The sequence below is a fragment of the Dermacentor variabilis genome, chromosome 1 (assembly GCF_050947875.1).
Source record: "Dermacentor variabilis isolate Ectoservices chromosome 1, ASM5094787v1, whole genome shotgun sequence".
Taxonomy (NCBI): Eukaryota; Metazoa; Arthropoda; class Arachnida; order Ixodida; family Ixodidae; genus Dermacentor; species Dermacentor variabilis.
In genome coordinates, this window is record NC_134568.1 from 184801657 (window position 1) to 184862604 (window position 60948).

The 60948-nt window shown below is 43.3% G+C and overlaps 2 protein-coding genes across 9 annotated transcripts; one reads left to right on the forward strand and one right to left on the reverse strand.

Annotated features, from left to right (window-relative positions):
• Window positions 1-4434: 4434 nt before the first annotated feature.
• Window positions 4435-54735, forward strand: LOC142588881 (zinc finger transcription factor family protein 17-like). Of its 5 annotated transcripts, XR_012829745.1 has the most exons (6): window positions 13139-14330; window positions 17062-17202; window positions 26836-27018; window positions 30020-30413; window positions 50830-50932; window positions 52092-54735. XR_012829745.1 is itself a non-coding variant. In XM_075700706.1 (4 exons), exons 1-4 carry the CDS (start codon window positions 14108-14110, stop codon window positions 30274-30276), a joined length of 804 nt encoding a protein of 267 aa, XP_075556821.1. In that variant the 5' UTR covers window positions 13139-14107; the 3' UTR covers window positions 30277-30518. The 5 variants fall into 5 exon arrangements, 1 of the variants encoding a protein (XP_075556821.1); XR_012829747.1 differs by lacking the exon at window positions 13139-14330 and adding an exon at window positions 4435-4513 and having other exon boundaries at window positions 50830-54735; XR_012829746.1 differs by having other exon boundaries at window positions 13137-14330; window positions 26836-26925; window positions 50830-54735.
• Window positions 4982-59968, reverse strand: LOC142588905 (uncharacterized). Of its 4 annotated transcripts, XM_075700719.1 has the most exons (6): window positions 59686-59961; window positions 55972-56259; window positions 37932-37983; window positions 36875-36999; window positions 32513-32579; window positions 17024-17144 (listed from the first exon to the last, which is right to left on the reverse strand). In XM_075700719.1, the coding sequence occupies exons 2-6, from the start codon at window positions 55999-56001 to the stop codon at window positions 17110-17112; spliced, it is 309 nt and encodes a 102-aa protein (XP_075556834.1). In that variant the 5' UTR covers window positions 56002-56259; window positions 59686-59961; the 3' UTR covers window positions 17024-17109. The 4 variants fall into 4 exon arrangements, 3 of the variants coding, with proteins under 3 accessions (XP_075556847.1, XP_075556834.1, XP_075556841.1); XR_012829748.1 differs by lacking the exons at window positions 17024-17144; window positions 55972-56259; window positions 59686-59961 and adding exons at window positions 24513-25032; window positions 29629-29811 and having other exon boundaries at window positions 37932-41819; XM_075700726.1 differs by lacking the exon at window positions 17024-17144 and having other exon boundaries at window positions 32473-32579; window positions 36864-36999; window positions 59686-59959.
• Window positions 59969-60948: the final 980 nt, after the last annotated feature.

Consider the following 60948-nt stretch of genomic DNA (forward strand, 5'->3'; position numbering starts at 1 on the left):
GCACATGCTTGATCACTTTTTGTTGTTCTTCCCTGTCTCCATTCCTCTACAGTGGCACTGTATTTTGCTATATGTGCCTGGCTGTCTATTGCTTATGCCGCATCTTCACTGTAATGATTTCCTTCGCCAGATACGTGAATTATTAATTGCTAAAAAAACTTTTATCTGCAGGGTCTCCTGGAAATTCATCCACAGCTGGAAACCAAAATTGTGCTTCATCCCAGACCACAGCTTATCTCCACATCAAAGCCTCATATCACCATTACATCTCCAGTCTCACTCACGTTTGCTCTGAACAGAAAAAAAAAAAAAGAACAGTTGCTGCACTTCACAAGGCAAGAATCCATCTCATCATTTTCTCCTGGGGGGGGGGGGGGGGGGGGTATTCTGTAAGAGTACACCTAGTGGGCTGTCCATTTCGGCCACTGCTGATTGGATTCAGCTCTGTGAGAGGAGGAGACGAGCAGCCCTAGCCAATCATTAGCGGCCGAAATGGACAGTCCACTAGGTGGGCTCTTACAGAATACTCCTCCCCACCCCCCACCCCCCTGCTCACCACATCTTGCCTGCTGCTTTGTCTTGTCATGTATGACTTTGCACATACTTTTCGTTCATGTTCTCCTTTCTGCTTTGGCACTACACCTATGCTTTCTTTTTTTTTTTTTGTTCAAGCAATAGCTCTTCATTGCCATTGCTATTTTCTCGGCCTTCGCGTATTCTATTGCAGTCACTAGCATCATACTTACTAATCAGTGCGGAAGCAATGGAAGACACACGGAAGGGCACTGGACGAGTGCTGTCTAATAACTGAAATTTATTGAACACTAGCATCAAATGTCTCTTACCTTTGGTTGCTCCATATAACTTGCTAGAAATGCAATAGAAATTTTCATCATAGGGCATTCAGTCTTGGAGCATACTGAAATTATAGCTATTTGCTTTGTGATGAAGTATTGCTTTAGTAAAAAACAACTAATTAACTTGGCAAGTTGTTTCCAAAGGCTACATCCTTTGCATGTCCAAATGTCCACACCTTGCAAGTTCCTAAAGAACTTCACAGCTTCAAAGGCTTTTGTTTCATAATTTTGCAGCTTAATTTAGCATTTTACCCCCGTTGTTCATCTCATTATTGTGGTTGTTGTGTGACAGTACCGAACTTAGACCTTAGCATGAAGCAATGCTTAAAAACCGTTGTGCTCTTACGCGCTTTATCAAATCACTGCTTTGTTTTAATGTTACTGGTGCTGTGCTTTGGTGTTGGCTGCTAAGCCCAAGGCCGTGCGATCAAATCCAAGCCCCTGCGGCCACATTTCGATCGGGGCAAAATGCAAAAAATGCTGTGCGCCTTGCATTGGGTGCATGTTAAACCCAGGTAGTCAGAATTAATCCAGAGTTTCTCATTATTGCATCCCTCATCATCATTTAGTGATTTTGGCATGAAAAACCACTGAACTTAATTTTTAAGTATTGTCTTTGCCCAGTACAAATCTGGATTTTGGATGTCACTGCAAATGTAACCAATACACAAATTTAAATACTTTGTCATCTAAAGAAAAATGGGACACTATAAAATGCAGTAATCACCATTATGTGCCTTGCAGCCAGAACAATATCAGCACGCTAGGAAGCACCATCGCCATTGCCTGTTGCTTGACGACTCCATTACACCTCGCCACAGTCAAACAGAACAGCTTTCACCTCCAACTTTTGTCCACTCTCCTTTGCCTGTTGTCTAATCATCTCGCCAAATTCTATGGTTGCTATCCTGTTCTCCAGCTGTGAATCGTGGTTGAACCACTTCAAACGTCTGTCGACTTGTTTATCTGACACAGTGAAGTAAAAGTGTGCTTACTCACTGTGAAGTAAAAATGTACTGCAGTGATGTTGCAGTGATACTCTTGCCAGAATAATCTACTTTTCATGAAACCAGAGTAGTAGTCAGAAGACTGGCATTTATGCCAGCTGCATTGCCAAGCTCCTGCACAAGAGCAGAGCTTAGCATCTGAGCATTCGCATCATTCTGAGTATTCTTGCATATCATTTTCGCTCGTTAAACCTTGCTACAAGACATTAATTTTCAGCAGCCAAGCCTGACAGCTTTGGTCAATCTTTCGTGCTCTGAGCTGGTTTGATGCAATACTTTTAACGGAATTTCTTTATTGCTGTTTATTATGTGGTCAGTGACAGGATTTTTTTTTATGCAAGAATGTTAAATGGTTCCTTCAGTGAAAACGCCGGCAGCACCTGTAGCAGCAAAACGGTGCCTAATTTCCCGCTGACTGTGACGCCATGTGAGCACACGAGGCGCGCTCATGACACTAGCTTGCATTTGCTGGCTCGTGTCTCAGCAGAGGAAAGCAAGTGAAGGGGAACATCTGCTGCTGCGCTACTTCGCGAGGGGAGAGTGCATTGCTACGACAAAACATCACCTTCCCTCTCGCAAGCCTGTGTTACCACCTGTTCCTTGTCTACTCAAGCTCTTGTGTGTGTTCTAACTGCGCCTCGGTGAGGCTAAGCTAAATCAATATGTGCCAAGCGTCTTAACGTGCCCGCTTGCCCGCGAGGAGTTCATAACTCGGACTGCTCAGTGGCGTTCAGTTGGACATTAAAGTATTCACAACTCATAAGAAGTGCTTAGGTATCCTCGGATTTTCTTCGTACTTAATGCACAAACTTCGAAGTCATTTTTCCTGGCGAAATGAGTTAAATATCATCGTCCTTTGTCTGCTGTCCGGCCTTTGTGTGAGCCTTATACATCTTCGCAGCCACTCCTGTCGTGCACAGTAATTTGTGTACTTGTGCTTGTATCTTTAATGGCATATGATTAATTAATGCATTTTATTTGCATGATCCAACTAAACATGATCTCAAAAAGCTTCACTTGACTGCTCACTTGTCCCTGTGGCTACATTGTGTGGATGTACTATCAGCGTCAAATGAAACGCAAACAGCAGAGTGCATACCTGTAGCATCACTGAATGTATAGTGCACACACTTGGCCAATCATCACCCTCACAGGCGTGCACATCTGGTTTCACAACACTGTGCAATGATGCCCTATACTGAGATATTTTTCTTTGTGTTTTGCTTCTTGCTTTCTTAAATTTTTGGTTTTTTTTTTGCTTTGAAATAAACGGAAAGCATAACAGAAAGAAAATTTGACTGCATTCAATGTGTTAGAAAACGTTCACTTCAATATTTTTTTCTCACACTTCAATCAAAAGCAGTGTGGCAACACTGAGTCTTGATGAAATGAATTGGCACCCTCGGAAACTGTTCCCACTGGTAATCGAAGCTGATCTTGAAGGCCATGCTTTTGTCTATTGGAAAAACTGGAACTGATTTCAGGAGCTGGGAAATACGTTATGGCCCTCATTCATTGTTTTGCTTTTGCATCTTGGCAGTTTGCTGCTGCTATTTATAGCACAAGTGAAGGAATTGTAGCACGAGTAACACTGACACCTGTGCTGCCCTTTTTGGTGCCAGAGTGTGTGAAGGAAGGCTGCTATCTGGTCTTGAAATCCATCGAAGCAGCCTTATTCCCAGACATCACACAGCCTTGCCAAAATGGCGGTTGGCACGAAGGGTCTAGAGGCAGCGACTTGAAATAGAATTTTCGACTTACCATACCAGAAATGGTTTTATTTCCAACAAACTTTGTTGGGTGTCCTCCAGGCGAAAAGCTGCAACATACAGCTTTAATGTGCCTGAAGGCCCTCGCATGGCAGCAGTAAGTCTCCTATCGGCAAACGTATAACATACGAAACACTAATCTATTAGGATATACATTTACAATGTAGCAAAAGAAATGTGTGAAATCTAAAGAAACATTCATCTTTTCAGATAATTATATAGTATTTGTAAAAAAAATTCTTCTTAATGCACAACAAAGCTAAGATGCATATTATATGTATTATACATCCCAAAGGATCACATTTCAAAAATAAGCACTACAGACATGTCTAGCATGTACACTCGCCCACAAAATGTTACAGGGTGCGCAAGCGTGTGGCAAAACGACCCTTCTTCCCTTCTAGCTGTGCACCCATGGTATCGAGTTTGCACGCATGCGCGTCCCTCTGAGACTGCAAGCGTGCATGTTTCTGCACTTCCTCCTTGTGCGCCGGCGATATCCGAATGTAGCCGTGAGGTGCCCCTCTTGCGATGGGCGCGAAACTATGTGAAGCCTGAGCTTGCGCGTGCCGCTGCGGCTGCTTTTTGTCGAGTCACGAGCGCTGACGCATACGGCCCAGTGGCGAACCCAGCAAGTAATTTTCTTTTAATGAGCTGCACCATTTTGTGTCCAATCTTTGTTGTTTCTTTTTATGAATGGGGCATTCTCCCACAGAAGAGCATGTCAGAAAATGCCCCCTATAGAAGGAGACAGTGTCAACTCCCATTGAAGACCAGCAGTTAGGACACATGGACCTGTGACAGAAAAGCTGCCGGATGGATCTGGGACAGCGACGCTGGCCTGTACTTTCCTATCGTCTCCATTATCCATGGCAACCTGGTATGAAGAGCATGCGTTGGCCATTTATGCTTGAACTACTTTTTCCTGGAAACAGTTAACAAAATGTTTTGCATGGAACAAAGAAGGTATGTTCACCTTCGCAAGTAGTGGCTCATAGGGAAGGCTGGCACATTGGCTGGAGGGATCAAGGTTGGACATGTTGATCTCGACTGCACTTTTAACTCGTCTATGGCAGCCTGAAAGCAAGAGTGCTTATGCTAATTTTCTGTTTGCCCTACGACATAGAATACACTGCCTACTTAAAGTACTCGGTAAAGCTGTTGAACAAGTTCAACTTAGGAGGAATTGTAGAAGCCCGGTAACCTGGGAAAGTTGGTATGATTTCACTGAGAGGGAAAATTAATTTGCACCCATTCAAATCTGAACTACTGGAGGCACCAGTACCTAAGCCAGAGAACCAGGGGTAGAGAGGCTGGCCAAGACTGCTTTCATCAAAACTCTTAGTAACATGATGGGAAGACGTCTGCCAGCCAATAACCGCTTCAACTAAAACTGTGCAGCATAATGTGGACAAAGCAAGACATAAAAGCTATAGAGACAAGCCCACGATAAGTATCCTCATCCCTGTAATGTTGTTTTCCTTTTTCGACGATGCATGGCACAGTTTTACTTCAAGCTCATGTTTACAAAATGGCCTCATACTATGTTTTATTGTGGAGTAACTGTTTATTCCATCACATAGTCAGCGAGGTCATTACAACAGTCAAGTGAAACGTTTACCTCTGCAAGCAGCAACAAGCTTTCAGCACAAGCTTGCATGGGCTGTGAATATGCACAGAGTAAGTGTACGACATGGCTTGTTGTGTCAGGTGCACTGTCCCATTGGCCAACTGTATGAGGAAGCTGGGAGATTCCAAGCTTGAGAGTATTAGTTATAGTAATGGAAAGAATGTCGTATAGCAATAATTCATTACAATTAAACCTTGTTATATGAAACAATTATAAATAGAATTACTGCTTAAATAACAAGTGGTGAATCACCAAGAGAATTACATGTATATGAAACTTCATACATCAAACTTGCTCAGACATTAAATGGATATATTGAACTCCGTAGCATTGGACATTGGGACACATATTAAAGGCTTCACTGCAGTACATTGGCAGATCCTGGTGGGGCAAATAGGACCTACAAATTCTGCATGGGCTAAAGGGTAGAAAGCGCTGCTCTGAATGTATCTATGTAGTCAAACGCCTTTTTAACAAAGTGCTCGCACCTTCAAAATCCTTTGCTATGCAGGTCACTTTGTTTTAAAGGTTGCGCAGCTCACTGCTCACAATAGCTAAGCACTTTCAACAAAAGAAAATCTTTAACAAGAATTCAAGAGAGACTTAATGAAATAGACCGCTAATTTTTCTCTGCAAAATATCCCTGACAGCACGTTCTACTGTAGCCACCCTATGCTCCATTGAGGTTCCCAGCTTGCTCTCCAACCAAATGCAGGAACCATGCAAAGCAAAGCCCCCGATTGTCTAGTGCCCCTAAGCCTCCCTTGCTGCAAAATTTTTGGTCGCCTTCGTTGACATTCGCGGCCTATCCATGCATTCGTCAGCCGTTGATCCGTCACAACAAGTAGCATACGAGGTGAGTGAATCCTGGAGCAGGGCAACAGAACTAGTAATATCAGCATGCTCTTCAAATACACTGCTGTTAGCGCTAGCGCACAGCTTACCCTGGTGACATCTTCGCGGGGCAGTGGTGGCACTGGTGCAGCATTCGTTTTATAAACGTAAATCAGCCGCCAGGGACGCATAAGTTTCTTTGTTTTACAGGCAAATTAATTGTGGTCTTCATTGTAGAGCTGTTCAACTGTAATCTAGTGCTTATGCTGATGCTACTTGCTGCATGCAGCGGTTCGTTTTCCTCACGTGATAGTGTGCGACGCTGTTGTATCTCAGCTTTCGGACTTTAAAACCAGCAAGCATCTAAAATGTGCTGCATAATAGACAGTTTTAGTTTAGCGTACGCTATAAAATAGTGGGTCATCACTGCGCATGCGCAGAACGCTAAACGACCCATTGCGTATAGCGTACGCGCACTATTTCTCAGATTTAGCATTAGTGTCTTTGCGTGGTTTGCGGAATTTGCGTGAAACATGGCGGCGGCCCCGGCTGCCAGCTTCGAATTGAATTTGGCGTTGCTTTTGTAAAATGGACTTCGTTCTTTGCAACTGACTGTGTAAATGGCTTTCGCTTAGTCTCAGGCTGCTTCGACGACAGAGTATTATGGATAACCTTGTGGTGTTTTCGAGATCGCTTCTCGTTTCGAGTGAGTTGAAACCTAACGAAAGAAACATCCGACATGTTAGCACCGCCTATAGCTACAGTCGGGAGATAGCCGCAATGACGGCACATGGCCTTTAAGATCTGAACATCTCACAGGCCAACTCAACCTAAAGAAATGTGTGCTGCTTAGCATACGCTATATATACTTTAGCGTATAGCATACGCTATAGTTGCATACGCTAAATTAAAACTGTAATGTCAGACCCATAAGTTAGCTTCATCCCAATACAGTGGTGTTATGCATTCAACCATGCACTTAGCATTGTGATGAAGTATACCAACAGTGGGAAGGGGTCACAAACACTGGACATAGCAAGGTTACGCGGTCAAGCATACCATAGCGCTGAAGCATACTGAAAGTGGAAAAAGATAAAATTACATGCAGAGTATCCTGTGGGAGTTATCTAAATGATGCATAAGCATTTGCGACTGATCACCTACTGTTTTGTCGTCATATGCTGCTGCGTTTCATATAATTGCGAGAAACGCCACGAAAAAAATCATGAAATGGAGAAGCGCATTTGCAACACCAAAATGTTAAACTGAGACCAGCATGAGTATGAAGCAGAGGCCAGTAGTAGCACTGTTCACTCCTGTTATATTATGGTGCATTTGGATGATGTTGCTGCTTCATGGAAGATGAGCATTGGCCAATGCATGCTGTTCTACGTGACGTAATTGAACTGTCACGTTAGGTAGACGTCATACGTAGATGTGGTCAATGATGCTGCCTCCTCTCGATGCAAACCATTATCAACTGTACATCAGCGGCCGCTGCTTATGGCACGGCTGCGCAGGCCCGATCTTACAATTCGCTCGCTCATGCGGGCCTTATCTTGAAAGCAATCATCTTACGTGATGGACGGGTTTCCTCATTGGGTAAGCATAGAAACCTTTACGCATTTTGTTTAAAAGTGAAGCTTTCTTTGTCTCTTCCTCTGACTTTCCCACTCCAGCTGCTGCTGTGGACTGCTGCTGATGTCACACACACCACATCGGGGGGGGGGGGGGGGGGGGGGGGGGGGGGTTCAGAGTGTGTATATACATGACAGGCACAAGTAAGAGAGGAAAGGAGATGGGAGAAGCTTGTTTTCACCCCACCGCATCGAATGTGCACAATGTCCTCTGGAGCTCCCTGGCCGTTGTCACATTAGCCACCTGACAGCTGCAATTATCCGTGACTCCCCTCAGAAGCACTGAAGAAACTGCAGCGCTTATGTGCGAGGCGAGAGGGGACACAGATAGAACTGTAGAGAGAAGAAGAGGGAGGAGAAGAGGCAGTTCCCATATAAGATGGGGGAAGTGACATGAGAAGGCAAGGAAACTCCACTAACATACAACAGCAGTTGCGGTGTGCTTATGTTCAAGGCACAATACAATACGTTGCTGCTATTTCTGAAAAAATAAACACAATGAAAATATGTCAAGCGGGCAATTCACACGGCGTGCAGAAGCAGAGCCGCATTAATTAAAGCACACTGCAGCGTCCAGGAAACACTACAGAAGTGGTTGACCGTCAAATCAACACTTCTGTGCCCGCTGCATTAGCTATGCTGCTATGGCATTGCGAGAGGTCATGGATTTGATCCCAATCACGGGAGCCACATTTCGACGGGGGCGAAATAGAAAACCCATGTGCACTTAGATTTTAGGACACATTAAAGAACATCACGGTGTCAAAATTAATCTGGAGTCTGCCACTATGCCGTGCTTCATAATCTGAGTGTCGTTTTGGCACGTACAGCCCCATAATCCAATTCAAGTTTAAAACTTCTGCCATAACGCGATATGCCATATGAGGAAATGACAACACTTAACCCTCTCGGGTTATAAGATATGGCCCACAACGCCTCATGCAAACACCTCTCCCTGTGTGTTCTGCCTCTTACGCAGACAAACAGCAGTGGTGCCCACAAGGTAACGTTTAACATCAATTCGCCGATCTCGTGTTAGCCTAAACGTTGAAGAAATTAAGCTTTAGCCGTCAACACTGCTAATTATCGTCAATCAGAGCATCCAGCATGGAAAGCTTCACTTACATCAATTCCCACAGGGTGTGGGATCTGCATAATTTTTCCCTTATTCCTCATTTTTGTGTGCATAGCATGAACAGGAAGATGTTCCAATGAGCTCAGTTTTGAAAATATAGGATTATATGTGCAATCTCCGATTACGGTAAAAGCACCAAAACCCTTAAGAAGTGTACAGGCAGGGATTTAGAGCTATTTCCGGCAGGGTTGTGGTGATTTGGGCCCTTGCTTCGCCCATCTTGCAAGCTCCATATACGAGACTGCAACACAGCCTTGCACATGTTCCCGACTATACATGCGCACATGTGCCGTCATCTGTCACAGTATGAGCACCGAGACATCTAATAACTCACATGACACCCATTCAAAGCTGGTTCTGACGTTGCTGCAATGATGGACCGCAATACATTACAGAAGCTCCAGTGCATAACACAACTGCATTGCGGTGAAGCTTAGTCTAGGGCATTGACATTGAAACTTGTTTAAGAAATCACATTTCCTCAAGCCACAACCAGCATGCATATTCGTGCTCTTAAACTGCACAAGGGCCATCCATATGCCGACGTGTCGGAATGTTAAGTCAGGTGTAGTTCTGACCAGAATGCACATATTGTTTGGCATGTCTAGAAAGTTCCTAAAGTCACCTCTGCCGCATTATAGTTGAGTTAAGCAGGGAAGCTTATGCAATGTATTGCACTGAAGCATATTAAAAGCGAAAAATTGCAGTTTCATTGCTGTGGCGATTTAAGCTCCTTGTTTGGGGGGCCATGATCGTGCCCCTCTGGAGGGCACAAAGGAGCGAGGAATCATGGTTGGAGAGCATGACACAAACCCTGGCGATGGAGAAACAGCTTTGATGACCTGCTCTACCGAAACTGCACTGCTTGTTCAGCAGGTGTTAATCAAGAAGCTAGAAAAATGAAACCTAGTAGTCTGGATATTTATTGACTACAGCAAGGCTTTTGACAGTATGCAACGCAAGATTCTAATAACAGAGTTGACTGCAAACGGTGTACATGGAATGACATATTTTGTTGTGTTCGTATCTGCTTGATTGCAGGCAATGCGTTGTCATTGGAAATAGTATTTCCTTGGACGGCAATATTGTTAGGTGTCCCACAGGGCAGCATTTTAGGTCCCCTTCGACATTTACGTTAATGACATGATAGACATACGAAGGTTGATCCAGAAATAAGGTTCCCATCAATTTTAGAAGTAGAGAACATTGTTTATTCTCATAGAAATTTACATTATTGGAAAGATGAAACTTACATAATTGCCATCTTTTTCTATGCATTTTTGTATACAGTGCTCCAATTTCTGTATCCCAGTGTCGTAGAAGTCTGCCGCCGACCCACTGAGGAAGCATTTCACCTCTTCGACTTCATCGCTCCTGAAGCGTTGGCTACTAAAATGTTCTTTTAGCTTGGGGAACAAGTGATATTCACTAGGTGCAAGGTCCGGACTGTACGGTGGGTGGGGCATGACAGTCGACCCAAAGTTTGTCAAAAGTTCCTGGGTTTGACAGGAGACGTCAGGTCTGGTGTTGTCGTGAAGCAGTGTTACACTGGCTGCCAGTTGTCCTCGCCGGCAGTTCTGAATAGCTTGCCTGAGTTTTCATAGTGTTGCACAATAACTCTCAGAGTTGATTGTTGTCCCACGTTCCATTAAATCGATCAGCAGTACTCCCTTATGATCTTAAAAAACAGTGGCCATGACTTTGCCAGCAGAAGGAGTTTGAAATTCTTTGCGACTGGTGACTCTGAGTGACGGCACTCTTGGGATTTTTATTTCATATCAGGAGTGAAATGAAACACCCACTTTTAGTCTCCCATAAAAATGGAGTCCAACAATCCTTCCTTATCTTCTTGACAATTTTGAAGAAACTGGCGAGCACAGTCAAGGCGTTTCTCCTTGTAGTCTGATGTCAATAGCCGCGGTATCCATTGAGCACAACACTTCTGATACCCCAATACTTTAGTCAAAGCTCTTTCCACTGTACCGTAAGAACTTCCAGGAATCTGAGCAATAAGTTCACAGATGTTGATCCTCCTCTTCCGAAGCACTTTGCATTGGGCCATCTTGATAACCACCTTCGAAACTGACGGTCTTCCACTCCGTTCTTCATCGTGGACTTTCTTTCAACCGGCACTAGACTCCCTAAACCACTTTCCGACGTGTTGAACGGACATGCACTTGTCGCCATACACCTCTGTCAACTGATGATGAATATCCACGGGGGAGTCCCCTTGGCGTGCAAAAAGCGAATTGCGGAACAAATCTGGTACTTGGCGCGATCAACAATGGGAACCTCCATATCGGACGGCTGCTGAGCCAAGAATGAGCGGTGCAGCGAAGCAAAGTGCGGCTGGGGGGAATGGAGAGTGGGGGAACAGCCGCCTGCATGAGTGTTGCCGGATTTCACCTCGCACCTTCCCGTGCGGCTGGAGCTCTTTGGGAACCTTATTGCTCGATGAACCCTTGCAGAAAGCGAGGCAACAACCATTCTATATGTGGATCATACCAGCCTGTTTGTCTCTGGTCTGGAGGCTTGCGATGTCATTCCTAAAGTGAACGCGCTCCTTTCCATATTTCATTGGCATGGTCCAGCCACAATGGCCTTCAAAATATTATTTCTTTCCAGAACAGTTGAAATTACAAATTTAACAGGCACTATTTGCAACTCATATTAACTACTGCATGCATGTGTGGGGCACCACTGTGAACACTAACACAAGCTTTTTCTTCAGAAACGTGCACGTCGGAATTATTGCTAACGTTCCATACCTCCACACAACATCACCACTTTTCACCAAATTTAATGCGATTTCAAACTGCCAGATCTGTATGGCTTTCCTTTACTCTATTCATATTTTTTTCCTCTAACAAAGTCTCTTCACTTGTAAAATCACTGTCGGGACTACAGCCAGGATAGATGGCTCGTGCCAAAAAGGCTAACAATTTATCTAATGCAATCGCTAACCTGTAATGTTCCTTTACTTCTTAATAAGTATGAAAACCAAGGCATTATTAATGACCATGTATTTATCCGGAAAGAAACGCGAAATATTTTTTGGTCTACAATCATTCATTACATGATGCCTGCTCGCGGGAACAAATGTATGGATATCCACTGGGAGTTACTAACGCGCTTTTCTTTCTCTCTCTCTCTCTCTATAATATATATATATATATATTATATATATATATATATATATAATATATATACATATATATTTTGATGGGCTCAGACACGGAACCAGTGTTTACGGTCGTCTTCTCTGAAGAAGGACAAGAAGCCCCCGGAAAGGCTGGTGATGGTCATCGGAGACGTTGATCTTCCCAACGATGTCAGGCAGGTGTTGGAACAAAGGTCCGAAATTCAGCCACGAGCCACGGATAGAAGCACATGAGTTCCTGGCACTTAATAGGCGCATAGCAGGAAAGGCGTTGGAAGAAAACCGTGAAAGATGCCTTCTGGATGGTGTGAATACGCTTATAAGATCTACGACCAGCACTAACACGTTGACTAGCAAAGATTCAATGGGAAAAGTCGTGTCGTATTACAGGAAGAATAGACTCCGGCTTTTTCAAGCTGACAAGGATGGTGGGTTTGTGGTGCTCACCGAGGAAGAGTTTCAAAAAAGAGCCGGCGAAGCAATTGCAAAGAACTTCATCCCTCTGAAAGCTAGTGCGACGCGAGTGAGAGGCAAGGCGGCTGCGATGTGCAAAGAATTAGATCTGAGCACGCTGGCCAATGACATTGGTAACAGCAAAAGCAATGCCCTTTCCATGTTCTTTACGGCCAAAACGCACAAACTGTCCGTGCCATTCAGAACAGTGGTCAGCGAAAATGGAACTTGGCTGATTGTGTTAAGCAAGTTTCTTCAAAAGCACCTTACATCCCTTAAAGTTCAAGATCCGTACGCCACAAAGAGTTCAAAAGATGTTGTTAGGTTTCTTGAGGGATGTACTTCCAATGGTTATGTGTTTTCAGTAGATGTTGAAGACTTGTTTTACTCTGTGCCCCACGATGCCTTATTTCGTTCTGTCAGAGATGCTATAGGAAGTAACAGTGCAGTAGAGTTCCAAAACTCCTCTGGCGTGTCAATATATAATTTTATGAAAATGCTAGAATTTTACCTTGATGTGACGTTAATCTCTTTCGAGAACAAGTTTTATCGACTAAGACAAGGGATTTGTATTGGATCCTGCGTCGCCCCGGTGCTTACTAACATTTTCTTAACCTGTATTGACAGCACCTTGGAGCCAATTTTAACATGGTGCTTGTCCTGTGTTGTTCTCCCCACTTGTGAACGTCTTCGTTGGCGCTGTTCCGTCCTAAATCAAGTATGCACCATCTAGCCCAAATGAATGTTGTCCTGAACTTCTAGACTCGTTGATTTTTTCATCGCCGCGTCTAGCCATAACCACTATGGTCTAGCCCCAGGGAGCCCAAACAGAGAAAACGAAGGTAGAAATGAACGATAAAGGTAATCTAAAATGACGCAGGAACTAGGCAGCCACCGTACCTGCGGTTAATCAAACATTCAAATTTTGACACTTCACGTGCCAAAGCCGAGAACTGATAATGAGGCACACCGTAGCGGTGAACTGCGGATTAATTTTCACCGCGCGGGATTCGTTAACATGTGTTTAACGTATGGTACACGGGCATTGCATTTTTACTTCGTCGAACCCCGTCGAAATGCGGCCTCCACGACCGAGATGTGATCCCACAACCTCACTTTCGCAGCGCAACGCCAAAACCACTAATACAACATGGTGGGTCTAGAAGCCATCAGGACAGTTTCAGTTGGCTGGACCAATAAACCATATTGCTTTTCACAAAATCCCGCAAAAGTTGCGGAGTCCAACATGACGGTCTAATGTGAGGAGTTTATTTTAAACTTGTTTCAATGCCAGGGCAGAATACTCAGACTTCGCCAACGTTACATCGCGATTGCATCTTTTGTCAGAATAGTAGATGCTTTCGGATTGCTACAGGCGCGCCCGTGCAGCCCACGCAGTTCGTGCGTGGTTGCGGACCGGAGGAGAGAGATATGCACAAGAGAGGATATCTGCCACGCCTTCCGACGTCACTCATGCTTCGCAAAGAGTGACGTCAGCATCTCTCAGCTTTTTCTTTCCTCCATGGTCAGAGCACCCGCAGATATAGAAGGCCCGCTTGCACGCACTGAGCATAGTTACATAATCGGTTTTTAGGAAACCCCATGCTTCTCTTCGCGGTCTCGCAATGGCGAAAGTTGCTTCCTTTGAATGTCAGTACTGCGACCTGCGGTTAGCGAACAATCGCAGTCTGCAGAGGCACATAAAACTTGTGCACAAAATCACTCACCCGAAGTACAACTGCGACGAGTGTGAAGTAGCCCTGACTTTGAAAGAACTGGAGTACCGCCATATCAGCGTGCATTTCTTCGAGCCAGAATATGAGAGGTATCACTTTCTGACAATGCCAGGTAAGACACTTGCTTATTCTCTCAAAGCAACGCGTGATTACCGCTGCACCTGTTATTTTTGCATTACGGGCTTGCAGAGTGAACGATTCACTTGTTCACTTATTGCTTGAAATGTGCTCATTTATGGTGCTTTCATGCTTAACATTTTATCTGACCATGCACTAGCTGCAACTTATACCATCATACATTAAATTGCATGCTTATCATTGCTGTTTTGAATCGAAGCAACGCAGAATCATTGCTGATGGATCTTTTTTAGGAATCTCATATTTGCTGATGGATCTTTTTTAGGAATCGCATATTTAAGTTTTAAAAAAATGTAACCGCCGCGGCGGCCGCATTTAGATGGGAGCGAAATGCAAGAAACGCCTGTGTGGCACGTTAAAGGGACATTAAAGTGAAAAATTATTTCTTCTGCATCAGTAAATTACCGTTCTACAACACCAAAAACACCACTGTTACAATGATAAGACGTTTGGTAAGCCAGAAAAAGCGCAAGAACGAAATACGGGTGGCGACGCCTACTTGAGTTCCCGCACCTGGGGGCTGTGACGTCGTGGATTTTGATGGCATCTTCTAGGGCCTACTAATTATATATAGCGGTACAGATTGACTATATTGAGTTCTAAAGGAACCAAATATTAAACATGGCAAGTTTCAGGAACCTTTATTCAGCCAACGCGGCCCAAATGCGAAAACATACTTTGGAATCCCTGACGTCACGCTAACGTACCGGCACTGGGGTTTCGGCGCGAAATTCAAATACTGATACTTCGACCTTCATTTTCTCATCTAATAATCAAACTATTTTTTTGAACTCAATGCCTGCAGGGTTCTCAAACAATGCTTCATTAGTCTAAACTGATTTATTGTTTCGCTTTAGTGTCCCTTTAAAGATCCCCTCGTGGTCAAAATTAATCTGGACTGCGCCACTATGGCATGCCTCATAATCAAATCGTGGTTTTAGCGCATAAAACCCTAGAATACATTCTATAAAAGAAAAGTGACTGGAGGAGCATGAATGAAGTTAATGATTTGCTATTTTTACTTTAACTAATGAAAGAAAGAAAACAAATATACAAAGTATGAACCCTGCTTCTAGTTCCCAACTTCTGTAAGGTAAACCATGCGATACAATATATGCAGATTTGGTAGCATGAATATTAGCCATAGTGGTGGCCATGCCATGCAGGAAAGCACTCGCTTTGCAAACTTGGAAATGGGTAAGCACCTATAGTATGGTACAGGAAAAATTTGTTTCTCCCCATTGCAGCAAGCACCTACTTTTTTTTTTTACTGCATTCTTTAGGGTCTAGAAGCAATAGTTGTCAGGTTAGGTAGCATGGACAAGCCTCCTTGTACATTAATAATGTGTTAAATCAGCTTTTCTGTTCAAGAAATCTGGTCTAATCTTGTGCCCTAAACTGGTGCTGGAGCTTTCATATGCTTTACAGTCGTCGTATAGTTATGCACAGGCTTGCGCGGTATTGCACACTAATGAATAGAGGCAAGTGCACAGGTATGAGATTGCACTTCTGCCTAAGGTCGATCTGCAGTCGAGTACATGGCTTTGTGTGAGCGAGAACTCCATACAATGGAAAGGATTGCGTCTAAAAACATGTACACACAGCAGAAAAAACAAAGTAGCACTTCATATCAATCTTAACACAATAAGTAAATGCTGAGTCAACCAAAGCGCAAATTTTGCATTGTTTGATTAAAGAAGTGCTAGAAGTACTGTACACTAGTTCTAATGATAGCTCCTGTCGAAGTTTTATATTTCCTGAATTCCCAATGTGCAAAAAATTTAAATCTACTAATTGTTCAGTTAAAACACGGGGAAAACATGGTGTCAACCACGTGCCAACTCACGCGTGTTAGCCGGCATGTCAACGGCGTCTGACACGCCGGCTGAGAAAAAGAAGAGGAAAGAAAAAAGGATACGCCAAGAAACCAAACTAAGTGTTGTTGCCTATAGCTTGAAATTTAGCATAGCGGATAGATTATAAAGCTCCTTTTGAAATGTTTATGCCTATTTGTTGCAATGCCTTGAACTTATAGATAAGGTATGATTCTCTGTATTTTCTTTCTCGTTCAGAACGGAAATTTGTAAGATGTAGAGTTGTCATTTTCAGTTGTCATTTCATGCAGTTCTTGGCGTTGCTCACGAAAAAAATTTTGATGGCAGTCACTTTGTGCTGCTATAATTAGACGCCATGATGTCACAGTGTCAACCTCAAATTAATAAAGCAAATTAGCTTACAGTTTCTATACATACTGTCTTCGCAGGAGTTTGATCTGTGTATGAAAGCTGCAAAATGTACTCAAACAAAGCATAGTTTAAAAATGTACAAGAAGCAACATCATTCTTGTCACTTTTTTATATCTTCTTTTTCTTCAATTCCATTATGCTTCGCTCTAAAATTTTGCCCTGAGAAAAACAAATGCTTGATCCTCATCAGGAAAAGAGAAAAGATGTCACTGAACCTCTTCTTCATAACTACCGAGTTCCACAACATGTCTACGATTCAACTTTGTAACGCTAGTTCTGTGCATTACACACCCTGAAATGCAGACTGAACATACAAGTGTCCAGGGTACTTAATCTTCTTTCTTCTTCTAAATTACCCCATAAGATATTCTGCACAGCCAACGTGGGCTTACAATAAACTGATTCCCCTTGACACACTGCATACATGTAACATTTGCTTTATTTTATTATCCTGATCAGCTTTCAAGTCATTGAAGGAAAAGGTGGAGAAAGACACACGCAGTCACTTCATTGCAAGGACAGGTACAGAGACTTGCGGCCACCTGAAAAAGAAGCATTTCTACTTCGTCTGTCACCGGTCTGGAAGTTATGCTTCACAAGGTATCGTGAAATGCCCGTATCATGACCACCAGTCTGAGTCTCTGGCTTTGATGGGTTTTTAAAAACCACAGAGATTTTTGTTCAGTCATGTTTATACGATTACTCAAAGAAGCGTTAACAGCATATCGGAATGAACCTCAACCTGGACAGTTATCTCGGTATGCTCACCCAAGCTGGGAATCATGTGTGCCTAAAGTTGGGCTTAAACACACTCCAAGGCCATCTTGGCCAAGATTATACATATTATTCTATTTCCTTCCTATCATTCAACGCACCATGTATGCAGTAACACTGAATGAAGTGCGAGTGATGCGAAAGAAAATAGAACAGGATAAAAATTGTATACACTAGCCTGACCCTGGTCACCTCAAAGCCTATGCATCAATATTAAACTACTTACACCCGAGTCCAAGTGTACCACTGTCCAAGTGGCTGCCCTTTAAACAAAGCTCTAGTAATGCTGGACCTTGCTGTTAAAGAACTCCTATAATCAACCACAAGACATCGGCTGTAATCGCAAACCAGACCTATGATAGCACCAATGTTAAACTATTTGTTGTCACCAATATGAGTTAAGCACATTTGTTTTAGAACTACACTGTACTATTTCTGTGTCAGTGATTGCAGGGGAGTCCTCGTGTATCGTGTTAGACATAAAAGGATTAAAGAGATGCCTACAGAGACATTGTGAAAGTAGCTGGTATTAGTAGATTGCACCAATGATTGGAACATCTTTTTGGAGCACATGTTATAAGCACATGTAATAAATAACGAACAGTGACACAATACATCCAGCGGTCAGATGCAAGTAGTACTCCTCAACATGACAACAGATCACTATTCACCACTGTCGGAGTGGCAAAGTTTAAAGTTCGTTTCCAAAAGCATTGCCTGCCTGGGTTACATGTCGTCATAACCTTCCCATGTTATGAATACGTAAAATTTATAGCAGGCCCATCCCAAAAATTTGGGGACGTCCAAAGCCAGTATATCAAAAAAATGTCTTCTGTTTGATTCTACTCTAACCTTATAGTCCACGGATTTCAAGTGACTGGCCCAGCTAGTAGTGCAGGTGGCATGCAGCTCTAACAAGTAGTGCGGCTGGCATAGGAATACTTTATTGTGGCACTGGTGGCCTGAATTCAAAGCCTTTTCATTAAATAACAAAGCTCAAAAAGAACAGTGCCACAGTTATTTTTGTCTTACTGAGACTTGGCTAATACAGCCCACACCCACAGTGGGTGGTGTGTCAGCATGCAGCGGTGGCCTAGCCAGTTAAGGATTTGGGCTAGGAAATAAGTAGTCATGGTGCATGTTGGAGCAGAAAAATTCGCCCTTTTGGAATAGTTCGAGTAGTACAGCAGTAATGTGTAGCCATTTGGTGCAGCTCATTATTACTGTGCACTCACTAAATGCTGCTCAACAGCAAAGGAAGACACCAAGGCCAACAGCCAGCAGCAGCCAATTAGTACCACGTCAGTATGTTGCAAACACTTTTCTTTGAATAGGTAAGAAACCTTCACAAACAATTGAAAAATTCATGCAGAAACTCCTCTGGGACTTGAGTACGCTTAAGCATTGTACCACTTGCTCATCTCCACGCAGCCCAATGTCATTATCAACTCATTTTCAAGGATACGGCAGCCTGTAATGGAAAATTTCAGAAAGACATCCTAGGGAAAGTAAAAGACGTCCAAATGAATGTTACTGAACTTCTTTCCTAAATGGAAGGAACCTCTGGCGTCACGAGGTAATTCATATGCTTGACACCCAGGACAAACTGGAAAGCATAAAATCAGGACAATTGCAACACAAGTTTGGTGGTAGACGACCTCAGTAACAGATTGCGTCACAACAACCTTATCTTTAAAGCAGTCATTGAGCAAGACTCAGAGACGTGGCAGGAAAAGGAAGGGCTTGTAACTGAGTTAGTTTCTAAATATTTAGGCATTGCAGCTGGTGAAATTGAACGTGCCCATAGAATAGGACAGAAAAGACAAGGCTATACTTGGCTGGTAATTGTGAAATTCCTAAACTTAAAAAAGAAAACACATACTGAAAAATGCATTTAAACTAAAAAAGGTTTGAATCGTCTCATGTGGACTGATAAGGATTTTTCAATGAGGATGCAGTCCAGAAACTCCGAGATTTCGGACGTTCCAAACAGAAGCCCGCTGAAAGGTTCAAACTTCTGTTTGGCAAGCTTCTACTAAACAACACGATTTGTCTTTGACCATACCGCTAATGAAGTAAGTGCCCTCCCGAAACGTCACGTCCTCGTGAAAACCCAGTGATGTAAAAAATGAACGCTGTGATGCATGTGTGTCAATTCTTTTGTCAAACTTCCGCAGCTTATTTCGTGAGCGAGATCACCTCTGTTCTTATCTTGAATCCTGTTCAGTAGACGTTCTAGGCACCGAAACCTGGTTGTCATTCGACATTTTGGATCGTCCTTGTCTCGTCAGTTTTCATTATTTAGAAAACATAAAACTGAATCGAGAGGTGGCGGTGTGTTAATCGCAGTAAAATCTAGTTTGGAAGCTTGTGTTATTGAAACTAATTCCTGCCTCAAAATTGTAAGGGTTGCTCTCTGTCTGCCCACACATTCTACCTCTGTCATTGGAGTCTGCTATCGTCCACTTGATTCATCCCACTACTTTCCAGATCATCTAAACAAGTCTTTTAAGTTTTGTCCAGAACAAGTACCCGACATCACCAATATTTCTTGTCGGCGATTTCGACTATCCCAATATTGAATGGCATTGATGCCGACCCCTGTATGGCACAAGAAAAACGTCAATGCCAATATTTTCCTGGCATGCTCTCAACTTTCAATTTGCATCAAATTGTTTCTGTTCCCACTCATGGTGATTCACTCTGACCTCATACTAGCCACAGAACCAAATAATGTTACGGAAAATGTATTGGATGGTATCAGTGGCCACAATATCTTGCATTGTGAATTCATAGGTGCCCTGAAGAAACATGAAAATAGAAAGAAATTAATATTTGATTACACCCGCATGAATGTCAGCGGGCTTGTTAGTGACCTTTCCACCTTTTCTGTCGGCTTCTTGCAGTCATTCCCTCATTGCAACATAAATACAAACTGGGTTTTTCTTCATAATGGGCTGATCACACTTAAAAAGAAAAGCATATTCCAAAATTCAAAATAACAGCCTGCACAGAAAGCACTTGGTTTGCGACGCATGTGAAACCTATATATTGCAGAGCTGAACTATGAGCATCTGTGGAAGATTGGAGGCCCTATCGTGAGCACGCACACTTATGCAGGACCGTAACAACAGCCAAAGATAAATTTTTCAACCATGACATTTCAGACATGCTTAGCAATGACACAAAAATTTAGGAAACCCAAATTATCAAACTTGACGGTACCGTTATCTAAGGATGGTAACATTCTTTCTCTGGCACGTGTTGCTATTGAATTCAACAAGTTTTTTTTCATCCGTTTTCACGGACGAGACTCCTGTACCTAGTAGCTTTCAGGCCCCTATTTTGCATTCAAGCATGCACAACATTAATATCACTTCTGAAGTAGTACAGTCCTGTATTGATTGTCTTCCAACTAACTCTGCTCCTGGCCGTGATGGCATCTGCCCTAAACTTCTTAAGATATCCAAACCTGCAATATGTCGCATTTTAGCCAAGCCTTTTCAGCAATGTATTGACACTGGATGCGTCCCAAATGTTTGGAAGGCAGCTTGCATAATTCTCATATTTAAATATGGTGATTCGTCTAACCCATCAAATTACAGACCAATTTCTTTAACCAGCATGTACTGCAAACTTCTCGAACACATCATTTCATCTGCTCTAATGAAGTTTCTTACAGAACATACTTTTTCTTTATAAGTCGGCATGGACTTTTACACGATTGATTTGAATTAATGACTTGCATAACTCCACTCATTCTTTTTATCGAATCGATGTAATATCTCTAGACTTCGCGAAGGCTTTTGACAAGGTTCCTCAATTCTGGCTTATTCATAAACTGACAGATCTTAACATGTGAGGATAACTAGGTGGACTACAATCTTTTTAACTAACCGGTAGCAATCAGTTTTCATCAATGACCATTTGTCTCCATTAAATCATGTCAAATCTAGAGTACCGCAAGGTTCCATGCTCAGGCCTATTTTGTTTTTAGATTATATTAACGATATTAGTAATGGTAGGCGTTTCATAGACTATTTGCTGATGATTGCGTGATCTACTAACCCTGAGGACACCTGCTACCTTCCATCTTACTTAGACAAGCTCCTTAAGTGGGGCAGTAAGCAAGCGGAAATCAACATTAATATAACAAAAGCTATCAGGTTCGGGACTACAGCTAAACCCGTGTTATGCAATTGCATAATTATAAAACATGCCCGTAGCCTCGGTATTCGCAATATCTGGGTGTTCATTTGTCATCCGATCTGTCATGGAACATTTGCATAGATGTGATTTTCACTAGAGTGTTTTAGTTTAGTGTCATTACGGTCCACCCCGCTCCAAGTTGCCCCGCTAAGCCACATGGTGGAGTGGTGGGTGATTGCATGTTTTAGTTGTATGTCTAGCCTAGCGGAGCAGAGGGACGGATGGATAGGTGCTACGAGTGTCCCCTTTGGAAAGATGTGTGGGTTGCGCCATGAAGCTCTTGTATTGCCTAATGTTCTACCTATGTTAACAAAGAAAAAAAAACCCACGATGACTTCCCATAACCAAACTTTCTGAACTTTGTCTTTGCAAGCCTCTGTTGTTTGACGTTTCCCTACTTTTTGTCCACCAATCTTCCATTCGCTGCTTACCAATCTTTACTGCATACATTTTTACTTTCCCTCTGCTCTTGCTGAACCCAAGGGCTTCAAGCAGGCCAGTGGTGTATGTGTGTGAAAACTTTTATTGTAATGATGTCCGGAGGCTAGACTTCTCAAGCCAAGGCGGGCCGCTCCCATGTTGGCACTGTCAGGCCAAGCCTTTCAGCGACATCATGGGCCCCCTGGACTGCCCTTAGTTGGTCCTGAAACAATGGGCTTTGAATCCTTTTCTCCCACTGTGTCCATTCTTCAACAAGTTTGGGGAGAGTCGCGGGACACCCCGCCAGCATATGTCTGATTCCAATGATGCCATTACAATCATTGCAGTCCATCTTAATCTCCCTCTCTGGATATATTTTATTAATGGTATATAGGCCAGTGGTGCCTAAATCTACTGCTGGGGAGATATTTCACATTCTAGTAAAGCATGCTCTATTGTTTCCCTAGCTTTACCGCAGCAAGCACATGCTTCTTCCTTCTTATATCTTGCTGTATAAGTGCGTGTTCTAAGGCATCCCGAGCTCATTTCAGAAAGTAATAAGCTTCCCTTTGAGTTATAATAGATTGTTTCTTTCCCAATATTGTTATTTCCTCTTCAGTAGTTACTCATAGCAGGTTTATTTTCCATTGCCGCCAGCCACGAGATTATCTCGGCCTCTCTGGCTTTCCGCTTGATGTTCCTTTCGTGTTTGCAGTGCCTTCTGGCCGAATTCAGGGTAATGAAACAAAATAAAAGCACCTATAAGTAAAACTTGTAAGTAAAGCTTTTATAAGTAAAATGAATACATATAGCTTATTTGTCCATAAAGCATCTAAACGTGAACTTGTAATGCATTACTGGTCCATTTTATCCAGTGGAAAATAAAGCCCCATCTTGGGAAACGCCACGTGATAGCCAGCGAGCTTGCATTTTGCATCCAATCTGATCCTTTCCGATGCCAACATGTTGCACAGCATGCATCACATACTACCGCGCTGCGAGGTTTTCAAATGGGTCAGCATGCGCACCTTATAGCAGACATAAGTCTTCGTCTGTGCAAATCTGTCTTGTAAAGAGCAAGGCAGGCAAGGTGCCTCGATGCACGTGCCAGAGTGGGTGTGTGCATCGACCACCCTTGCTAGAAAAAAATGGCAGCAACCTTCTGCTCAGGCAGCTTGTAAGCGGACCGTGTTTCTGACTCCGCCAGCCTGCTTGCACCTAAGCGGAGGGCGCATGTGCATTCGCGCTTTCGCTCCGCTCAGCTGCTTAGCCGAGTGTAAAAACGGCAAACTAGAACACTCTACTAAAGCAACCAGATCACTTGGCTTCATAAGGCGCTATTTGCACTCGGCTAACTCCGAGACCAAATTTCTGGCGTACACCACCTTAGTATGCTCTAAAATCGAATATGCCTTCTTAATTTGGAATCCACACATGAGGCCTACCTCGAACACAAACTAGAGTCTCTGCAAAATAATGTTGCTCGCTTCATCACAAGAAACTACTCGCATACATCTAGTTACGGAAATCAAATATTAGATTAATTTAGCTCCTCTCAATATACGCAGACTTCTGACACTATTGTCCTTCTTTCATAAACTTTACTCCAATCGGTTGTCCCACGTGACTCTAAATATCAGACTAGCTCGTGACATGTGTCTTGACGGCTTGATCACCAACTTAAAATTGCACCCATCTTCACCCACACTAATCCGTTTTTCCACTCACCTCTTCTCCTCGCTATTTGTCACGACTCATTTGAAGTTGTTCCTAGAAATCTGAACTACCTCTTACCTTGCTGTTCCGTTCGAGTTGCATTTCTTGATGTTCTTATTTAATATGCAATTTTGCTTTCCTGTTTAGTAATGTATACTTAAATTTTTTTCCATTGTTTTGTAATGTAAAACAGCTCATTGTGATAAGTCAAGTATTTTAGGAACCTTGAACCTTGTCATTACTATGTTTTTTCGCACATTGTATATACCCTGTAATAAGTCGTTTTGCACTAATTCATGTTGTTCCAATTCATATTTCTTGTTGTGTACTTTTGGTATGTTTTGCTCCTTTCATTGTAATCCCTGTAAGAGATGGTGTCTGCCATGAAAAGGGTACCTGGCCCATACCATCGTCCGACTCATTCATGCTAAGGATGTTGTTGAAGGGAGGAATGAGGGGTAGGGGATTTATTTACAATATCTACATGAAGGGTGGAGAACATTACATCTGATCAGTCTAGCATGACTGAAATGCACACTGAACAGCCGAAAATGTCTGCTTAAACACTCTCTGTCCTTACTAGATCCCTAGGCCAGGGAAAGCTGCCATCCAACCTTCATCCAATCAAAGCGTCCAAAGTCGTCGAAGTACCCGCCTTTGAGGGCGAAGGTTCACACACTCTCTTGCACTTTTGTTTTACTGAACACACCAAAACCAGTGAGGCCTCATAGACAGGTGTTGTCACGCTTGACTCAAGCTGGCATGTCTTGGTTCCTGAGCTGACTCTGTCATGACCGTGACTATTACCAGAGTACATGGGGGAATGCCATAGAACAAACATTTCCAGGAGTTTTCTTGCTCCAATTGGTCCCTGAAGGTGACAGCGAACCAGCTAACAATCCTGTCCGCCAAACGTGTCTAGCCTTACTGGCTCCGAAGGGCTATTCGAAGGGGGCGTGTTGTTGGCTTCACGAAGCGATTCATTGCAGTGAAGCCAGAAGGTCACTATCCCCGCTGGCCAATCGTAACATCCTCCACCCCTATGCCTCCTGGGCTCTTTAGGGTACTTGAACAAAAAAGAGTGTTATGGAAGTTAATATGACTGGTATAAACAGCAGCGTCGCAGCAACACGGACTGCTGCAGGCGGCGGCGCCAGGTGTGCTGATGACGTTCTGATCATTATAAGCTGATACTGCTCTTTAGTGCCTTATCCATCCACGTCAAACCATTATGCGCCGCGTGGACCATATCTTGAACTCCGTGTTCTCGTCGCTTTGCCTTGAAGAGCGGGCCCATATCTTGAAAGCGATCTGCGAAAGGTGCAGGGTGCGGTGTGTGCTGAGAAATTTGCGAGCGCTGCTTCGATCTCGTGGTAGCGACAGGCAGAACAAAGGTAAAGCCACTCGCTGCTGCATGTTCTATCTATATTGTATGCACTTTTCACTTTGTTGGGTGCTTGAAGGCTGTTCACCTCTGCCGTGGGTCAGCCCAGTATTGCACTATCTCTGGGATCGGCCCACATTCTTATCTTGCGTGATGGACGTTTGGTAAGCATAGAAATGCTTACACATTTAAGAAAATTTTAACACCCAGAACCAGCCAATTACTACCATGCCAGTATGTTGCAAGTACTTTCATTTGAGTAGGTAGAAAGCCTTTGTAAACAAATAAAAATTTTGTGGGCTAATGAAAGCAGCTGTGTGCCTAGGCGTCGGAGAGGCAAGAAATTACAACTGCACTAGAACAATTTGCTCTGTCACACATAACAAAAGAAGTGAAGGTGAATGTCTTATGTGCATTGCAAATGACACATGTGCTTTCATATGCACTATGGCATATGCACAAGTGTATTACACCCGATAACAATGCAAGAAGCTCGACAAGAGACTGCCGCGAGGCTATGAACGGCGTCCAGAAGGAGGTGCCATAGCACAAATGGATGCAAAGATGGCAGTGGTGGACACAAACAACATTGCTACCATTCCATGCACTCAATTTTGTTACAAGGTGGTTTGCTGGCCTCTGCAAATAGATATGAGTCGATTCATCAGCTAACTGTAGCTCTAGTTACCGATACCCAACCGACCTGATGAAGCAGTGCTGATTAGGGCCAATGGTCAGGGTAGTGTGCCATGAAATTAGCTTTTGGTGATTGTGATATGGGCTGCAAGCAGTTACAGGAAGCTTGGCGTTAATATATTGGTACGATTGGCAATTGTTTCAGAGATCATTAGTACGAGTTTTTGATAACTGATGAAGCACTGCTGTACGAGTCCACAAGATCACAGCAGATCTGCTTTCCATGTGAAGCTTTCATCACTTTAACTTGTATATTATTCTACTATATGCAGGGCTCACAAACCATATACAATATTTTCCGGACAATAATTTGAACCTGGCACAAGTAACCTCCCTGTCTTTTCACAAGTCAGCAACTATCACAAGTGTGCACAGAAGTTAGTTCCTGTACTTAAAAGATCACAAATTGCCATACAGTTCTGAACCACGTGCAAGAACACATGTATGCAATGCAAACTGTGTGCCTTCCAGTGGTCAATGGGTCTTAGCGCATGCCATTGTGCTTGCTATGAATGCTGCTTTTGTCACCGTACCCTGTTAGCATTGCATATAGTAATTGCTTCGATTGGCGTTGACAGCCAGGACGAAACTTATACTGAGAGAGGCATGCCTGATAATCAGATCGTGGTATTGGCATGTAAAAACCCAGATTTGTTTTATTTGTTCTTGATTCGAGACAAACCAAGTGCCCTTGAAATGCTGCATGCAATGCTTTGACCTCGGGCAATCCATTGCATTACTGCAAATATTACTCAATATTTGAAAAGTCTAGTAGATGATCCATCTCAAACTGAATTACTTGCACGTTCACTATTTGTTTTTTATATTTAAGTCTTCTCGTACCCCTGCTGAAAACGCTGCGTTGCCCTGAAAGCGTGAAAATACCACACCTTTGCGCAGTTCGCGTAGCCAGGTTTCAGGCAAGTTGAATTGTAGCTAAATTGTGTAAATGGTGTGGTAGAACCACCACTAAGCATGTGTTGGAAGTCCAGTGCTTAAGTTAGAATAAACTACCCGGTTATCTTTTTCCACAGCTACATGTAAACAAAAGCTGAAGCGGCCTTCAAGTGTCAAGTGTGGAAAAAGATGTTTTGCGGCAATGGCTGTGACTGAAGACAACACAGGTGTGTATGTGGTTTTCCAATTCAAGCACAGAGGCCACGACTTTGAACTGGGTCGTGTTTTTCTGTCCAAGTCGGAAAGAGCTGCTATTGCTGGTAAGAAACCGCTTTTGCCCTGCTTTATAATACATAAAGAGTGGTTGTTGAGTTTTCAACATCCCAAATACAAGGCAATTCTCATGCCAGACCATGCAATGAACGTGGAGCACATGTTAGTGCATTTGAAATTCATAATTTCCACATAATTCGAGGCCACCTTTACTGACTGCAGGGCATTATAGTTAATGACATCATAAACATGTTTATCATTTTGCTACATTGTATCAATGCCTGAAGGGTTCAGAGAGAGAGAGAGAAAAAAGGGAACCGTTCTCCAATTTCACAAGATACCTTGGCACAGCCAGTGGCCTATATTTGACCTATATGGCTATTCTTATTGCAGGCAACGACTTTAGTTATTTTATACTTGTTTGCATCACTTCATGTACCAAGCAGGAAGGTGTAGTGCCTCCTGGTGCACTGTAGGCCACGCAGCAGACTGGCTTTTTCTTTTTCTGTTTTATTTTTCAGGCTTTCAGTTAACTGTATTGGTATGACTTATGATCCTAGTGGGATTCAATGTCTCAAAATAGCAGTAAGCAGGAATAATTTCCACTTGGGATTACTTAAGGTGCATTGTACATAATTATGTCTGCCATTTTGCCTAAACTGAAGTGCAAGTATTACAGACATCGATGAAACTGCGACCTCTCGCCACTACTGTAGGCCATCCACAGCAGATGTGCTTTCCATGTGAAACTTTCATCAGCTCAAGTTGTATTTTACTCTACTATATGTAGGGCTCACAAACCATGTGCCATATTTTCTGGACTATAATTTGAACTGTTGTACAAGTCACCCCCTTTCCCCCCTCTTTTCACAACTTTCAAAGAAAAAAATATGTGTATATAACTCATTGTATAAGATGCATCTATCTTAACTTGGGTCAGCATCGTGAAATGCGATTGTGCATGTTTATACACTTATCCTAAAATGTCGTACTTACCCATTTCAGGGCACCAAACTTCAGTAAAAAAAAATTTATGAGCCGCAGATTCTAGCAGACAAAATAAACTGCAAGTACATTGCTGGAGAAAAAGAATGTCTCATGTTGGTCTTGCATATATAAGTTACTGTTCTACAATACGCTTGGACGAAAATGAAAAGAAAATGGTGGCACCTAAATATTTTGAATGTTCATGAATCAGCTATGTGAATGAAACATGACTGAAACGATCACGATAATTAGGCTTATACCCCTGTCACACAGTGAAAACTAATGTCATTTGAAAATGATGACAATGACGATCGTAAAAAAAAAAAAAAAAAAGACACGCCTCAAACCCACTTTTGTCCAATAATTATTTTCCAGTATGCTAAATTCTACTAGAATATGTGATCGTTGCTTTCAAACCGTAGCGTTCGATTACTAACTTGTTGACATTGCCAACGAAGTAGAGTCGAGCTAAGGCAAGCAACAGGGCGAAGAGAACGTTAGGCGCGTCCGCTACATCTGCTAAAGTGGTACAAGAAGGGCAGTTGCATGTCATCGCCTTTCTGATGTTATGCGAGCTTCTAATATCCTCATTCTTGGAGCGTGCCACAGGAAAAAACGCGCACGCTTTTATGCCAAGTCAATTGAAGTGGCCGCGGCCGATGCTCTGGTGAGAACCAACACGACTGCTGCAGCGAAAGCTAAAGATGGCTGTCTGGTCACTGGACTGAGAGTAGTTTTCTGTATTTACCTATGTGATGGACTTCAATGTCGTTAAAGCAATAATTAGGTAATAAAATGAATAGAATAATAGTGATTTCTTGTTAAAAAAAAAAGAAGCACGTACTGTTTGCAAAACACTGGTAAACTCGTGGTGTCGAGGATACACATTCAGTTCCAAACGAATGCGAATGAGTTTGGCGAACTGATTTTTTTGTAAATGTCATTTTCGAAAATGTCCTTACGTTTTACCGTGTGACACCGAAGAAATGGCATTATCAGCGAATGTCATTCGTTGTAAATGACATTAGATTTGCCGTGTGACAGGGGTATCAGACATGAACTCGTAAAACAGCTTCAAGTGTCCAGTCAGTACTCTACTTGACTGAAATAATACCTTTAACTCAAAAACCCACATGACTGCATAGCCTTCAAAGCATACGTTCACAGGTGTGTCTGCTCTGTAAATATGGATGAATGACTGATAAATCAACCATTAAAAATAATTGCTGAAAGCTTTAATTGACAATTTTTATATTGATATTAATCAAATTATGTGCATCAATTCAGTCAGTAACAGTGATGTTTATATTTAAGTTAATCTGGAAACTCTGCACATGGTTTCGATTGCCGACTGTTTTGCCCTTCTATGGTGGCATGACACTATGGAAGTGGCAATAACTTATGCTATGGAATGTAATTGGAAAATTAAGTTCTAACTGCAGGATAGAAATTGATAACAATGGCAATATTTAGTAAAAGAACTAAAAGTGGAAGGCATTTTTGCCCTGGGTAGGATCTGAACCACAATCTGCACATGTCCAGTCCAGTGCAATGCTTTTACAATGGTTCAGTAATGTCTTTTGTGCGAACAAGGTTACCAACAGTGAAGGATGAAATTGGCAGCCTAGCTGTAAACTTGGTACACACAATAAATTTCTTCACTTACGTACCTGATAACACTGGTGCAGATAATCCCTATGACGGTTTACCAATGACACCAAACATTGAAACACTTAAATATGTAATCTTGCCTCTTCAAATGTAATGTAATCGTGTAGTGTAATTAAGAAATGTAATCTTGCCTCTTCAGCAGCTGAAGGCTGCATAGCACCATGTCCTTGAAAAGAGCTGACCTAAAGAGAACAAAAATTGCGACAGCTTGAACTATTTAACACACACCATTGCAAAAGGTTTTTGTAAGTCAATGTAACTCATTATTCAATTAAAGGAATTCTAAATAATGATATTAAAAATGTTCATCAGTGCCCATTTCACTTCCTTGCGTGCTCGGTAATTTTTACTTATGCTTCAACTCATACACTTTTTCTCTACTCTCTCAAGACAAGCTGCGAGAAGGCGTGTCCATGGATGCAGTACTGGATAATGTGCGGTCCAACGTGGATGAGACATTCCACCGCATTAACCTGTTAAGCAAGCAGGATCTCCGCAAGATAATGAGGGATGCCAGAGTCTCGAAGACCGAGCGGCTGCACGATAATGACTATGTGAGCGTGCAACTCTGGGTTGAGAGGATGCACAGTGAAAAGGAGAACCCATTGCTCTTCTTTAAACACCAAGGACAACCTGACAAAAAGTGACATTTTTTTAGAGAAAAAAATGAGGACCTTTTGGATGACAGAGATTTTATGCTAGTCATCATGACCACACCACAACAGGAGCTTTTCAAGAGGCTTGGAACTGATCGTATATGTCGATGGAACACATGGAACAGCAGGTGAGCAGTACTATATAAATGCATTAATAATAAAAGCAAGAAAGAGGGAATGCTGTCCGAGAATAATTGCAATAGATATGATGAGTAGTATTCCTTCACACATGATATTTCTCTTAATTTTTCATTTGATGGAGTTCTCAATTACCAGTAACAGAGCAAGAATGAATTCAGCGCTCTGTACACTGGTGATATCATTCCATTGCTACTGTCCTCATCGCTACATGCCCTGCATATCCTGTCTGTATTGTCACCACGGAGTTATAATAGGTCACATAATACAGCTCTTATCACATTTGTCTTGTGGGGATGCGCGACTGTCACACGTCCCCTGATATGTTGTTTTTCCCGCATAGCTTCCGTCTCCTGCATTGCGGCTTCGCTGCGGGCCCCAGACCACGCGAGAGATGGCGCGAGTGTAGCGCTGCTAACGCTGCCTCATGGCAGGGTTACTTGGGGGCGCAAGGGAGAACACATTTCCTCTTTGGTTCGGGACGGCAAGCAGCACGGACGTGCCGCCCGTGCGCCGATCCATGCTTCTGCGAGATCGTCTCGTGAGGCCTTGTGCGAAAGAGCCACCGTACGCGTGAACGACCGGGCATTGGGATCCAGCAAGGGGCGAACGTATTCGCTCATATTCACCATTGATCCGCACTCCGAATGTGCTGCAACTGCAGATTTGATATGGCATTAATCAAAGCCAACACTGCCGTGTTATCTCACCACCTTGAACTGACACTCTCACACGCAGATCCACTGGCCACTGTAATCACCATGGCGGGAACGCTAGGCCTAGGTATGCTATTACGGTTCTTGACATTCCGTGCTGTCTTTTTCATTGAAAGAATTCACCGCTGTCAGCAAAGGTACCCACTCTGCCTCTGCAATCCTCGTAAAGCACGGCGCATTGCATATTGCTAGTCCTCGAAAGGCAGCTTTGCCTCAGCACAGTGATGCTACGCGGTGAAGTGTATGGGATGCAGCACATATTTTGTTAGACTCACGTGCACTTGCCGTCTCCTGTCAGAGTGCAAGCACCTATATGCCTAATAAGTGTACTGGCAGACCTTCAGAGCTTTTTCGGACGTGCCTGTGGCGATTTGGGCCCTTAAGGGCAGTAAAAGACATGCATTCATTTTTTTTTTTTCGGACATTGTAGCGGCCCTTAGGGAGTCTGAAAAATCGGACTGTACAACTGACCAAAAGGATGCTTCATCCATGGGGCGAACATGCAGCGTAACAAGGACAAGAATAGGAAGGACCATTGCATTGAGGAATAATCAGGAAAGGAACTGTGCCGCCGCCTCTTTGAAGGAGCTTGCACTCAAAAAGCAAAGTGTTGGCTGACGCTAAGATGCAGGTTACCCACATCCAAACCAAAATAAATCCCTTAAAGCAGTGAAATGCAACACTGAGGCATTATGCGCAGGCTGAGAGTATGTCAGGACAGTTGAGGTTGACTTTCCAGTTGCTTGGAGAATCTCATATGTGACAAAGTTCGGGCATGATACCAATGAGCTTGCTATCAGTTGATACAAATAGCTCTATTTGCTTTTGTATGCATCTCTTTTTATTCGCATTTTAAAATGTTTGACTCTAGTTGCCGTGAGCTAGACCACTTTTTTTGCAGTGAAGCTGTCTATAGTGAGGATCTGGCAGATTGCGTCCGCGCATAGACCAACAATTTTTCATACGGTGGGCCGATCCCGAAGAAAGTGCAATACCAGGCCAACCCGAGGCAGAAGTGAAGCAAGCATTAAGCAATCCCCATATGTGGGCTGATCCCGAAGGTCGTGAAATGCCAGTCAAACCTGCGGCGGAGATGAAGCAGGCTTTAAGCACTCCCCACACATGGGCCGATCCCATAGGTAGTGCAATACCAGGCCGACCCGCGGTAGAGGTGCAGTTCACCATTAAGGGGCCCACGTACGCAGCTTTGCTGGTCATCCTTCACAGAGTAAAAGGGCACAGAGTTTCTTTCGAAGATATTTTAGTAGCTGTGCATTTTACAAACCCCTCTTTTCAGTTTTCTATTTTGAATAAAATAAACACTACTCCTTACTGTTCAAACTGGATTGTTTTTATTTTTTTAACATGCTTACCAGAGAGTGACAGCATCAGGTGACATGGTGTCAGCCCATCTTGACATAAAACAAAGTTCTGTGAAACCTGAAAAAATCAGGGAATTTGAAAATGTCAACTTGGTAGACACGTTGTTCTTCTAAGCATGCAGTATGGCACATAAGCCTGGAGGTTAACGAAGAATCTCGAGAACATGTTAAGGGCCGTACAAAGAGCAATGCAATGAGACAGGAAGAGAGCAGTGTGGATAGTCGATATTCTAGTAGACATTAAGAGGAAAAAATGAAGCTGGGCAGGCCATGTAATGCATAGGGTAGATAACCAGTGGACCACTAGAGTTGCAGAATGGGTGCCAAGGGAAGGGAAGTTCTGTCAAGGATGACAGAAAACTAGGCGAGATGATGGAATTTGAAAGCACAAGTTCGCATCAGCTACTGCAAGGCAATGATAATTGGAGATTGCAGGGAGGCACCTTAATTCTGCATTGAACTTTAAAATAGGATTATGATGATGATGAATGCGTGCAACTCTTTAAAAAGAAATTTGGGCCGGAAATAGCACAGTTCACCAAGACACGAAACCAAATTCGTATGCTTTGCCACTAACACAGATGTATTCCAGCAAAGTTAACTTATGAAAAGTGACCACCATTGTGCAATCATCTATTTCATTGTTGGAACAGCTTGCGAAACATAGCATGATATGTTGGAAGGAGCTCTGTAACTTTTTTTCTTTATAGCCGGCTATAATATGCACATGCTGAATTGTTTATAATTAATGCTATGTGATGTGCAAATTAAGCAGTAATTTTATGCAGTATTAAAACGTACCTTAGTGTAACAGTACAATGAGAGACGTAATCAAGAATTTGTATGTATGCACATCTGAGTGCGCATGCAATGCGTGCTGTCATCCTTGAGTGCGCACAGACGTGAAGCTGGTGCACTGGTCTTAGTGCAGCTTGGTAGCTCATAGTTTGTGACGGGATTCGTAATGGCAGTGCTCCACCACGCCACAATGCAGCAGTCAACGCTGAAGAGAGGAAATGCTAATCTTACCAACGCTACACATGCTCAACAGGCCAATGAGAGTGCTGACAGGTGAGCTTGAAGCTCGCCAAATCCATCTCACAATTTGTGCGTCGTACATGACAGCATAATCAACATTTAATCATCGAGTTATTTCAACTACCATGTACGTCGACATTGCTTCTTTAGTGTTGATACTTTGTTGGCCCCCCTCCCCTTTTTTCTTCAAGGATACTTCTGACAGTGAAAAATAACACAATGTCCACATCAACAGGAACTGGCATAAGATGCAACTATTTGTGACCTTTTTAACAGAAGCTTGTATTGCCTCACTGGTGTCGGTGTTACCGCGCGAAAAAACCCAAGCTGCGCAAAAATAGAAATTGCGTATCAGGCTGCGGATTCGAACCACCGACCTCTGGGTTGCGAGACCACCATGCTAACTGATTCAGCCACTGTCAGTTCATCAAACGCTGCCTTTAAGGTGGGTAAGTAGAAGCAGCGCAAGGCATGAGCCAATCACGGGCGTCCCCTTCCTCCAGAGGAGGGAAAGGGTGTGTTCGCTCGCCTGACACCCGCAGTTTCCCACACCAGTTCAGGCCCAGCAGTCAGATGGGGAGGCTGCGTTTGGTCTGTTCTGCCGAAGAGCAGGCCACGTGTTGTGCCTTTGGCCAAAGAACAGGCAGTGTTTGATTGATGCCACCGGGAACTTGAGAAAGGGGTCAACGTTGACGTGCCGCCCTCACCGTGAGGCGTTACAAAGAGCCGCAGATCCCAAGTTTCGCTTGCACCCCACTTCGCAGCAGTGGAAGGGCAGTAACTTTTTGGCCTCCATCCTTGTGTCATAGTCCAAGCATTCTCTTGCTAAATAGAATCATTCTTGGCAACTAAAGCTTAGTGTTTAGGTGCAATTAAAGCTCGTCATTGGAACAGTCTCCAGTACTTCAGAATTTCACAATAAGTAGAATACCATTTTGTTGGCAAGTACCACGGCAGAGATAGTGACCTATAGGTAGATACTGAAAGAGCCAGTATAGTAAGAAGTTCATTTAAAGTTGGAGGAATGGTACAACTCTTGGCATTCTGGGGAGTTAAAAAGAGTGGAATTAAGAGATCTCAACTTTGTCAAGCAGGAATGAAATGGAGGGCCCGCCCCATTGTGCAACTTTACTGTGGACCAGTGTATGCCAACATGGCAAGTAAGAAAAAAAATTGGGTATTTCATGGTGCGTGTAGATCCATAGACTTTTGTTCCCAGTGGTATCTTTTGATGACATGCCCAGGCTTTTTTTTTTTCTAGTCACTTGTTACACTCTAATGCGATAAAATCTACTTGAACCTCTTGTGGTTGCAAGATCCACAGGCGAGCTCGTTCCCTCAATCGGCTGCCATCACCCAGTCTCTACTCGTCACATAACCATATCTTGTGAACATTATATACATTTTTTTTTTTGCCTCTGAGCATCTTGGGTGATATCCTGAGTGATGAAAACAAGCACTACATAAAATCAGCAACATCTATCATTACGACAGATTCATAACAATAGCGCAGCCACTACATTGTTTTAGCTTTCCATACTAAATAAACTCACTGTGTCTGCGTTCAGTGTGGGCAGAGGGAAGCTTGCACACGTAAGTTTTTGGTAACATTCATAACAAAGCAAACAAGCTTTCAGGACTATAAACCTTTGAGTCACATCAGCTATGTGGGAGCAAAATATACATTCAAAAAACAGGGAAAAAAAGGCACACTGTTATGTGCCACTAATCCTTTCTTAAAAAGCTGCAAGAATTTTAGGCGGTTTTGATAGAATTATAGCATGGCACAAAACTGATGGTGCTGTGCATTTGGTCACCGCAAGCAGCTGTACATTGTTAACCTCTCTGGTCAATCATGTCTGCTGCAGAAGCATTCCTAGTATGTCTCCAAATTTCAAGATACTTGATTTAGTGCAGTATCACTCTTTGTTGGCCTTTTTATCAGACTGACGCAGAAGTGGGAGCATTGTACACTGTTCACATTTTCTTTGTGCGCAAAAGATAAATATGCGTTGCACCTGGGGTTCTTTAAAGGTGCACGTTAAAGAACCCCAGGTGGTCAAAATTTCCGGAGTCCTCCACTACGGCGTGCCTCATAATCAGAAAGTGGTTTTGGCACGTAAAACCCTAAATATTATTATTATCACCACTAAGAGAATGTATTTAATGCTGTTCTTAAGTTTACAGCCTTACAGCACATGACACAGATATTCATGACAAATCTGTGCATGTCATACAGACAGCTGAAATTTCAAATGAAACGCCACTTTCCTCCCTCTCGAGAAAGCGCCACACCCAGCCAGAGTCAAGGCAACGCAAACAAACAGTGAGACGCAAAACACAGTCGTGTCGCTCGCCATGACGCATTACTTCGGTAAATCGCCCAATTCAGAATGCACAATGCCACGGTGGAAAATGTGCCACGCAACAAAAATGGATAAGAAAAAAAAGCGGGTGGTGCTAGCCACGTGAACCCGATGTGGTTCTTCGGCTCAAGTATGTGACAAGGCGAGGAAGGAACGTCGCTTGCGGATGCTACTCAAGGCAGAGGGAGAGTGTGTCTCTGTTGGCAGTCACGCTCACCTCATGGTGGTGTGGTAAGAGGGCATTCAATTTCTTCTGTCTCCTCTAATAATAAACCAGTTTAAAAGATTATTTCGCTAAAGCAATGCCAGAAGTCTGAAGTCATTACTCCAAACATTCATCATGGATATGAAGTCCAATGCATGTGGAACTGTCGAAAGTGGTTCACTCATATTCTTCTCATCTACTTTCAAGACATTTCACACTGAATTGATCTAGACCTCTGCATTGTCACAAACAGCAGGAAGCAACCTTGAAGTCTGTTTTGAATTCCTCATTAATGCATGAAAATCCAGGATGCAGCAGCCAAGTAACAGTCTACTACACATAACTCCATCTTCACCTCTGTGTTCAGGCAATGAAATACAGTTTTTACCATAGCGAACATGAGATGTTCATTGTTGGAGATGCAGCTCTTAGCCTGTCTACGTATGACTGTGACATTTAAAGAAGATGCCAGTTATTTAAAACTATGTTATTAAAAAAACATCTTTCATGTTCGTAACATGCCTGGAGGCAATAATAACCAGCTTGAAAAGTAATTATGTCCCATGGCTGTATTTGGGTCTCGAGAAGCTTTAAATTGCAGTGTAAACTAAAACTTGCTAGGGGGCCTGATGTAAGGCCCTCAAAAAACAGGCCAAACGGGGCTAAATGTTTCTTCAATAGGATAGAAAGTGCGCTGGAAAGTTAACACCAAATATAAATGAAAATATATTACTTCAGACTTGCCACCAGACTTTCACAATTCGAGTCTTGTTCTCCAAGGTGCATTGCCATTCCGACTTGTCCAGCTAGTGAGAAATGCAGTTCGTATTGCCTCCGCCAATGTGTTGCACATGCACAAGTGATGAACTCTACAAAATGAGAGCAGCATTGAAGATAAACTGAGCAGCTGAAAGTGCACGCACTGTTGCTTCTATGCACAATATGGAAGCTAAACAGCAGAGGTAAATTTCGTTAACAGAATTGCGTAACACTTCATTCCCGTTCATATTGAAACATAAGTCGACTCTGAATATAAGACAACCCCTTACTTAAAGACATCGCATTACAGTCTCCTTTATAATGGAAAACTACATGTTCTATAAAAAATTGGGCACTGAAAGCACCATGCCCCGCTTTGCTTCAATTGTTTCGCTTAAATCTTTTGTGTACCCAGCAGAAATGCTAGACTCTAAGCTTTTGTTTTAAATGTAACAAACCTCGTCAAATTTGGTGCAGTGGTTGCCGAGAAAAACGAATACTCCGTTTATATGTATTTAGATTGGAACACCCGAGCTAAAGCTTCCTCTTAAACGCGCCCGCCACGCGGAGGCATTGCCGAGCCCAAACCGAAGGAGCAGTACGGGATCCACATTTTGTCTGCTGGAGGCACCGCCAAATTATACTAAACAAAGAAACGTTGCGTGCACTTAGTACACGTACAAATTTCCTCTTTATAGCGACGATGTAGGGGGACTGCGGCTTGCACTGGCAGCCGGCTTTACCTATGCGCCGCCGGTCTGGTTCCTCAGACGTGTAACGATTGCGACAGTGTACGCGGCACAAAAAGCACCTGGGACTCCTGCAAGACCAGAGAAAACCTTGCCTCTGTGCATTATTTAACTCCTTCTCATTACCGTTATACAAAACTCGAGAACGCAGTCAAGAATTTCGTATTGAGCTGAGAGTACGCTGCACAAGGTCTAGTGAAAGACGGAACATTTAACGACAGCTTGTAGGCTAACTTCCAAGATGTATCGATAAGTAACTGTTCAATAACTGTAGAATAAATACGTCCACTTGCCTGTCTGTTCACGCCAATACCGCAAGCTCTTTTCAGAAGCACGAGACGGGCGCTGAAAAGCGTCGAGACATTTCATTCGGCGAAATTAACCGCTTGCATTTCCAATGCAGCGAAAAATCAAGTGAACGATTCGAGTGTATTAACGATTTCGACGATGCAGTCGGCCATTTTGGGAAGCTTTAGGCATGGATCGGCTTGGCTATAGATGCGCACAATCTTTGGAAGCGACTTTTTTTTTTCTTTTTTTCTTTTTTGTCGCCAGACGAAAATCACTGTGTTAAACTTTTTTTTTTTTTTTTACATAGAAGATATGTTTATACTAAGGGTATGGTGGCTAGCATACACTCTTACCCATAATTACACCCTTTTGCCACACAACGATAATCGTCATCTGCTTGTCCGCATTTCCTTTCTTTAACGCGGCGAGCCCGGTACTTTCCAGTAACGAACGGCATGCGCGTTATCATTCCCGACAGGAAAGTAACAGGCAATGCTATCATGCTGATAACGCGTGTGCCGTTCGTCACTGTAAACGCCGCCAGAAGTGGGGAGCAATTCCGCGTGTCTTGAATGACGCTTGTACAGTTATCAGTCAAACCGCCTAATGTTGCCACTTCTCTGTTGTGCTTATGTGGGCTTTTTTCTAACCTTCACGGTGGGTGCAGCATGTCTAGAGCCGCAGCGTCCTGCGCTCTATGCGGTTGCACGGGACTGGCGGCCACGCATCGATACACAACCTCCCAAATAACAATAAGAGTCAGTTTTGGCACTTGGTAGAGCAGTAAACGAGGGATCCAAAAGAAATGTGATTGTTCCGCAAATATATATTTCTCTATAATTCATCTAGAGGTAATTCAAAAAACGAAACTATAGTCGGATGCAACTTAAGTATGCAGCGAAGCCCCGCTCACGGCCTCATAACCGCCAGCCATTGTTCCTCTGCGAGGCTGCAAATAATTCATACTTCAAACTTTTCCTGTTTGGCAAATAAGGTGGTAACCACAAAAATAATATTATTAGCACATAATTTTATACATTTTCCCTCGCCTATTAAAGTATAATAGGCGAGTATAAGTACAAATCTATCGTCCTCTACTGCGTCACGAACTACGTGCCCACTAAAACCAAGCGGCCGCCAAAAAATAATCCCTGGATAACCCAAGAAGTAATTCAGGCAAAGCGCCGTCTGAAAAGACTGCGTAGAACAATAAAAATTAAAGGAGGAGACGAATCCAGGGTGACGAAACTTCCTAATGCCATCGCGGAATTCAAGCTTGCAGCCAAACGAGCAATAGAATATTATTTTAATGTAAAGTTACCGAGCTTTCTTACTAATAATCCCGGAAGGTTCTGGAGGCACTTTCGCACCAATGATGGAGAAGCGTCCCACTTAAGCCCAGAGGAAGAAACTGCGAAAGCCAACGCATATAACATTTTTTTTCAATCAGTATTTACTACAGACAATAACATTATTCCCCCCATTCTAACGAGACAGGGCGTAAGCATTGGCGAATTACACATTACGGACGCTGGCATACTTAATCTTCGGCTTAATTTTGACCCTAAAATAGGCAGCGGTCCTGACAACATACCTAACGACTTTCTGAAAAGGTATGCGGAATGGTGCATTAGATACCTCGGCATAATTTTTCGTAAATCACTCACGACTTCACAGCTACCGAACGACTGGAAAATTGCAAAGATAATACCTATCCATAAATCAGGCGACACAGCAGAAATTTCAAATTTTAGACCCATTTCATTAACTAGTACATCCTGTAAGCTTCTAGAGCACATAATCTTAAAGCACATAACAATTTTTCTAGAGAGCATTGGCTTCTTGTCTCCCTACCAACATGGTTTTCGCAGTGGTTTGTCAACAATAACCCAACTAACAGAACTAGTCCATGATCTTGCATATACTATCAATCACCGCGGCCAGACTGACATGATTTTACTTGATCTATCTAAGGCATTTGATTGTGTATGCTATAACAAATTAATCGCTAAAGTTGAAAGTGTTGTTGGGAAAGGGCTCCTTTCAGACTGGATAAAAGAATTTCTAGCCAATCGTTCACAATTTGTAACCTACGAAAAAATGCCACCTAACACTGTCACCGTTACTTCCGGAGTTCCCCAAGGCTCAGTTCTTGGGCCATTACTCTTCTTAATAATCTATATTAATGACATCACAGCTAACATTGGTTGTAATATAAAACTGTTCGCCGACGACTGCGTTATCTATAGTGAAATCACTCATTATAACGATAACATCGCACTTAATGCATCCCTCAACACTCTAGCTATTTGGTGCTCTAATTGGCAGATGTCAATTAACGTAAAAAAGTCTGTGGTCATGACCGTAACAAGGAAAACAAGACCATCTAACTTTACATATGAGATTAACGGCATACCACTAACTAAAGTTGAACAACATAAATACCTGGGAGTTACATTAACCTCAGACCTCAGGTGGGATAAACACATTTCGAATATCATGGCAGGAGCATTACGCAAACTATTCTTCCTCAAAAGAAGCCTTGAGCTCTCTACAACATCAACGAAGCTACTGGCCTACACAATGTTCGTTAGGCCGGTTCTCGAATATGCAAATACAGTCTGGTTTCCTCATACAACAACTAACATAACAAAATTAGAGGCAGTACAAAGAAAGGCTATAAGGTTCATTCACAACAAATATATACGCACTGACTCACCGACTAATCTTCTAACGCAGTCTGGATTGCAAATGCTATCTACCAGGGCAAAACACGCTCGCCTGAAGTTCTTGTTTCAGCTTCTAAAAAATAACTATAAGATAGATGTGTCCAGGTACATTTCATTTTCTGAGGCTCGAAAAACACGTAACAAACATGCGCACACTTTAACAGAATACACATGCAACAATGACACGTTTAAGTATTCATTCTTCCCCCTTACAATTGCTGAATGGAACCGACTTGATCCTGCTATAACCGCCATCGAATCGTTGTCCGAATTTACTTCACAAGTGGAAGCTGCAGTGCGTAAATAAAACAATTTATCATCGCACGTGTCATCGTCAGAAATTTTGCATTGTGTTGCTTTCGACTACCCACTTTTCTTTTTCCATAATGAAAATAAATTTTCATTACTGTACTACTGCTAGTCCTAAGATAATTGTTATAACTGCCATTTCCTGCTGATTGCTTGCCTATATTGTTCTTTCTTTTTCCATTCGTGTCTTCTCGCTCTCAAAGTGTATGCTTTAAAGCGTATCCCTTCACACAACTTTAAAATTTCTTCACGCGTTAAGTGTTATCTTTCAGTTCGCTCCTATTTTATGTATAAGCTAGTTAATTACGTGTTCTTAACTGCCAGAATTATGTTAATTAACTGTCATAGGAAAACTCGCATTTTTGTTTCTAAACTCAGCTTCTTTCTTATATTACCATCCTCAGGCAATTGTTTTCTTTTTTCTTCCTTTTTTCAATTAACTGTTCTGCCTAAATGCGTATTCATATACATGTCTACTGTATCGCCCAACTGCCATGCTCTCAAATGAGAGTAGCAGTATTGTAAATAAAATAAATAAATAAAATAATGGCGAAAGTCGAATTCTTTATTCAACTGAAAATTATAAAATGCTTGCTTTGCTGCAACTATTTGTTTTCAAGTTTCAGTGCAGTTGGCAGTGAAGTTTCATGAGTAAAACTGGTTCAGCAGTGAAATGAACTGTACCGCAGACTTTTGAAGAGTGAAATGCTCAGACTCCATACACTTTGTCCATGTCTGTTGCACACCTCATTGCTTCTGCCGATAAAAGGCTCTTCAAGAACACCAGACTCTCCTGATCAATCAAGTACGACGCATTGTTGAAAAGGCCACATGACGATGATTTTGTTTGCTTTTGTGATTGGCTGGCTAAGTAACACAACCCCGCGCAGTTCATGTGCCATGGTTGCTATGTATTCTACTATAGAAATCTTTAATTTACATTTTCACTTGTTTACTTGTTCTTGGCAGTGTTCTTCCTGCGGTTCTTTCCAGTGTGAGTCCATTTGATGGGGTTCCTTGTTTGCCATGTAAAGGAGAGGTGCATCTCACAGGCCTACCTGTGAGATGCACCTTATTTCATTTCTCTTTTCGGGTTTATGTGTCTTTATGGTGAATGGTCGGCGTTATTCATATTTGTATAATAAAGGTACCCTTCCCCTAATTTGCATAGGAAGGAGACCTATGGTTGCCCCCCCCCCCAAAAAAAAAATTACTGCATACGCGCCTGCTCTGTTGCCATTGATGAAATGACACAGAGGAATGCATAGAGCAAACTTTAGAGTCTGAAGGCTCGCATCGATGTCACTGGTTGTCCTTTCCCATTATGCACCATTAAAAGCACTCATTGGGGTTAAAACAATGTTTGACTAGTTGCTAACATATTTCATAGTTTCCTTCCAGTGCAGACCCTCACTCCAGGATGCTGCAGGTCACACTGAACATTAATTTCGAAGTCTCAGTGCACTTCCTGAACCGCTCCCACTGCCAGATCCATCTACAGTAATTTTGGGTAGTTATTCCCGTAAAACTTCCGGGTTCCTTGCCTTGGCACTCAACCTCAGTACACTGTAGCTACTAGTATAGGTGAGAAAATTATGCTGTATAAACAGAATGAAAGGCAATTTCCTAAACATGCAAAAGCATGCAAGTTCCTTTAACATGCAAAAAGCATGGATAGCAGGCATATTTCTAATTTAGTGTGTTCACTGTGTGAAAGCTTACATTTACATATATGGAAGCATAGAACAAATGTTTCAAAGCATTAATTACATCCTTGAGCTTAATAATTAACATTAAAAAATTCTGTATAATTTGGGCAATTTATACTTACACATAAAACCAATTCATTCAGTTTTGCAGACACTAAGTGGGCTCACAAGTTTTACTATGCCTTTTGGAAGGATGACAGACAGACAGACAGACAGACAACGAACTTTATTTAATCCTGAGGAGCTACCAGGACCTCCTAACGAGTGGCCATTGTAGCCGCTGGCCGCGCCCACGTAAAGGACAGAACGCCGTGACGCTCCGCTCTTTCCTGGGCCCTCTGGATAGCCTGGGCTTGCTTTCGGAGTACCGTGCTTCTGATGGCCTCCTCCCATTCGGCTTCGCTGGAGAGGAAGTCGTTAGGCAACGCGGGACATCGCCAGAGCATGTGAGCCAATGAGCAAAAGGTTTCAGTGCAGTCGGGACAACTAGGGTCCACATCCGAGTACATCCTACTGAGGAATCCCCGCGACGGGAAAGATCCCGTCTGCAGCATTCTAAGTGTAGCTGACTGACCTCTACTGAGCTTCGGGTGAGGCAGAGGATAAATTCTCCGACCAAGTTGGTAATGTTTAGTGATTTCATTAAATGTGAGGAGTGGATCGTTCTGCTGAGGCCCTTCCTGCCCCTCCGGAGCCTCCAGACCGTCGCGGCACGTGAGTTCTCGCGCACGGTCGTGGGCAAGCTCGTTGAGGTTTGGGAATCCCTCGAGAACGTTCGTCCCCACGTGTGCGGGGAACCACGTGATATAATGAAAACCGGGGTAAGCCCTTTTCTTTAAAATAGAGGCCGCTTCTCGTGCGAGGTTACCCGACTCGAAAGCTCTGATTGCGTCTCTCGAGTCGGTGTAAATGTAGGAACGCTCTGTATCACACAAGGCCAGCGCAACCGCAATTTGCTCTGCTATACTCGCGGTGGCCGCTCTGACCGAGGCCGAGGACCGAAGCACCCCCCGCCCGTCTACAACCGACAGCGCGAACACTCTCCTGTTCCCGTACTGCGCCGCATCGACAAAGAGCGCGGAGTCTCGGTCATCTCTAACTTTCTTCAATATGGCTCGCGCACGGGCTTTACGTCTACCCTCGTTATGCTGAGGATGTACGTTCCGCGGGAAGGGCCTCACCAGGTAGGTTGCCCTCGTTTCTCGTGTCAATGTTATACGCCGGTCCTCCATTATCCTAGGAGCCATGCCAACCTCGTCGAGAATTCGCCTGCCAGCTTGGGTCGACGATAGCCTAACCACCTGGGCAGTGACCTGTGCCTCTATGATCTCGTCTATGCTATTGTGCATACCGAGTTGATCTAGCCTGTCGGAGCTCGTGGCAATAGGCAAGCCTAGCACTTTCTTGATGCTCTTGCGCATGAGTGTATTTAATTTGGTCTTTTCCGTTTTTGTCCACACTAGAGCCGACGCCACATAGTTAATATGGCTCATGAGGAACGCGTTGTACATCCGAAGGAGATTGTCTTCACCTAACCCCTTCTTTCGGTTGGACACCCTAGCAATTAGCCGCAACATATTCTCTGTTTTGGCTGTAACGTGGGTAATTGTTCTGGCATTACAGCCCCTCGCGTCTATGAGCAGGCCTAGGATCTTAACTGAGTCGACTCTGCGAATTTTCTGCCCATTATTCGCGTATAATGCCACGGGTAGCTGGTTGAGGGGTGTCAGACCCCGAACCCCTTGCCTTGCGGGTCTGTAAAGCAACAGCTCCGATTTACTCGTAGACAGCTTGAGACCCGTGTCCGCGAGGTAAGCCTCCGTCTCGTCCAAGGCCGCTTGTAGAGCTTGCTCCATTTCAGCTAGGGAGCCCCTTGGGCACCAGATCGTGATGTCATCTGCGTAAAGTGCGTGATCTATGCCCTGGAGGCCGCCCAGCCTATCTGATAGACCCTTCATGACTATATTGAAGAGCAGTGGCGAGATGACTGATCCCTGAGGGGTACCCCGAGCTCCCAATTCGTACACTCTCGACCGAATCTGCCCCACCTGAATAGTAGCAGTTCTATTCATGAGAAAGGACCTGACGAAGGCCAGGAATTTGACTCCCAGGCCTATCCCGGCCGTGGCTTGCAGAATGTATCTATGAAACACTGTGTCGAACGCCTTAGTGAGATCCAGGGCGAGAATCCCTCTCACGTCCCGGGTGCCGCTATCAAAGATTTGCTTCCTTAGCATTAGCATAACCTCCTGCGTCGATAGGCCGGGCCGAAAACCAACCATATTATGTGGGAAGAGGTTTTTGCGCTCTATGTACCCGGAAACCCTGTTCAAGATCGCGTGCTCCGCTACCTTGCCTATGCACGAGGTTAGTGATATTGGCCTCATGTTGTCCAAATGAAGAGGTTTTCCTGGTTTAGGGAAGAGTGTCATTATAGCCGACCTCCATCCGTCAGGCACCTGTCCTGTCTCCCATACCCTGTTGACCTCCTTAGTAAGTAGTTCCACTGCTTTATCGTCCAGGTTTCGTAATAGCCTGTTAGAAACTTTATCCGGACCCGGAGCCGATCTGCTGTTTAAATTGTAGATCACCGCCCTGATCTCTGATTCTGTGAAAGGCGCGTCCAGTTCCTCTACCGTCGCGCACTCGATCTGCGGATAATCCTCTTCCTGCGTCGGCCCTATAGGAAGGTATCTATCCGCGATCGCATTCAAAAGTGACTCTTCAGTACCTCCCTCCTGTTTGTGCCGGTGTATGACTTTACTAAGTGTTTGCCTTTGATTATGCTTTGTCTGCGCGTCACCCAGGAGGTGCTTGAGGAGGTTCCACTTCCCTCCTGAGTGCATGGACCCGTCTACTGCCGCGCAGACCTCGTCCCATTGTAGCCTATTGAGCTCCGCACAATATCTCTCAATCTCTCTATTAAGCTCCGCAACCTTTTTCCTCAGCCTACGATTTAACCTTTGTGTTTTCCACCTCATCAGAATTGACGATTTCGCCTCCAACAGATGCGCTAGGTGCGGATCCATTCTTGGGACCTCCGCTTCTGTTTGTACTACCTTAGTAGCCCTCTCGACGTCCTCTGTTAGCGATTCGATAGCCTCGTCAAACGAGGAAAATGTGCTCGTTCGCTCCTTCCTAAGTTTCCTGAACTCCTCCCAGTCCGTGACTCGAAATACCCTGGCCGGTCGGGCGTCCACCGTCAATGTTACCGCTACTATGAAGTGGTCACTGCCCAGGTTCTCCTGCTTATTGGCCCACGTTACATTACCTACGTTCCTTACACAGGCCAAATCAGGCGTTGTGTCTTGCGCAACTGACGTGCCCAGCCTAGTGGGGAACCCTGGGTCCGTGATTACCGAAAACGCAAGATCATCCAGGATCCTCGCCAGGTTCTCTCCTTTTACAGTCCGTCTGACGTAGCCCCATGCATTATGAGGGGCGTTAAAGTCCCCAGCAACTATCAGAGGAGAGTGTTTGGCTATCGAAGTCGCCTTCCTAAGCAGGGAGTTAAACGTCTGTCTCTGGTCCGACGGCGGGCTATAGACATTAAGCACAAAGACGCTCTGCTTGAGACGCCCGTGCGGTATAACCTCCACGAAAAGGGCCTCCATCTTACCCCGTCCGGACTGGATTGGATGTTCAATAAAGGCTAGATTTTTTTTTATCATCGTAGCTAGTCCTCTGCCTCGCTCGTTCCTGACCGACACAGTGTTGAAGCCAGAAAGGGTAGGGTCGTCACATAGTGTTTCCTGTAATAACAAAATCTGCGGTTTTTCCACCTCATTCGCCAAAAATTGCCGTAGCGGAGCCTTGCGCCTTTGAAAACTAGCGCAGTTCCACTGCCATATTACCAGCTCTTTGTGAGCGCCCGCCATGATGCTACAACAACATACCTTGCTCCACAGCCGGAGCAACCTCGGAGTGATTCACTGCCTTGCTTTGCGCTCGGACCTTGGCTTTGGCCTTAATCGCCGCCTTTTTTTCTAGTACGGTCACTCTTTGGACCAAAAGCTTTACGCTTTCCTGATTTTCTCTACTTATCCTAAGTAGTTCCTCCAACATCTTTCTTTGCTGGACCTCTCCCTCAGACGTTTCCGAGTCGCTCTCGTCGTTAGGAAGGGGTGCCTTGCGCTTTGCTTTAGTGAGCCCTACGCGGGGTATATGTTCAACTACCTGTGGCGTCTGGTCGCACGCCTCTATTTCAAAGGACTTTGGGTTTGCCTTGGCGGCTTTGAGTCGGCGTACCTCCTCTCTAAGCTCCTTAACTTCCTTAAGTAATGCGTCCACGTGCGACCTACTACCATGCTCTGGCGAAGCCGACCGCGTTACCTCCGTGGGTCTCTGTAGCTCCTTCTTCTTCTTCCCTTTGACACAATCTGCCCAGGTAGGCTCCTCCTGGATCCGCACGCTGGACACCGAGCGCCCTCTTGATCTGGAGCGCTGCCTGATTGCACCGCGCTTCTGCGCAGCTGGCGTGCGAGAGCGGCTTCTTTCGGTGCTGCGCTCCTGCACAGCTGGCGTACGCGAGCGGCTCCTGCCGCCCGCCGTGATGACGTCGGTTCCCAGCTTCAGCTGCTCGGCGCGTCGACGCCGCTGCCGCCGTCTTCTTCTGACAATATATGGAACTTGAAATTTGTCCCTACACTCTTTGGCCGCTGTGGGGTGCGGGCCACCGCACAAAGTGCATTGCGGATCGCACTGGTGATCTTCCGCCGGCGATCGTTTGCCGCAGGTGCGACACCACTTGCTTCCAGGGTTGAGACACACGTCAGCCCGGTGTCCCAGTCCTCCGCAACCGTAGCAGACTTCCGTGTGGCGTCGGTACAACGTGCAGCGAAACATGCTCGCGCCGCATGCCACGTAGTTGGGCACCCTCATTCCCTCGAAAAGTACCACCACCGCTGTAGTGTTCTTGATCCGCCTGGCCTCCAAAGCGCCCGGATTCCGATAATTTACAATTCTCGCTCTGAGTTGAGCCTCGCTGACTTCCACGTCGACTCCTCTTATGACTCCTCTACACGTATTCTCGGGTGGGGCCAGGTCACGGTGTAAGAATACATTATTCTTACACCGTGGGCCAGGTACGCCGCCACCCCAAACGTGCCTTCACCGAGCCTGATTTGCTGCACTCGGGCGTACGCGTCCGCGTTTTTCTCGTGAGGAGTACACACGACAAAAATGTTCTGAACTCCATCGGGACACATCGTGTCCTCTTCGATTGCGGCCGGAGCCAAGGATGCCGCCATGGCCAAGGCTTGCTCAAAGCGTATTTTACTGACCTTGTTGACATTCAGGCCGTCGCGTGGTCTGAAAATAATGCGAAAAGTGTCCCTCGGCAGTCGAGGCAGCCTGGAAGCAGCCGTGACGCGTCGTATCGCGTCGCGTGGTGCGGCGGTGCGGCCGCCGTCCCTCCGTCTGCCACTTGTATTTCCACCGTCTTGACCCGAAGAATATTCTTCCCTGCGCCTGCCGGGCCGGCGGCCGTACGCCACCTTCCATCCCGCGTCGCATGCCTCTTCTTGCGTAATCTCTTCTCCTTCCACAACGTCCATCCTGGATTCAAAGTCCCACATGCGCGGGAGTAGGCCTAAGCCTACCCTCGCCGTGTTTCAAACACTCGCAGAACGGCAAAATGTCCTCCCACCGACGAAAATCCGGTATCGGCAGAGTCCTCTTGACGTGCCACGTCGATTAAGGCATAACTCGCCCGGTTGCGCAGGGAGACCCACTCGAAAACATTGATGAAAGCTGGAGCCGATGTCAAAGCGTCCGCACTAGTCGACTTCTTCTTCCTTCCTCCTGGAAGGATGACACAGGAACATAATTTCTGCTGCAAAATGTTTTCCAGTAAAACATCCAATTGGGAAGAAAAGCATTCTAAAAACAATACAGGGTTTTCAACTTACTTATCCAATATTCGTCTGTTCGCAGACGACTGTATCATTTTTAACGATATTAATACAGTTCATGATCAACTATCTCTTCATTTAGCCTTAAACAACATTCTTGAGTGGAGCAACAAGTGGGGAATGAAACTTAACTCAGATAAATCTGTGCTTCTACGTATAACAAACAAAAAACTACCCCTAAAATTTTCTTATTCTATTGGCCAAGATCCCTTGGCCGAAGTGAGCGAGTACAAGTATCTTGGAATTACAATTACTAACAACCTAAATTGGAATAGCCACATTGCTGCTACCTCCTCCGCTGCTTTCAGAAAGCTATGTCTACTTCGCCATAAGCTTAAACATGCATCCCATGAAGTAAAATCCTTAGCCTACACCACATTTATTCGACCCAAATTGGAATACTCGTGCGTTATTTGGGACCCGTTTACCAAAATCAACATTTACGCCCTTGAAAGGATACAGAGAAGAGCCATACGTTTTATTTTTTCCAAATACGGCCACGATGGGTCTGTTTCTGAATTACTGCGGACAAATGGCTTTCACACCCTTCAAACGAGGAGAAAAATAATGCGCCTGCAGTTCCTCTACTCCTTGATAAACCGTAAATTTTCTTTAGATCCTAGTTCATACATAACACTTTCCGCATCCAGGAAAACCCGTCATTCCCACCCCCTCGCTCTCTCCCCTTACGTTGCCAGGACAAACCTCTTTAAATTTTCATTCTTTCCTCGAACCATAGAAGAATGGAACCTCATCCCTTTCCATCATCTGAACTCACCTGAATAAATTCAAACTCATATTATTAGTATTTCTTAACTAACATTGCTGTTTCGTGTTATATTGTTTCATTTCTTGAATTTCATATTTTTGCAATTCTGCCTTTTATACATGTACTTTTATTTGTTACCATGCCCCTCCTGCTTGGGCCACACGGCCTGCAGTATGCTGTAAATAAATAAAAAAAAATCCCAAATGCATTATGCAGTAATTTTTTACCAGTGTCTTTTATAGTTCTTTCAACAAAGAAATTATTGCCATGTGATGCTTTGTGCACTACACACAAAATTCAGTGAATGACAATGTCATTCATGCTTAAAATAAAAAAACACTGCTTCCCAAGTGTTGCTAGCGGCTACTTCCTAATATAGGTTATAGGCACTCAAAGTTCAAAATTCTCAAGTGGAAATGAGAGTGAAGAAAGGCAAATAAGGAGGTTAAAGTGAAAACATTGTATTAGGCACACCTGCAACTAATAGAGAAGAAAACTCAACTAACAACTCCATGGAGGTAATAGCAGAAGTGACAAAGTATGGAAAAAAATTAACGAAGCACTAAATCGGAAGTCAGTCGATACACAAACAGATACGTTGAACATTGATTGCACTTTTGTAGGTGGTACAGAACTTGCAGACCGTTCTAACAATTTTTTTGTTAAAGTAGGATGCATAAATCACGACATTCAAGATACAATACATGCCGCTTCATTAAGAGAATCTTTATTCCTAAAGATTACTAGCATCCCTGAGGTGATTACAACATTTTCACCCTTGAAAAATAGCCATAGTCGAGACGTAGATGATTTAGAAATTAGGCCAATTAAGTACGTCATAGACTTACTTGCACCTGCAGTAATGCACATTTTTAATATTTTCTTGTCAACCGGAGTTTTCCCGCGTAATATGCAGGTAGCGAGAGTAATAGTTCACAAAGGAGGTGACAAAAATAATATGGGCAATAATTGGCCAGTATCTATACTTCCTGTGCTATCAAAGGGACTCAAAAAAATTGTTAACTTTTGTATTAATAAATTTTCGTAAAAACATAGCCTGCTAACCGACTGTCAACACGGGTTTAAGAAAAAGCGGTCTATGGAAACTGCTTTAAGTATACAGAAGGAGCTTATTCTAGAGAACACTGACAAAAAATTTCTGACTTTAGGGTTATACTTAGACTTCAGCAAAGCCTTTGATAGGGTCAACCAGAAATTGCTGCTGATAAAGCTGGAAAAATATGGCTTCCGAGGAATAACACTTGAACTTATCTGATCTTATTTAGAAAGCCGACATCAGTTTGCTGAAATTAATGAGAACAGATCGCAGATAAAATCTTTGACAGCGAGTGTGCCCCAAGGTAGCATTCTTGGCCCGATACTTTTCCTGTATTACATTAATGATATTGTACAAGTGAGCGATATGTGTAAATTTGTCACGTATGCAGATGATTGCTCTGTTTTCTTTACAGGTAAAGATTTAAAAGAAATAACGCCTATAGCAAGCTCCGTTTGTTATGGACTTCAAGCATGGTCTAAGGCAAACGGCCTCATCCTCAATGAAACCAAAACAAAGTGCGTTATTTTTCATGCTCTGGGAAGTTCTACTACATTGCCAGATAATATTGTGTGGGGTCTGTATAAAATTAACCTTACGTCATCCATAAAAACCCTAGGCATAATACTCGCAGAGCATATGTCCTGGAATGAACACGTTAGTCATGTTTGCTCAAAGGTACGAAAAGTTGTTGGTGTGTTCAATTGAAGTGCATTACATTTTCAAGTTAAGTGTCTCATTTATCATGCTCTTCTCCATTCACACCTCAGTTACTGTTCACTTATATGGGGTAACACTACAGCGCAAAATATTCAAATGCTGGAAATAGTACTTCAAAAGAAAGCAATTCGGGCGATAGCGAACGTTTCTTTTTTCGAGCATACGCAAGAGCTTTTCCAACAAAACAGAATAATCAGAGCCCGTGACATATATAAATTCAAAACATTACTAAGCTATAGAAATGCTATGCTGGGAAAACTCGATTCATTCCTAGCCCCGGCAACTCTACAACAAAATAGAAGTGCATATTCATATCGTCACCAGGCACCATGGCAGATCCCTTTTTCACGTACTAATTATGGCTGCCAATGCCTTAAACATAAACTACCGTCCCTACTTAACTATTTTAACCAACAACATGTTGATGTGTTATCTCTAAACAAAACTAAAATATTGGATTTGTTCTTATAGATGTGTATTGTTAACTGCTCCAACAGTTCCGCAGAACTTATCATATATTCTCATTTTGTTTATACATTCACACTTGTAACTACTATTCCTAGAATCCGGGTTTCCGCTGCAGTGATTGTGCCCGAACCACGTGGCAGGGTTTCGTGTTGTAAACTGGATGCTGCAAAGGGCGTCTTCGCGTTTGTTAAAATTCAAGGATGGGCTGACGCCCTGGGCTACGTTGCCGTGATGTCTGTCACGAAAGCAGCAGCCTATGTGCAGATTTTCTTTTTTTATGTTTTTTAACATAGATGCACATATATATTTGCAATTATGTAAAATAATTTCTGAAAAAAAGAATGTTTCCTGATGGTAACTTAACTTGTGTTTATTGTAAACTTCTGTGAAATTTGTTATATTTATATATGTATGTGTGTGTATGTATATATATGTATACATATATTGCTTTTGCATTCTTATTTATTTATTTATTTTACAATACTGCAGGTCATCGTCGGGCCCATGCAGGAGTGGTTACAACATGGAATACAGTACAAAAAAAGAATAAAGTGAAACTAGTGTATCCAAAACAAAGAGCATTAGCACACACAAAAAAGAACACACTCAATAAATATATACACTGTTTAAATGAGCCGTCCGGGAAGCAGGAGAAACAGCGTTTACCATAAGAATGCATCTACAGAGGCTGCATATGAAATACAGGTAATATCACCATTCGAATTCCAGATTCTCAATACTGTCAATAATTGCGTTGGCAGATGGGCAATTTACGGCTCTAGAGGGTAGTATGTTCCAATGGGAAATGGCGTGTGGGAATAAAGAGTACTTGTGAGTGTTATTATGGCTGGGATGGTGTCGTATTGATTTATTATGGTTGGTTCGGGCAGAAAGTCTGAATGGCGCTTGAATGTATGTTGCTTGTGGTATTCGATAGGAGCCGTGATAAAGTAAGTATAGAAATTTTAATCTGGAAATCATTCTATGTTGAGCCAGTGATTGAATGTTAGCCTTGACGCGCAGGTTCGTAATACTCGTTTGACGTGAATATTGTGAATATATAAATCTCAATGCTAAGTTCTGTATGCGTTCTAGTTTCTCGGTTAAATACTTCTGGTGCGGGGCCCAAATAATGTCAGCATACTCTAAAGAGGGTCTAATGAGGGTTTTGTATGCATTTAATTTAACACTAGGAGGTGTGTTTCTAAGTTTTCTTCTCAAGAAATGTAGTTTACCTAGGGCCTTGTCATATATGTTATTTATATGAGTTTCCCAATTTAATTTCGTTGTAAGAGTGACCTCGAGATATGTGACCTCCTCGTATTTTCTTAGTGATATATTGTTTATTGTGTATGTAAACTGAAGCACATTTTTCTTGTGAGTGAAGAAGATACTGGTAGTTTTTGATGCATTCAGTTTCATCCCCCAAATCTTGCACCAATTTTGTACAGCAGCTAACGAATCATCTAGTTTTACCTGATCCTCTCTGGTATTCACTGTTGCGTACACTACGCAATCATCGACGAATAGGCGGCTGAACGCATGAACGAATATCATTGATGTAGATCAGAAATAGGAGGGGCGCAAGAACCGAGCCTTGTGGAACACCAGAAAAAACGTTGACGTAATCAGACGTAATATCATTCACAGCTACGCATTGCTTTCTGTTTTCGAGATAGTTCTTGATCCATGATACTGTTTTCTCGTGTACACCAATGGCAATTAGTTTAGTAATAAGATCTGGATGAGGAACAACATCAAAGGCCTTTGAAAAATCTAAGAAAATGGCATCTATTTGGCTTCTGTTATTTATTGTGGTAGCTACATCATGGGTTAACTCAGCTAACTGAGTAATAGTACTTAGACCTGAACGGAATCCATGTTGCCGGCTGTATAGTAGGTTATTATTCTCTAAGTGCAATATTATGGCCTTATAAATAATATGTTCGAACAATTTACTGGATGCACATGTTAATGAAACAGATCTATAGTTACTTACGTCGAATTTAGAGCCAGATTTGTGCACAGGTATTACTTTGGCCCTTCGCCAGTCGTCAGGTATCACTGAAGTTTCCAAAGATTGCCTGTAAATTACGTATAAGTATTTTGACGTCCAAACTGCATGTTTTTGCAAAAATGCATCTGATATAAGATCAGGGCCACAGGGTTTCTTTACATCCAGTTTTTGTAAGAGTCAAAGAATTCCTTGTTGGTCTATATCTATTTCAGGCATTGGATTCTCGAAATGATAATGTAGTTCTATTAAATACAGATAGAAAAAATGCATTAAATTTGCTTGCTATGACGTCAGGCTGAACAACCGTCTCGTTTGAAACAGTAATCTGCGATACGGTATGCCACTCCCTCGATAGGTAGCACCAGGATTTTTGTGGTTTATTCGTCATGTAAGAAGGCAGAGTAACAGTGAAAAAACACTCCTTGGCCATATGTTTATCTTATCTTGTAATAAGCGTAGGAGATCTTGAAGGTCACATGTGGTTTTCTTTCTGCGCTTCCTTTTAATTTTTCGTTTTAAATGTATTATTTCGCGCGATACCCAAGGATGTTCTCTGTTCACTCTTTTCTTTCTGGAGGGAATGTAGTTTTCTTCACAAAAGTGTACAATATGCTTAAAACGTAACCATAATTCATTTACGTCATGAAGTAATGAAACCTGCAGAAAGCAGGCGTTTAAATATTCTGAGATAGCATTGTCATCCACTCTTGAGTAATCCCTGATAACAGCAATCGATGGCTTAAAGCGTTCACAGTTTCCTAAAATCGGACAGGAGAATACAATAGTTTTATGGTCCGAAATGCTATTTTCAACGTTTAATGTGTTATTTTGAAATAAACTGCTTACGAACATCAGATCAAGCACAGAACATGACGGACCAGCTATTCTTGTCGGTTTGGAAACTAGCTGGTCTAGAGAGAAGGTAAATGACATGAACAATAGTGATTCAGCACTTTCTGCGTCAGAGCTGTTGTGCGAAAGATTAGACCAATTGATTCCTGGTAAATTGAAATCACCCGTGATAATAATATTGGAACGTGAATAAGTGTGTTGTGCAATGTAATCATGCATAACGTCTAGGTATTCAGGGGGTGCATTCGGAGGTCGGTATACGCCACCCAGAAATATGCTTTTTCCATTAAATGTAAGGTTACACCATACGCTTTCATGGTCAGGTATGCTGTTTAAAACTGTGAATTTTATGTTAAATTTAATTGCGACAGCTACACCTCCCCCCCCCCCCCCCCGCAATTCTCTGTCTTTCCGTATGAGCCGATAAGAAGGTGGAAACACTTCGGAATCCTGGACGCTTTCCTGAAGCCAGGTTTCTGTGATGACTATAACGTGCGGTTGATGGGCTGCAACTATGCTTTCAAGTAGGCTGGACTTATTGACTACGCTGCGCGCATTCAGTGATAACACTCGGATACATTTCGTACGTTGTTGTCACGTGCCATCGCAAGCTGCTGGGCCAGCGTGTGCAGAAGTTTTCGGTTTAGATAGTTCAATTCTTCTGTCCTCACACTCATTCCATATAAAGGTGTTGCCATTTATTTTTAGTTTATCAAATGACAGAGATACCCTTGCCCCTTTCGCCTTGTCACTTACTGCAGAACACCATAATTTAGCACGTGTGTCGCATACTTTCTTTGAGAAATCCTCGGATATTGAAATCCGGGTGTTTTTCACCTTGAAGCAGCTTGATAATATTTTGTTTTTCTCAGCGAAGTTGAATAGCCTGATAATAACGGGGCATGTCCTTTGGCTTTGCTTTGTACCAATTCTGTGAACTCGTTCTATTGAGTTAATTTCTATTCCTAGGATCTTCTTAAGTATACCGTGCACTTCTTCTTCAAGTGTTTTAACATCTTCATCAGAGCTCTCTCTTAATCCATAAATTACTAGGTTATTCTGCCTACTTCTATTTTCTAAATCATCGACCTTCGATGCCAGAAATTCTACTTGCATCATGGTAGATTTACAAGATTCCTCGCAGTGTACTATCCTGTCTTCGCATTCTTTCCATAATCCCCTTTCATTCTCAATAACTGTCATTCTTTCTTGCAAATCTGCAACTATTGTCTCCACATGCTTGATATTTGAAGACAGTTGTTTCAGTGTTTTGTTTGTTTCCTTTTGTTCTCTTAGAATGTGTTTCATTAGTTCCCGCTGCGAACATTCATCTGAATCAGAGTAAGGGCCTGGATTTTGTTCGTCTCCGGATGTTAGTAACATTAAGCGGACAACATTAAAACAACTCCACAAAATAGCAACACAGCATTGTGGACTTGGGAGGACCGTTAACGTTACGCCGTTGTCTCTAACTGAAGAGACTAAATGCTGGTCACCAACCTGTGCGATCAGAAAAAATTTGATCAGCATCCGTGCTCGTTTGGTGCTTCCAAGTCCACTGAAGGGAACGTCGAAAAGGCTGCTGCTTTTATCCGGGTGCCACGATGTCTCCGTCGACGTCACCGTGCTGGTCAGGTGGTCCCAGTGCAGTGCACGTGGTACAGCTTCCTGCGACTTGTTTTGTCCGATGAAGCCAGCAGGGCAGACAGCCGGAGGTAGCAGTAGATAGGCCTGATGCAGTGCATGCTCAGACCCTGCGTCGACGAATCCGGTCCTCGACAGCACGATCTGTGCGATCAGAAAAAATTTGATCAGCATCCGTACTCGTTCGGTGCTTCCAAGTCCACTATAATATATGCAACTGAGTCTGTGTTACATAATAATATGCAAGATAACAGATTATAATTGTATACTGGGAGTCATTTGACACAACTGTATTACAACTAGTTTCCATGTAATAACATGAAAATTTCTATATGTATTTGTGTTTAAAAAACTCTTATATCCACACTGTATGCGTAATTGTATTGCTACACCAGCCGCTTCCGTGCCTGTCTGGGAGACCGGAACTTTGTCAAGCCGAAGAGATTTCGGCTTTTTTCCCGGCTCTCCCTTTTTCACCTTGTATCCAGTGGTAAAAATAAAAATCATGATGATGATGATGTAGCAGAATATGATCACAGAACTGAAATGCCACTGTACTGAATTTTGTTAAACTGAAAGGCATTTGCATTGGGTTGAATGGGGTTTCGATGGGGGATACAAAAAAAGTTCGTACAGCTTAATAATTTGCTTAAGTGACGTTCAAGTGTTAGTTTACTGAATATTGGTTTTCTTGGATAAAAGATTTAGTTGGAAACAGTGCCTTGTATGTCCTCATTTTTTCTGAAACATTGCTCGATGAACAAGAGGCGCAAAAGGACGCCTTTCTATTTTGTCTCTTCCGACCTAACTGGCATTTGGCGAATACCTCTTGCGTGCGGGAGAAAGTAAGGAGGGGGGGGGGGTATATTGGAAAAAATTTGGCAGTGTCTAGCTCCTCCTGGGGTGGTGTTAGAGGTGTGTATGAACCACTGCTTAGATAAATCGAACTCGGTACCTTTTTCTCAGTACAAACATTCGTGAATGTTAACTTCTTATTCTAGCAGTTTAAAAATGTCTGGATAGGCCCTATATCACAATGTCCCAAGCCTCCTATTTTTTTTATTTAAAAGGACTTGAAAGCATTCGAACTTCAATGTTAATGAAAAGAATGTTACAACTTTCAATAGCAAGGGATTGCTATTATCAAGACTCCACAAAATGATGCAAAAAGGGCTGTTCTGCCATGAACAATTTTCAATATTGTAATTCTGAGAAGCGGTTATTAAGTTTTGAGGAGAAAGTTTGTTGAATGTATGTTCCAGCTTGTAAACCGTGCACAAACTATTTGAGGGCGGTAAGAAGATTCTCTATTATTTAATATCAAGAGTTGACGAACAGCCACAGTTCAGCAATGTCATGTGTTTTCTCATTTTGAAGAGCAAAAATTATTTCAACATATCTGAGCTATCAACACTACAATAGTAATGACGCTAGCCATTAATCAAGTGGGGGACCAAGATTACAATTTTTTTTTCAGGGTGGGGGGCTCAGCCCCCCCCCCCCCTGAAAATCTCCGGAGGGGGCTCGGGCCCCGGAGCCCCCCACATAGTCACCGTCTATGCTGCTATGTTAACATGGATGGTATTATATGTGCATTTCTCAAGTGAATAAATTAAACAAAGTACACGTAGTTCATTTTCATGGGAAGCAACATTGAAGCAATCAATTTTGCATCTTTCCATTTTAAGGTGAAAGCCTTAGATGCCTATGCTTTAAAGTCTCATTGTGAGGTACAGAAAATATCATGTGACCCAAGGAAGGCCAGAAGCGAACGAAAACATGTCCAGCCATGTATAAGAGATGATTAATGATTATCAGAGTTATCACTATGTGGTACCTGTTTCCAAGTTCCTGTGATGATGTCAAGGGTTATTTCAGATACACCGCTTCATCACTATCATTATATACAGTTCTTTCATATGTGAATGCATAGCTTGTAGAAGACAGGTAGGTAGAACCATAATGCAGAATGGACCATTTGTTAAAGAATTGGTTTTCTTCAAATGACGATCCATCTATAAGATTTTTATAATGAGTGGGACATTGCACCAAACTGGTAGCCCATGACGGTGAGGTGCTCATTGTTACCAACCTTCTAGTGAAAAAAATATACTTTCGAAGAACTCCCAAGAAAAGAAATGTATAGATATATATAGAGTGAAATGCACATTATTGCAGGGACCTGAACTTTAATCAAAGTGGTGACAATAGTGGTCAAAGTTTTCTTATTATTTGTACTAATGCAATGTGAAGATGGGGATCACGATCCTGGCAACGAAAAATGAAAATCAATGATGACAGCGGTCATTGTCAGCTTAAAGAACTGTGTGGACAGACATGGGAAACCAGCACTCACGTGGTGTCGGAGCAAAGCTGGAACTTATGGCTGAGCCAAATAACTTATAAGGGCTGTGGCGCACACGATAGCTGCGCGCGGGTATGATATACTAGAAATCATCAAGCAGTATCTGCCACATGGTGTTAGCGCATGCTGCCTGCACTAATAGATCTCCCACCGAGCTCCTACATCTATACGAATACACAGCTACAAAATGCATGCCGAGATGCAGGATCCGTCCAGTAAAGGGAACAAATTCGCCAGTCGCTTAATATGACATTGACCGACACCTACAGAAGTCGCTTAATCATTTAAATAATTAGGTGAGAATGACTTGGTTCGACAGGCAAGGTTCTGACTGGTGTTGTTGCTTTTTGTGACTGTTGTCGCGGGTCGCTTTAAGTCACGACGATAGATTGGATTTTTTACAAGCACTGCTCCAGGAGGGCACATGCAACCGGAGGCCTCGGGAGAGGACCTGAGGTTATAATAAAGCAGGCGGCGCAGGATCCCCAGGGCACCCAAGGGGTAGTGGGGAGATCAAAGCTGGAAGCAGGATGGCCCGTAGGATTGGAGTGGCGGAGGCCTAAGCGTGCTGGACTTAAAATAAATATTATTACGTCCAGCCGCCAACTTGTGACGCCAAGACTTCTGCAACAGCAGTCAGAAGTTTGCCGTTTGACATACTAAGGCAGCAGCGGAAGCGGACGAAGACACAGAAACGTGAAAAAGAGACCCCACGCTACAAGTTAGTAGTATTTTAATGTTTAAATTATGGCAATTGAATAACGCGCAACTGAGCCCTCTCGAAGCGTTCGACGCATGGAAAAATTCGCGAGGACGGTGGGATACCAGTGTAACAGGGGCACAAGCAAGGAACGAAAACGCACACACAGGGCAAACTGTGAAGATGCTATATATTTTGCTATACATGTAATATATGCTATATCTATCAAGTGACTAGTGCCATGCTATAATCTTCAAAGGTCGCAATGCTTTCGCAATGAAATTGTTGACAGTGTGCGCTGTGTGCGTATCTTGTGTTCCGGCTCACTGCTCATCGCGATCACGCCCGATCCTGATCGAATTTCGCGGTCGTGATTGCCTTCTTTGGACAAAATGAGCGAGAGACCCAATCACAGCCGAGAATTTCGATCCGGATCGGTGCCGATCGCGATGAGAAGTATACGTGTGACACTGGTAGTGACAGGGCAACGCCATATCATACTCGCCTTCACGGGAGACCACTGACCAAACGACAACACTCGTTCGCGCCAGTGCACTGCGCCAGCAACACCCAAGGAGATGCACGAGGAAAGCTTGTACGCGACGCACAGATCGCCAGCCGACACATGGCAAAATGCCGGCACGCCAGGGCTCGCCTAGGGACAGAACGACCAAAGAAACTGCTCCTCCGTGGTACCTAGGCAAAGGGAGAAATTTCAAGCGCGAACGCCCCCAGATTTTCTCTCTCGCACCCGCTGAAACGACTGGCCAATCCCGTGAACTGGCGTTTCCTCTAATGACCGTCTCGTGAATTACGGGAAGTACATGGATTTGCCTAAACTTCGTCTTTTTGGCTTCAAACCAGCTTCGTGACTTTGTAAACGCGTCATTTTCAACAGTGTATTGCGTAATAAAGAATTAAATAAACATCATTAAAATTGCCAGACTTCAGGATTCGAACACAGGGACTCTAGCGAAGACGCCTGATATTGAAACCATTAAGCCACGGACGCATGCATCGACACGCGAATGAAACGCCCTTGCGAATTGATCGCGGGCATGCCAGTGCCTTGAGACGCTTGGCGCGTTTCGATTTGACCACCTGGACAAGCTCAATCCTTGCAATTAATAGCAATGGTACGCGTTCCCGGCGTCTTCTGCACTTTGAAGAATATAGATTGCGCTGAAATATACGACAATAAGATTTATATAGCGTAATAAACAAAGCCACAAAAACATCTGAATCCACGAGCACGAAGATCAGACAAATCCATGTACTTCCCATCATTCCCATGGTAGGACAACGGATGGATGGATGGATGGATGTTATGAGTGTCCCCTTTGGAACGGGGCGGTGGCTTGCGCCACCAAACTCACTGCAGCGCCAGAGTTCCCTCTAGTAATTTTTGTAGGAAACTCTATGATCGGTGCGACGGTGCGACTATAGTGCGACTGTCGGTACACAAAGCTTAAGCGACACGGTAAATCACCTGACAGAAATGTAATTAACAGTCAAAAGAGACAAACGTTCTCCGTTACTACAAAATTAAATTATTGGATTTTACGTGCCAAAACCACGATCTGATTAAGAGGCACGCTTTAGTGGGGGACTCCGGAATGATTTGGACCACCTGGGGTTCTTAAAGTTCACCTAAATATAAGTACCGCGGGTGTTTTCGCATTTCGCCACCATCGAAATGCGGGCGCCGTGGCCGGGACTCCATTACTAAAAATACAACTTGCGAAGGTGCAATAGTCTAATAAGTGCA

What these genes read in the sequence shown, in the direction of transcription:
- LOC142588881 (XM_075700706.1), top strand. Translation starts at nt 14,108, where the DNA reads ATGGCGAAAGTTGCTTCCTTTGAATGTCAGTACTGCGACCTGCGGTTA. An exon ending in TCACTTTCTGACAATGCCAG is followed by an intron (nt 14,331 to 17,061) that starts GTAAGACACTTG and finishes TATCCTGATCAG; the next exon opens with CTTTCAAGTCATTGAAGGAA. An exon ending in GGAAAGAGCTGCTATTGCTG is followed by an intron (nt 27,019 to 30,019) that starts GTAAGAAACCGC and finishes TACTCTCTCAAG; the next exon opens with ACAAGCTGCGAGAAGGCGTG.
- LOC142588905 (XM_075700719.1), bottom strand. Translation starts at nt 56,001, where the DNA reads ATGCTGATCAAATTTTTTCTGATCGCACAG. An exon ending in AATTTTTTCTGATCGCACAG is followed by an intron (nt 37,984 to 55,971) that starts GTTGGTGACCAG and finishes GACGCTTTTCAG; the next exon opens with CGCCCGTCTCGTGCTTCTGA. An exon ending in GTATTGGCGTGAACAGACAG is followed by an intron (nt 37,000 to 37,931) that starts GCAAGTGGACGT and finishes CTCATTTTGTAG; the next exon opens with AGTTCATCACTTGTGCATGT.